Below are 72,089 nucleotides of genomic sequence, written 5' to 3'. Positions count from 1 at the left end.
CTTTTCAACCACGGCAGTTTCCAATAGAATGATTTTTACCATTGGTTGAATAGTCATCCCTTCACTGATGGACAGTTAGTTTGTTTCCACTTTTTGTTGTTGCTTTACAAACAATGTGTCAGTGAACGTTCTAGTATATGCTTCCTGTACACACACACAAGACATTCTTTAGAATAGATTGGTGAATCGCTTGACCATAGATTAAAGAAATTCTTTTAAAAATTTTTTTTTTTTTTTTTTTTGTGGTACGCAGGCCTCTCACTGCTGTGGCCTCTCCCGTCGCGGAGCACAGGCTCCGGATGCGCAGGCCCAGTGGCCATGGCTCACGGGCCCAGCCGCTCCGTGGCATGTGGGATCTTCCCGGACTGGGGCACGAACCCGCGTCCCCTGCATCGGCAGACGGACTCTCAACCACTGCGCCACCAGGGAAGCCCTTAAAATTTTTGGCCTCTCCTTGTGGCATGCAGGATCTTAGTTCCCCAATCAGGGATTAAACCCGTGCCCCCTGCAGTGGAAGTGTGGAGTCCTAACCACTGGACGGCCAGGTAATTCCCTGGACATTCTTTATTTTCAACTGCTACTGACAATCTGCCCTTTGATGTAGATCTGCCAATGTATACTCCCAATTATGTGTTCATTCCTCTCTGCCCAAAACTTAATTTTAAGTTAAAAAAAAAAAAGTTTTGTTCATCAGTGTACAAAGAATAACCTCTCGTTGTTACTTTTTTTTTTTTTTTTTTTTGCGGTACGCGGGCCTCTCACTGTTGTGGCCTCTCCCGTTGCGGAGCACAGGCTCCGGACGCGCAGGCTCAGCGGCCGTGGTTCACGGGCCCAGCCGCTCCGCGGCACGCGGGATCCTCCCGGACCGGGGCACGAACCCGCGTCCCCTGCACCGGCAGGCGGACTCTCAACCACTGCGCCACCAGGGAAGGGAAGCCCCTCGTTGTTACTTTAATTGGTAAGTTGCCGATTACTAGTAAGACATTTGCTGTTCACAACAGTCTGAAGTCAAGACCTCTGACTTTTGACTTCTCCACCAAAACCTTTCTTTTGAGCATCACCAGTGATGTCGCTGTTGCCAAATCCTGTGGACACTCCACTGTCCTCACCTTAACTGGCATCGGACATGGCCTGCCGCTCTCCCCTCATCCTTACCCTCAGTGCTAGGGGTTCTGCAGCAAGTCACTCCTAGTTTTTCCCCAACCTCGCTCTCCTTTACTGATTCCTCCTTATGTGACTTGTGAAGGCTGAAGTTCCTCAGGGCTCATCCTTGAGTCCTTGTTTCCTCTATACTGTTTCACTGGATGATCTTACTTGTTACGAACTTAAATTCCAAACGGATATTGACAATTTGATCTGGCCCAGAGCTCTTCTTGGAGCTCCAGATTTGCATTGGCAGCTACCAATTTGGATTGTCTCAGAACTTGCAAATTGAGTATGTCCTAAGGAGCACCCTTGATCCTTGCCCAATATACCTATCCCGACTCCCAGTCTTTTCCATCTCAGTTACTCAAGACAGAAACCTAGGAGTCATCCTTGATTCCTCTTTTCCCTAAAGACCTACATCCAACCATCCAACCCATCAAGTTTTTTTGTTTTTGCTAACCCATCAAGTCTATCCACCAAGAAGTCTACCTTCAAAATACATCTCAAGTCCATTTGGAATAACTATTGAGAACCTGCTTTAAGCTAGATGATATGGTGGGTGCTTTCTCATAGTAATATCTTCTCTATACTTCCTTATTTTTTAATTTACATTTTAAAAGAACCTAGTGAGATATTATTCCCATTATGCAAACGAGGTGAAGGCACTTGTTTAAGAGTTCTCAGTTAGGGGATGGCAGAGACTAGATCTGATACAAAGTTCAGTTATTTATTTTTTTTTGTTTTTCTTTTTTTTTTTTTTGCGGTACGAGGGCCTCTCACTGTCGTCGCCTCTCCCGTTGCGGAGCACAGGCTCCGGACGCGCAGGCTCAGTGGCCATGGCTCACGGGCCCAGCTGCTCCGCGGCATGTGGGATCTTCCTGGACCGGGGCACGAACCCGTGTCCCCTGCATCGGCAGACGGACTCTCAACCACTGCGCCACCAGGGAAGCCCTAAGTTCAGTTATTTAAAAAACTCATTTTCTTCACTGCGGACATCAGTTCAGCCCTGGATTACCTGCAGTAAACTGTTGAAACGTGGACGGTGATCAATACAGCCCTGATGTGCTGATTTATATACCGAGGAGGAATTCTTCCGTCACTCAACACCTGCCTGGATCAGAGCCCCTCAGAGTGTGGTCCCAGCTTCAGCATCAACCGGCAACCTACCAGAAATGCAAATGCTCAGACTCCTCCCGGACCTGCTGCCTCAGAAAAACTCAGGGGTGGAGTCCAGCAACTGTGGTTTAACAAGCTCTCCAGGTGATTTCATTTTAAATTGAGGTAAAATTTACATAACATAAATTCACCACTTAAAACTATACAATCCAGCGGCTTTTAATGCATTCACAGTGTTATGCAACCATCACCACTAATTCCAGAACATTTTGCTGAGCTCCCAAAACAAACGCTAACCCATGAAGCAGTCATTCCTCATCGCCCCTCCCCCCAGTTCCTGTCAACCACTAATCTGCTTCCTTTCTCTCTGTATTTGCCTAGTCAGGACATTTCATATAAATGGAATCATTCAAAAAAACCCACCTCAAATCCACCTATCCCTCTCCCACTTCTCTGCCACCCACCACTGCATATCTGGCGACCACCATAACTCACCAGTCCTGTAAATCTGCCTCCTGACTGGTGACCTCCATCTACTACTCCATCTATATATTAAATCAGTTCTCTTTGGGCCAGCCAGGATTATCCCCATAAACGGAAATTCAACTATGTCATTCCAATGTTTAGACTTCTTTGATGTCTCCATTTGCAATTAGAATGAAATGCAAATTTTTTAACCATGGTATACAGGTTTGCCTGGATGGTCTGGCCCTTGCTGACCCAACCCTTCTTCCAGGTCACTCTCTCCATTGCCACATTCAGTCATGCTAACCTGTCAGTTCTTTGAACATGCCAAGTCCTTTATAGCCCCAGGACCTTTGCATATGCTATGCTCATGTACATCCCTTTTACGTGTATTGGCTTATTCTCATTCTTTGCCTTTCTGGCCTCTACAAGGAGCTCCTTATATGTCACATCCCCTAGACGCCTTCCCTAACCACCATGTCTGAATTAAGCTGTTCCTTCTACCTCCTGAAATTTCTATCTCCAGTTTTTCATTTTTTCCTTCACACAATTTGTAATGACTTTATTTGCCCTTGTCTTTCTTTCCTTCCCTCCTTGCAATATAAAGTCCTTGACTGCAAGGAAGTAGTGTTTCTCAAGTTCACCATCATATCCCCAGCCCCATAGCACAGTATCTGTGTTTAATAAATATATGTTGAATAAGTATATTAATTATTAATAAATTGATAAGTGAATGAATAAATGAGGAGCTGACTTCCTCCCCAGGCAGCCCACCCTCCCTAGCAAGACTAGCCTCATTCAGAATAAAGCCTACCTTCTTGTCCTTAATCCTAGATGTCACAGAGAAGGGAGCTCCCAAGTCTGCCCAAGGGCTTCAGCTTTGTGAAGGCAGCGCCCATGACCCTTTAATTTCCATTTGTTACCAAGGCTATTGCCCCAGAATCATACCCCTGCCCCTCCCTTGAATGGAAACCAATTGCTCTTATCTAAGTTTCAGGAGGAAGCTGCAAAGAGAAAAACAAGAACTGGTTAAAAACCAACTAAGTCCAAGATGGGGGAAGATTTGACTTCCATTAGACCGTGAGCCCCATTATACACTCATTGTAATGCATTAGCTAAGTCACACACACACACACACACACACACACACACACACACACGAGTTGACGGTTGACACGACAACAACCGAAAAAGCCTAACAAGGACTGAAAAGGAGTGTTGCAGCAGTTCCAGGTCCAGACCACACCCCAGTTCACGGCTATTCCTCCCTCTCTTTCCAGTTCCCTCCCTTTTACCTCAACCTTCTGATATGTGCACCGGTGTCTCCACCCAAATTGGATTGAGAAATTGATTTGTGAACTAAGTTCCCACCTCTCCATTCTTTGGCAGTTGAATAAAGCTTGTGCTGTTCCAGTCTCAGCATCGGTTTTGTTATTGGCTGTGCAAATCTGAGTGGAAAAAGAAACTCCTTGGTTGAGACAAAGGATCTCGGCCAGGGTCTAGTCTACCAATTCGGTAACACTTTCCCCTTTGACATAAACCACCAAAGAGGGAAAGCAGTTCTTCCTCACTCATGATACTTCCTTCTGTGATGCACCTGGCCTTCCTCCTCCCCTGCACTCCTGCTACCCAAGTGGAGGGAAGACCACACAACCTGGTGCACACCTATTGTCCTGGTGTAATTGCTGATACCATCTTCTTCCACTCTCAAAAGTGCCGTATTATAGGATAAATATGGGGTCACCTTATTTATTAGAAGCTGGGATTGTATCGCCCACCTATTTACCTATTTTCTATTGGGAACCAACTGAATTGAAGAAAGCATTCCTTCTACTCTGCTCCTTCATTATTTACATTTTTATGAAGAAGTCTGGGAGAGTCCAGAGCTGCCTGTGGCTGGGCATGACTGTGATTCTTCCTCAGAGCTTCATTTGTTTGCAAAGAGGAATCCATGGGACTTCTTTGGTGGTCTGGTGGTTAAGAATCTGCCTTCCAATGCAGGGGACGTGGGTTCGATCCCTGTTCGGGGAACTAAGATCCCACATGCCATGGGGCAACTAAGCCCACGCTCTGTAACTACTGAACCCCCGCACTGCAACTACTGAGACCGCACGCCACAACTAGAGAGAAGTCCGCACGCTGCAACTAGAGAAGCCTGCGTGCCGCAAGGAAGAGCTCATGCTCCACAATGAAAGATCCCATATGCCGCAACTAAGACCTGCTGCAGCCAAATATATGAAACAAAAACCTTCCTCAACCACCCCCCGCAAAACCCAAAAAAACCCAAAAGGAATCCATACTCTCCAAAATCAGCTTTATCAGTAATACCCTTATCAGTAAGCAAAAAATTGGACTTTGTCTTAATTCTCAATTTGTTCATAACTCAGGTGGGAAAGAGGGATGCCATTACCCCTCCCCTCAAACCCTAACAATTAACACGGCAAAAAACGCAATTCTGGCCTCACTGCCAGGGTCATCGGTACCAACGGATGTGTCCCACTCCAGGTTGACCTAATATTTGGGTTCAGTCTGAAGTGACAACTAAGCACACGTGACACAGCAGCACTGGTGAAGGAGGAGGCTGGAAACAGCCATCAGGGCAGCAGTGCATATATTAGCCACTCATCTAGAATATCATGATAGGTACTTGGATCTGCTCTCATGGTCCAACGGTGAAGAACCCATGCTTGATTGTCACAGTGTCCCCGTCAGCCTAAGACCACCAGGAACAACTCCGTAGCCTGACAACATCAGGTTAATTGACTCATTGCAATAAGGGAGACTGTCCACCAGGAGCTGTGGGCCATCTCACCAAACGAAGGAAGAGAGACAGTTATTGATTTGGGGCAAGGGTAATGCTTAGGCAAAATTTAAGTGAAGCAGTGTTTTGCTGGACCCACAGCAAAAAGACTGCGTGGAAAGGGATCAGCCTCAGTCTGTGACAGGCATCCCACATCTGTGTCCTTTGAAAGTACAAAGCTGAGATAGATCTAGAATGTTGTGTCCAGAACACTCTCTGAAGCTCTGTGTTCGGGCTGGAGGTCAAGGCTGCTCCTCTGTGTCAAAGTGACTTATATCCTTCAGGTAAAATTAGATGTTTCATTCTTGCTGATATAATTCAAACAGCCAAATTTCTTTTTTTTGTCTGTTTGTCCTTTGACTTAAAAAAAAAATTGAAGTATAGCTGCTGTACAATAGTATATAAGTTACAGGTGTACTCTATAGTGTTTCACAATTTTCAAAAGTTATACTCCATTTATAGTTATTATAAAATATTGGCTATATTCCCCGTGCTACAATATATCCTTGTAGCTTATTTTATACCCAACAGTTTGTACCTCTTACTCCCCTACCCATTTATTGCCCTTCCCCCCTTCCCTCTCTCCCCTGGTAACCACTAGTTTGTTCTCTATATCTGTGAGTCTGCTTCTTTTTTGTTATATTCACTAGTTTGTTATATTTTTTAGGTTCTGCATGTAAGTAATATACAGTATTTGTCTTTCTCTGTCTGACTTATTTCACTTAGCATAATACCCTCCAAGTTCATTGATGTAGCTGTAAATGGCAAATTTTCATTCTTTTTTAATGGTTGAGTAGTATTCTGTTGTGTATATATACCACATCTTCTTTATCCATTCATCTTTTGGGTTTTTTTGGCTGTATTGGGTCTCTGTTGCTGTGTACAGGCTTTCTGTCTAGTTGTGGCAAGCAGGGGCTACTCTTCGTTGTGGTGTGCGGGCTTCTCATTGCCGTGGCTTCTCTTGTTGCAGAGCACAGGCTCTAGGCCCGTGGGCTTCGGTAGTTGCAGCACACGGGCTCAGTAGTTGTGGCATGTGGGATCGAGGGTGCTCGGGCTTCAGTAGTTGTGGCACATGGGCTCAGTAGTTGTGGCTCACGGGCTTAGTTGCTCCTCGGCATGTGGGATCTTCCCGGACCAGGACTCAAACCTGTGTCCCCTGCATTGGCAGGCAGATTCTTAACCACTGCGCCACCAGGGAAGTCCTCCATTGCATCTTCTTATGGACACTTATGTGGCTTCCATATCTTGGCTATTGTAAATAATGCTGCTATGAACACTGGGGTGCATATATCTTTTCAAATTAGTGTTTTCTGGATATGTACTCAGGAGTGGAATTGTTGGGTCGTATGGCAGTCTTATTTTTAGTTTTTTGAGAAACCTCCATACTGTTTTCCACAGTGGCTCAAACAGCCAAATTTCTGATAGTCCAGAGTTTTAAAGAACAAAGTCTCCGAGAGTAGAAAAGTGGGAGTCACTCAGAAAAGGGGGGTGTTATGCCACTTTTCAGCTGCAGCACGTTTCCTGTTAATGCCCAGTTGGCTTTCTCTGTGCTGTTAAGCCCAGTCCGAAGAGTGACTGGGCTGTTTTACTCTCTTACACTCTCTCGGTGTCTTCCCACTGGAGGTCCCCTTTTCATTCCTGAGGGCAAGGATGATGCTTAGGACAACTTATGAAGCCTAGGAAAGCAACAACTCATGGAAAGTAGACTCGTCAGCAGTGCATGGGGGTTGCGTTCTCAAAGACTGTGAGGCCAGGGAAGGACCCTGAGGCCTTCCCAACCCATCAACTGCTTTGAGCCTCGGTTCCAAGGGCTGAAGGGATACTCTGGGATGGGCCAGGAGGCGAGCATCACAAAAGGTGAACAGACACATCTGCTTAGAACTTGCTGCTCTCTGGCTCTGGATCAGCATCCCCTCCCTGTCCCATGCTGGGACAGCAAGGTACAAGTAGGGGGAAGCGCATTGTCCCCTCTTAGAGATCAATGTCTCCAGGCCTGTCTGCTCCCTGAGGGTCCAAGGCCAGTTCAGGGCCAAAGTCCTTCAATGTTCTTATTCTCTGTCTCTAGTCCCACCCCTTCCCAGCTCTGTTGTGAGGAACATTGTTTCACCAACTCACTGCCCAATGAGAAGCAGCTGTCTCTTTGAGTCCTGTACAGGCTAAGTCCCTTGTCTGTGGTCACCACATGCCAAAGGCACAGCAGTGATCATGGGGTCAGGGGCAGCAGCTTCCCAGCACAAGCTAGGCTCAGGGGCCCAGACACCAATGTGGATCAGGGTCTCTGTGTTCTCGTAGACACAGCCAGAAGCACAGAAGGATTTTTCTCTGATATTTACTGTAAGAACCTGGTCCACATCCTGGAGGTAAAGTTCGCAATGTGTCGGGGCTCCTCTTGATGGGGGCCCCTTCCAGTTTTTCGTTCCCAGACTTGTCCCCTCGGAGCCTCCAGCAATTTGTCAATTACAGTTCTGCTTTTCCTACCCCGGCTCTGGTTCCCACAGAGGTTTCAGCTCCGGAGTTTTTGCTCTGATGGCAACTGTATCATCACCACGTGTCGAAAAGACTATTCCTTGTCCCTGACCCAGAAATCTTGTGTCTTCGGCCAGCGTTCCTGAAGCTTGGCAGCCTAACTTGCTAGCAGCTTGCCCAGTTACAGAGGTTGGCGGTCCCCAATCAGAGTGCCAGTGTGATGGAGCTCTGAAGTGGGTGTGGGTACTTTAATCCCTGAGTAATGACATTATCCATCCATCGTGTTTTCCTTTAAATAAGGACACATTAAGTTTCTGGAAGACCAAACTTATTGTGATGAAGAGATACAAACTAATGAAAATCCCCTCTTTTTTCACACTAGATATATATACAATATGAAAAATGCAATCATTGCGTGTTAGCTTCAATAGCGGCCTTTGTTCAAATTTTGCCATATTTTAACAAGATGATAAAACTTGTACAATCAATATTATGACATCTATTTTTTTAAACATCTTTATTGGAGTATAATTGCTTTACAATGGTGTGTTAGTTTCTGCTTTATAACGAAGTGAATCAGTTATACATATACATATGTTCCCATATCTCTTCCCTCTTGCGTCTCCCTCCGTCTCACCCTCCCTATCACACCCCTCTAGGTGGTCACAAACCACCGAGCTGATCTCCCTGTGCTATGCGGCTGCTTCCCACTAGCTATCTATTTTACGTTTGGTAGTGTATATATGTCCGTGCCACTCTCTCACTTTGTATGACATCTATTTTAATTATACCACAGAGATGTTTCATATCCTGTTTTTTAGATGTTTGTTCTAAATTTAAAATCTATGTGGATCCATAGTAATCCTCACTTCCTATATGTCTACCTACATCTAACTTGCATTGTTTAATAGTAAAACCATGTAAATGAAGGCGAAAGCACTAAAGTAGTTTATGTATAGGTTGACGTAATATATATTTATAATTTACTCATAGGATAAATATATAGAACTCACATCACATCAGACACTATCTCATTTAATCCTCTCAGCAACACTATAAATATGGTCGTAACACTTAACATGCAAGCCAGGGTACTTCTGAGGAAGAATAATATCACTATTAATAATTATTTTGGGACAATAGGCAAAAACCAGGATGACTAGTCACTCCACCAACAGGGTGAAAGTTTTCTTGACTAGCACATTCCAGAATGATTCTTCTTTCTCAGCACTTTTTACCCCATTTACAAATGAGGAAATCAAAGTTTAGAGAGGCAAAGGAACTTAATGTAAGCCCCACATCTATTAAGCATGTTAGTTGGAATTCAAACTTGGGACATATGCTAAAGGTGACTGCTATCATAAGAAGTGAAGAAAATATGCACATTTCAGAACAGAAATTATAGCATATTATCATTGGTTAAATCTACATGTGCATGTTTAATTATGAAAGACATATGTCTAGAAAGATACATAAGCAAACTGCTAACAGTGATTACCCAAGAAGAATCGATGGTTGGAAATGGAAAGGCTTTCATTTTATTATGTGTATATTTCTGTATTGTCCATTACCACGTGACTCATCCTCCCATAATCTCTCCACTCAGCCAATTGCATTATTTACTTAGAGAAAATATCATCATTGCTTAAATTTTACCTTTTTAATTAGAGACAGGCAAAAGTTAACATGCCTAAAATATTAGATATAAAAACAAATTTGAACACATTTAAATGACATCCTGCTTTATAAGGATTACACTGATTTCAGGTTTATCATAACTTAAACCAGTATTTTCAATTTTAAATGAAAAGCTTTAGAAGGTTTCAATTGTATGATTAAAGCATTGCAAGTATACTCATATATTGGTGAGGATTAAAAACTCTGCTGTATTAAATACTTTAAAATGAAATTAATTAAATAATAGACTTTACTTTTCAAATCTGAGATTTTATCCTATTATTTTCTTGCTTTAGCAGGGTTTCGGCTTAAATAAATGAAATGATTAGTTTAATAAATTAAGTTATAGTAACACTCGACGTTAATCTTTATCACCTGGGGTAGGTAGTGTTCACTAGGTTTCTCCATGTAAAGTTACTCTTTTTTCCTCCCTTCCATACTGTGATGAATGGAAGGAAGTCACTAATGCAGTCCACACTTAAGACATGTGGAATATGCTTCAACTCTTTGAGGGCACAGTACCAACATAAATTATTTGGAACTCATCTGAATGGGGGATTTGTTTGTTCTTCGCCATTTATTTATTTAATCATTTATTTATATCAGTCTGGTTTCATGAATATTTATTTTATACTTTTCATTATAATCCACTGGTACTTCATTAATTTTGTTGCTCAAATTGTTCTGTCTTTGGCCATTGGATACTCTTTCGGTTAGCTCTTGTGTCTCTTTGATATACCCCATCATTGTGGATTTTTTTTTAATAACTATTTTATTACTTTCTGGCACTACAGGGTGATCCAGGCTCATCTTCCTGCCCCAGTACTAAAATCAGCCATTTTCCCAAGGGTGTGGGGTACTTTTGTATTCCTAAAAATATTCTCCAGCTTTGTTCTGAGATGCGATTAAGCTCCTGGCAAAGAGTTTGATCATTCTGGGTCTTGAGCTCAGATCTGATAGGCGGGGCCACAGCAGTACTTAGTCCAGGTCTCATTATTTTCCACCTCTTAAGCGAGGCCTTTCTGAATACTGTACCCCAATGCCTTGCGAATTATGAGGTTTCCAGTCTGGATGGTGGGAACAGGTATTGTTCCCACTAATCTTTAAAATGTTTCAATCTGTAGCCTTGGGTAGGTTCCTCCCCTACATGCACTGGTTAGCACTCTGGTGATTATGCAATGGGGACCTCCTATAGATCCAAAGAAAGAGAAAGATTCTCTTTCTTTGCAGCCCTTCCCTCTCATACTCTATTTTATGATCTCTAACTACCTTTATCTCCATGAACTGAAAAGTTCCATCTCCTCTACTCACAAAGGATGCGGGGCCCTGCCTGGGTTTCTCCTCCAAAGCTGGGGTAATTATTGAGTCACCTTATTTGTTTCCTGTCCCTCAGGGGTCACTGTCCTTCACTGGCTGATGTTCAGTGTTTTAAAACCACTGCTTCGTAGATTTTATCTATTTTCTTTTTTTTTTCAGTGGAGTCAAGTGGGAAGTTAAATTTGGTGTTTGTTATCCCATCCTGCTGGAAGCAGAACTCAGCCACAGAACGGAAGCCACATTGACATTTATAGCAGGAGTCTCAGATTAGCCACTGTATAATGCAGTATGATTCAGCCTCTCATTGTGCACGGTGAATTAGTCTTCTCAAGATTTTACTGTGTATCTGGAGAGATAATTCACATGCAGATGAAACTGTTATCAGAAACACCAGATCAAAGTTGGAATGCAGGTAGGTGATAATTCAAATAGATGTTTATAGCATGATATAGTCTTAATATAGGGGGTGGTGCTCAGGTATGGAGAGATACAAAAATACTAAGATCATTTCTTGCCCTTTGCCTGTCATCAACCTGGTGGGGGGAAGCAGGCCTAGGTTCCCCAATACATAAAAAGTGGACAATGTGTACCCTAACCAAGGGAGCACGGAGAGGCAACATTTGACTGGTGATCTAGGGGTTGGCAAACTTTTTCTGTAAAGGGCCGAATAGTAAATACTTTAGGCTTTTCAGCCCTACAGTCTCTGTGACAGCTATTCAACTCTGTTGAAGTAGCAACACAAAATAGGTATAGAGAATGCATAAGTCAATAAGAAAAGCTGTGTTCCAATAAACCTTATTTACGGACACTGAAATTTGAAATTCATATAAATTTTACTGCTATGAAATATTCCTTTTTTTTTTTTTTCGGTATGCGGGCCTCTCACTGCGGTGGCCTCTCCCATCGCGGAGCACAGGCTCCGGACACGCAGGCCCAGAAGCCCTGGCCCACGGGCCCAGCCGCTCCGTGGCATGTGGGATCCTCCCGGACCGGGGCATGAACCCGTGTCCCCTGCATCGGCAGGCGGACTCTCAACCACTGTGCCACCAGGGAATCCCTGAAATATTCTTTTAAAAATTTATTTCACTCATTGAAAAATGTAAAAAAATGTTCTTAGCTCATAAACTGTATAAAAAACAACTAGTGGGCCAGATTTGGTCCATGGGGCATAGTTTTCTGACCCCTGGTCTAAATTGGCCTTAATATTCCTTATACCATATACAAAAATTAACTCAAAATGGATCAAAGACTAGAATGTAAGATCTGAACTATAAAACTCTTAGAAGACACAGGGAAAAACTTCATGATGTTGGATTTGACAATGATTTCTTGGATATGAGACCAAAAGACACTAAAAGAAAAAATAGATAAATGGGACTACATAGAAAAACACACAAACCTTATGTACATCAAAGAACACTATCAAAGGTGCTTGACTAAAAGAATGAAAAGGAAACCCGCTGACTGGGAATCATATATCTGATGTGATTAATATCCAGATTATACAAAGAACTCCTACAACTCAACTACAAAAAGAAGAACCATCTGATTCAAAAATGGGCAAACGATTGAATTGTCCTTTGCATTTCTCCAAAGAAGATATACAAGTGGCCAAAAAGAACTTGAAAAAAATGCTCAACATCACTAGTCATTAGGGAAATGCAAGTCAAAATCACAAGGTACCATGTCACACTTGTCAGGATGGCTATTAAAAACAACAACAACGACAACACAACAGAAAATAACAAGTGTTGGTGAGGATGTGGAGAAATTGGAACCCTTGTGCACTTTTGGTGGGATTGTAAAATGCAGCCATTGTGGAAAACGGTATGGCGGTTCCTAAAAAAATTAAAAATAGAATTACTGTATGAACCAAGAATTCACTTTGGGGAATATACCCCCCAAAATTAAAAGCAGGGACCTGAGTAGATATTTGAACACCCATGTTTATAGCAGCATTACTCATAGTAGCCAAAAAAGTGGAGGCAACCCAAGTGTTCATCCATAGATAAATGGATAAATAAGGTGTGGTGTATCCATACAATGGAATGTTATTCAGTCTTAAAAAGGAAGGAAATTCTCAGATGTGCTACACATGGATGAGGACATTGTGTTAAGTGAAATCAGCCAGTCACAAAAGGACAAATACTGCATGATTCCACTTACACAAGGTACTTAGAGGAGTCCGATGCAGAGGCAGACGTAGAACGGTGGGTGCCAGGGGCTGAGGGTAGGGAGAAATGGGGAGTTATTGTTTAATGGACACACAGGTTCAGTTTTGCAAGATGAAAATTTCTGGAGACGGATGGTGATGTTTGCACAGCACTATGAATGTGCTCAACGCCGCTGAGTTGTACCCTTAAAACTGGCTAGGATGGGAAACTTTACGTTATGTGTATTTTACCACAATTAAACACAATAATAATTTTTAAAAATTAGAAAAGACAACGTGCAAAAACCTATGCAATAATTGTTACCAAAAACAGCAAATATATATATATATACATATATATTTACACATACACATACTTATATATAAGAAATAGTCCCTGTTCTTGAGGAGCTGGGAAAGGGGGTAGTTTTGCCCTCTCTGTGCCAAGTGTCACTGACAGAGCCAAGGAAGTCTTAGGGCCTCCTCCCAGGGGAGCCCCGATGCAGCTCCCCTTAGCCCACCTAGTTCTGCTGTGGGTGCTCACTGCTTCAAGTCCTTGGTGGAAAGGAGCAAAGACTACATGGATTGGTCGCAGGATGTTTGAAAGCGATGCATCCAAGCGTGGCCTGCCTGATCCAGCCTTGCCAAGAGCGCCCTCTCTGGTGAGGTCACAGTCATGCACACAGAGCCTAGGCGCTGACAGGCTGGAGGAGGGGAGGGCCCAGGGAGCAGGGAGAACGGAGCCAGAGCAGCGCTCTTCCTGAACTGCTGGTTTTTCTCTTCCACGTTTTTGGTTTAATTCCAATTTCACGCTAGGTCCAGAATCTGGCTCAAGTCCTAGCTGTTCCGCAGACAGAAGTCTGGCAGTGACCAAACCACACAGCCCGTGGGAGGGGAGTCCTCAGGCTCTGGAAACCCCTGAGGTACAGACGAGGGAAGCACCTGGACCTGCTCCGGAGGGTCTCACCTGGAACTGGGATAAAGAGGTTGCCAGCGGCTCTGGCCCCGCCCTTGGTGACTCAGGCAGGAGAAAGTGCCTGTGGGTACGACACGCACAGGGCCTCCCCCTGCCTCGTGCGCCACGCACAAGCTCCCAGATGCCAGCTTGTAGAACTGGCCCATGCCCAGCCCTCCCACCCTGGAAGATTGCACCGGACTAAGAGGGGGAAACGAAGCCACACGTTTCTGGCTCAGCACCCGGCTGCAGCGCCCGCACCTCCAACCTCCCTGTGATTTCACGGGGAGCCCAGTGTTTTTCAGACGTGCTAAGAGCCCAGAGGCACCTTGCCCTCTGTCGCTCCCACGGTGACTGCAGGGTGTGTCTGGAGCTGGGGTGGGAGTCCAGGGCCATGTCCCTTTCTGCTCAGGGCTCCCTGGAGGCCGAGTCTGTCCATCACCACCGTCTCTCCTGTGCCAGGTGGGGCCTTCATGGATGTTCTAAGCCCCCAGAAGTCACCCCAAGGAGTGAGGAATCCCCGCCATCCTGATGTCTGCCACTGTATTGTCTGTATTGGAGCCATTTGTCTCTGGACCAACTGGTGGTTCCCATTATCTTTCTCAAAGTTGCTGCTCTTCTCGAGACTTGGTCCTTCCTGCAAACAGACCCCTGGCAGGGAGGTCCCCAAGCCTCCTGCTCTGCCCTCCTTTCCTCTATTGCCTGAATCTGTACGAATTCCATGGTTTATTTGTTCACAGGAGGGGATGGGGTGAGTTAGTCTGGAATCGAACTGCCTGAGTACCAATACCGGGTCCATCTCTTACTGGTTTGCGACCTTGTGACCCAAACTCTCTAAGCCTGATTTTGGCGTATCAGTCAAAGGTGAATAAGAATAGAACTCTTCTCACAGGACCCCCGGCACGATGCCTGTCCTGCTTTTGAGATGGTGCAGCGAATGACTGTCCCAGCGAGTGACTCTGCAGCGAATATTAACCTTCTTGGAAATCTTACAGCATGTGCTGCGGCCTCTCAGCCAGGCTGAGGCGGGGACTTCTTCACTGGCCCAGGTAAGCACGTTAGCACATGCAAGGAAGTGTTTGGTCTTGAACCAGCCCCAGATTCAGGTGAATGTGAACTTGTCCTCTGCTGTGTTCCCAGTTTCCTCTTTAAGTACCTGGGGACGAGTGCAGGAGACCGGGAAACACAGAGAGGGCAGGAAGAAGACGTCTATGGGTTTGTGCTAAGCGCCCCCTTTTTTTTTTTGCGGTACGCGGGCCACTCGCTGCTGTGGCCTCTCCCGTTGCGGAGCACAGGCTCCGGACGCGCAGGCTCAGCGGCCATGGCTCACGGGCCCAGCCGCTCCGCGGCACGCGGGATCCTCCCGGACCGGGGCACGAACCCGCGTCCCTTGCATCGGCAGGCGGACTCTCAACCACTGCGCCACCAGGGAAGCCCTACTCTCATCTTTATAGAGAAACAAAAGGAGGTGAGATGAATCATTACATCAGAGAGATGAAGCGAATTTCCCAAGGCCGTGTAGCTGATGATCATGATAATGTTGACGATGATATAGCTGACATTTAAGCACCTACTATGTGCCCAGCACTGTTCTAAACACTTCACATACATTAACTCATTTAATCTTAACAACCACTCCTGAGTAAGTACTATTTATTTTTTGTTGGGGTAAAATTGTTTTACAACGTGGTGTTAGTTTCTGCTATACAGCAAAGTGAATCAGCTCTATGTATACATATATCCCCTCTTTTTTTGCATTTCCTTCCCATTTAGGTCACCACAGAGCATTGAGTAGAGTTCCCTGTTCTCTACAGCAGGTTCTCATTAGTTATCTCTTTTATACGTATTGGTGTATATATGTCAATCCCAATCTCTCAGTTCATCCCACCTCCCCCTTCCCCCCTTGGTGTGCTTATGTTGGTTCTCTACATCTGTGTCTATTTCTGCCTTGCAAACAGGTTCATCTGTACCATTTTTCTGGATTCCACATATATGCGTTAATATACGGTATTTGTTTTTCTCTTTCTGACTTACTTCACTCTGTATGACAGTCTCTAGGTCCATCCACGTCTCTACAAATGACCCAATTTCATTCCTTTTTATGGCTGAGTAATGAGTAAGTACTAATTTTATCCCCATTTCACAGATGAGGACTCCAAACACAGAAATGTTAAATAACTTGACCAAAGACACATGCTAATAAGTGACAGATTTTTTAAAATTCTTCTTTAAAAATTTTATATATTTATCTTTGGCTGCATTGGGTCTTTGTTGCTGCACGCAGGATTTCTCTAGTTGTGGTGAGCGGGGGCTACTCTTCATTGCGGTGTGTAGGCTTCTCATTGTGGTGGCTTCTCTTGTTGTGGAGTATGGGCTGTAGGTGCATGGGCTTCAGTAGTCGTGGCACTCGGGCTCAGTAGTTGTGGCTCGTGGGCTCCAGAGCACAGGCTCAGTAGTTGTGGCGCACAGGCTTAGTTGCTCCACGGCATGTGGGATCTTCCCGGACCAGAGCTCAAACCCGTGTCCCCTGCTTTGGCAGGCGGATTCTTAACCACTGCGCCACCAGGGAAGCCCCAAGTGACAGATTTAGGACTTGAATCCAGACAGTCTTGACCAGAGTTCAGCAAATTTTTCTCTAGAGGGCCAGGTGCTAAATATCTTAGGTTTTGCAAACTCTGCGGTTTCTGTCACAAATATTCATTGTTGTCATTGTAGTACAGAAGCACTCATAGGCTGTGTTAACAAATGGGTAAGGCTGTGTTCCAATAAAACAAACAGTGGGCCCATCTTAGCCCATGGGCCAAAGTTTGTCCACCTGTGGTCTTAACTGCTACATCAAGAGAATGAGGGGCCAGAAACATCAAAACTCTGAGAAATAAAATCGTAATTGTGAACAAAATGTTAGACAAGTCTCTGGCCTTTTCTACATGACACAGCATGTAATCCATTCGATGTCATTGCAACATTATTAATTGAAGGCTTACTGTATACTAGGCACCACCTTAAGTGCCTAGAATATACCAATGAACAAAGGGAAAACACCTGCATTTGAATGAGCTTATCTTCCAGCAGGATTGGCAGGGGAGCTGATAAATAATACACATAATACACACCTGAATTATTCAGTGTGCTTATGAATGGTGAGTGCTTTGCAAAGAAATGGAGCGTGGAAAGGGGAATGTGGGAACAGGAGAGAGCAACACAGGGTGATGAATGTAGGTCTCACTGAGAAGGTGACAGTTCAGCAAAGCCTTTAAGGAGTAAGGGAGTGAGCCACGCTGATATCTTGGAGAAGAGCTTTCCAGGCTGAGAGAACAGCCAGTGCAAAGGCCCTGAGGCAAGAGGATGCCTTACTTGTTCAAGAAAGAGCAAGAGTTTCATGTGGCTTGAGGTGGTGAAAGGATGAGATCAGCAGTTAGTGAGAGCCTGAGCTGGAAGTATGGTGAAGACTTGCCTTTTACTCCCAGAGACATGGGGAGCAGGGGGCTGATGGGACTGGACTCAGATTGTGAAACCATCACTCTCACTCGTGCGTTGTGCCTTGGGGTCAATAGCTTTGGACTCGGGTTTCCTGGGTTTCGTTCTGACTCTAATACAAATTGCAGGTCCAATATCAGGCAACAGTTAATCTTTCTATGCTTGGTTTCCACATCCATGAATGAGACGTAATAATGCTATTTACCACACAGGGCAGTTCTGAGCACAAAATGAGAAAATTCAGGTCAATCATTAAACATTGTTCTGGGGACATAATGAAGACCAAATGAATACTGTTTATTTTAATTATTGTTAAATTTATTTCCTTAATAAAAAACTACCATTTTACTATAATAAATTTTTGTGAATGTGTGCTTACATACTGATACAGATGTGTACATGTGTTGTTTGAATCCTCATCTCTCTGTCAAGGGCAGGAGCCACACCTACCTCCAGGGCACTGCTGCTCAAGGGTGGTGAGAAGTCACCTGGGGTAACATTACCCCTCTGCAGGATGGGACAGCGTCTGGGCACCTCCATGGTCATATAAAATCTGTGAAGTATTGAGCTGTTTCCTAAGAAGGGAGGATACTCACTGAAGACTGGAGAATGAAAAAACAACAGGAACAACAGAAACCACCAGTCGTGATGACAAGGTGTATCAGCTACCTACTGCTGTGTAAGAAATGATCCCCAAACTTAGCAGCTTAAAACAACAAACATTTATCATTTCATATAGATTCTCAGAATCGGGAATCTGAAAAGTGGTGTTAGCTGGGTGGTCTGACTCAGGGTTTCTCATGAAGTTGCAGTCACGATGTCAGACAGGATTGCATCGTCTGATGGCTCTAATGGGGCTGGTAGGTTTGCAAGTGAGCTGTTGGCAAGAGGTCTGAGTTCCTCACCGCGTGGGCCTCTCTGCAGGCTGCCTGTGATACGGTAGCTGGCTTCTCCCAGGTGAGTGGTTCAAGAAAGGTCCAGGGGGAAGCTGCAATGCCTTCTACCATCTAGCCCCAGAAGTGGCATGCTACCACTTCCACCATAGAGTATATTCTTTAGAAACAAGTCACTAAGTCCAGCCACGCTCAAAGGAAGGAGAATGAAGCTCCACCTCTTAAAGGGTGGAGTATCAAAGGATCTGTGAACATATTTTAAAGCCACCACACATGGTGTGTGAGTCTGGGGCAAAATAACGTTGTTTTGGCTGACGCCAGTTTAATTTTCAAAAAACCCAAAACGTGACTCTCATACAAACATGTGTCAAAGATTTATCTTTATTAATAAATGAAGGAACTGGCAGGATGATAGAGCTAATTCAAAAGATAAGTTAAGGAACAGAGGCTTATATGATCAGTCAGGAAAGAAATTGTGGAATAGATTGGCTTAGATAAAAAAAAAATGCTTAATGAATTGCAAGGCAATCCAACTCTACCCTTGGGGGTTATCTTTTCTATCAAGCAGGAATCATTTGAAATGTATCAATCTTCTCTTAGTTCACATCTAACTTCACAGAGTTTGATAGCTAATCCATGGTAATTAATAAGTCAAACAAAGACAGATGTTCCCCAGGGAACTGAGCAATTGTTGGTGGGACTGTTTGAGGATGCTCCAGTATGACACTGAGAGCACATGATGTCATCATTGTGCTTTATTTTCAAGTTTGGAGAACTTTTCTTAACAGGGGTTTGTTTTATTTTTCTTACTTTCATCTTCCTGGCTCATCCATTTGTTGTCCCGTCCATCCACTCGGTATCCATCCCCTGTTATGCACATGGTGGAGTAGACCGAGCTGGCGGAGACATCCCCCTGAATCCTCGGCATCCCGGGGGTGGGCAGCCACATACTGGCTTCATTCTTTATTAGCAGAATGAGGAAAGCACTTGATGAAGCACCACGGCAGTGTCCCGGGGTGTAGTTCACTGGGGTCTGGAAATCAGAGAGGGCAACCAGGGCAGATGACATTTTACCTTTTTAGGGGAAACAAAATCTCCTTCTCTATTGTCACTTTGTAAATGAAAGCCTGTTTGCTTAAAGCCACTTTGCCTAATGGCCAACTCCTTCTGGAGTTTCTTTTTTCTTTTGTTCTTTTTTGCAAGTATTTGCACAAATAGTGTTATTTCTGTTTGGTCAATTTATGGCCAATTCAACAATTTTGCAGAAGCCTCTACATTTTCTGAAAGGTGTTTATCACATTAGTGGCATTATGAGTGTTGAGTTATTTTTCTATCCTTTGAACAACTTGATATTTTATTTATTTTTGAACAACTTTAAGGACATTTTATCCCATGAGCCTGAACACAGTTTCTTTAACAGGTATGCCTTAGGGCTTCCCTGGTGGCGCAGTGGTTGAGAGTCTGCCTGCCGATGCAGGGAACACGGGTTCGTGCCCCGGTCCGGGAAGATCCCACATGCCGCGGAGCGGCTGGGCCCGTGAGCCATGGCCGCTGAGCCTGCGCATCTGGAGCCTGTGCTCCGCAACGGGAGAGGCCACAGCGGTGAAAAAAAAAAAAGGTATGCCTTGGCAGTAAATGGTTATCCATGGTGCTCAAGACAAAATTAAGTTGTCATCATGCACTGACCCTTACCTTTCATTTTAGATCCATCACAGAGAGTGTGTGGATGGATTAAAACCACACGCATTGTTACACAGTCACATGTTATCCAGTTAGGTACTGAAGAAAGATCGATCATAGATGGCTCAAACTAGGTTTCATTTCCAAGGGATATAATCAGACACTCGAGCAAAGATGTTTGTCACGACATGATTTTCAATGACACATAATAATAATAACAATAAGGACTAGTAATAACAGATCGCTATAAACAAATGATGTTGTGTTTGTAGAATGAAATACTCTATGGCTATTCAGTATTCTGATATCATTATACTGGGTATGGAAAGAGATTCTGCTATCTTGCTACATGAAAAAGCGTGCTGGAACGAGTGTAGGTTCTGGGATGCAGTCGTGTGTCAAGCTGTGATGGGTACAGGCGTGTATGTGCAGAGGAGAAACTGTTGTCCTTGGTTTGCTTCTGACGCACACACTGGAGATAAGTATCCATGTGTTTTGTTTTGTTTTGTCAGTACAGATTTTCAGGTTATTCTACGATGAACACATAGACTTAACATCCCTTAAGCAGGAGAGCTCCACCTCCAGCATTCCCCGTAGTCCCGGCAAAGGCAGGAAGGAGGGAAAGAAGGAAGGAAGGAAGAGAGGGAGGGAGAAAAGAAGGAAGGAAAGAGGGAAAGGAAGGAGGGAGGGAACAAAAGAGGGAGAGAAGGAAGGAGCGGAGGGAGGAAGGAGGAGAGGGGGCTGTTCTAAAATCTGCTTTCCTTGAGCTGTTCTCTGCATGATATCCTTGGGTCTGGAAGGGCCACATGTCCAGGAGCTGAGTGCTCACTAAGGGCTGCAAAGCCCCTGGAAGTTCTTCAGAATTGCTAGAAGAAGGCTGTCTCCAGCAGCTTCCGTCCCTGAGAGAGATAATGAGCATCAGGTGTTTCTGCAAGCGTCAGGTGGTGTGAAATCACTCTGGAAACCCCCCTTCTCCGGAGGCTGAGGCAGTTTCAGGGGCCCCACCCTAGGGCGTCACTCAAAGGGCTGAGGCAACCTCGGAGGAGCGGGCAGACACCTCGGGTCCTGCCAAGAGAAAGGAGCAGTCTGAGGTGTCCTCTGGGGAGCTGGGCTTCACCTCTCCTAACCCCAGACCTAGAATCCCCTGATCCTTGGGGGCTGTTCATATGCCAGGGGGCTCAGGGCGCTGCTTACTGGGGCCTCTGCCAGCTCAGCCTCTATCTCCACCTAAGATTTTCTGTTATCTCAAAATAGAAGCGTCAACACACAGAAGATCGAGATGGTCCTGAGTGGGGCGCTGTGCTTCCGGTGAGTATCTGAGCCTCTGCTTGGGCCATGTCCTCGGGGGGGGAGTGAATTCTGGGTAGATCTGTTGTCCAGCCTTTCCGGGGAGGGCGCTGTGATTGTCCCACAGGTGGGATGGGCAGCTGGGAAGGTGTGAACAGCAACTCCCTGCCCTTAGAGGAGTTCTTCCAGCCTCTTCAGACGGGAGCAGGCCCTCTTTTGGGGCTTCCCTGATGAGAGGGGCTTGTGGCCTCATCCCTCCTGGGGAGTTAGGAGGCCCGGCTTGGAGCCCTGCTGTTACCACCCACTGCAGTGAAGAGATGTCAATCCAACCACTACCTCCTTGCTGCCCTCTGGGATAAGACAGCAGCAGCAAAACTCTTCTATCAGTCAGCCTGTCTGTTCATGGGCATGTGCTGAGCCAGGGGCTCTGCAATGAGCTGGACTTTTGCAACAGTGAATGAGAAGAATCTGGCTCTCACTGAACGCGGAGTCTAGTACAGCTTTTCCCAAGGTGCGTTCTGTGGAACCCCAGTCCTACGAGTGTCTCTATACAATGATGCTCCTCTGTCCAGGAAATGTGGGAAATATGCTTTCTAGGTCCCCTTAAAAGAGGACCTTAGCACAGCTCAGCATATTAGTCACTTTGAAGTAGAGATTTGTTTCATTGTGTTTAGTCAGCATTGAACCAATTTGTACACATCTGGAGGAACCCCCTTTAGAGTACAGCTTTCGCCTCACAGGATGTCAGAAAATCAACTGAGATTGTAGGTGTGAATTAAATACGAAAAGCAAAATGAACGAATTTTAAATGTAAAGAAATCCCTCACGTGGTAGGGACTATATGGCCAAGCGGAAGTAAATGCACCAAACAGAAGTAAAGGCGGAAGTCAGTCAAGGCGCATTTTTATCCTGAAGAGGCCTGGGCAGCATCTGTCCCATCTTCTTAGTTTAGCAATGAGGAGACTCAGGCCCAGAGAGGGTGAATAACTTGTCTGTCGTGACTCAGCCGTGATGGCGGCAGAGCCGGGATGAGAACACAGGACTCTGACTCAGTTTAGTTTCTTTTCCAACATGACACCAGGAAGAGTCTGGTTAGCGTAGAAAAGATTGAATAGGATGGGCTTCCCTGGTGGCGCAGTGGTTGAGAGTCCGCCTGCCGATGCGGGGGACACGGGTTCGTGCCCCGGTCCGGGAAGATCCCACATGCCGCGGAGTGGCTGGGCCCGTGAGCCATGACCGCTGAGACTGCGCGTCCGGAGCCTGTGCTCCGCGACGGGAGAGGCCACAACGGTGAGAGGCCCGCGTACCGCAAAAAACCCACAAAAAAACAGATTGAATAGGATGAAGACTCAGATGGGAGGCTGTGGCCTTGTCCTGGTGGTAGGCATGAGCCCCCAGGGCTGGGAGAGAAGGTTGCGCCATTACTTCTGGCTCAGTGGGAAGACTGGGTGACGGTGCCTGAGACTGGGGGACTCTCAGAGCCCAGGCAAGCTGGAGCACCCACCGCCTGCCCTGAGTGTCATCCCGTCCTGATGCTTTAGAATGAAGGATGCGACATTGAAGGTGCTTTATCTGCATGATAACCAGCTTCAAGCCGGAGCGCTGCAAGCAGGGAAGGTCATTAAAGGTTGGTGGCAAACGAGGACCCTACTTCCCTAGGTTTCTAAATACTCTGAGGGGAGGGGGCCTGAAGAGGGCTTAGAAACATTGGCACAAGCCAACAGACGCTGGGCCTGACACAGTAGACGGGGCGTTAGAAAACCAGGCTTTGAGCAAGGACAAATAAAATAGCACACCTTCCGGCATGGCGCCATGCCCCAGTCCCACTGGAAGCCTCTACGCAAAGGTGGGATTATTTTCCAAGACAGCTGTTTTGTCATTTCCTCACAGGTGGACTTGGGTCCAACATCCCTTTTTCTGGGAGCCAGTGCTGAGGAGAGCACTAAAGCAGGCTCTCTACACCCTCACTCCCATGTGGGAGCGGGTTTCTGCCCCTTTGCCCCTGGTCCTCTCGGTGCTCTGAGGGTCCTCGGTCACTCAGAGTGGTGGGGCCTAGAGCAGCAGGTGACGCCATCTGGCCTTGTGCTCATTCCCACAGCCCCACACAGTGTGACAGGACCTTCTCTCTAGAGTGGCACATACCTACTCGCCTAGAATAGCTGTACTGTGCACTGGGGCCAGGCAGAGCCCTCTGTGAGGCTGAGTGTGTGAGTGTGTGTGTGTGTGTGTGTGTGTGTGTGTGTGTGTGAGATGGAGGGATTTTACAGAGAAAAGTGAGACCCTTTTCTGTTCTCAGGAATCTCACAGGGGGTGGAAAGATACCGGCTAACTCTAATGGGAGGCTTATCAAGACAGGTTACAGAGAAGAGGCTGGAAGGTCGAGGGGCATTAAAAGAGGTGGTCAGTCTCCCTTGGGGCTTGGAGAAGACTTGAACTTTTGACCCTGGAGTGGGCATGGGGTTGGGAGGTGGTACCGTGTGCTATCTGCCTTGACTTCCACTGGACCAGCTGGCAGGAGGCCCCCCTTCCCTACATGGCAGCTGTTATGAGGCTCCCCTTCTGTCCAGCCTGGGGACAGAAGGCCTGATACAGCCCATGACGGGGCAGAGGGAGGGAAGGGCGGCCAAGGTCCCTGCATCTGCTTCCTTCCTCTAGGTGAGGAGATCAGCGTGGTCCCCAATCGGCATCTGGATGCCAAGCTCTCTCCAGTCATCCTGGGCGTCCAGGGTGGGAGCCAGTGTCTGTCGTGTGGGACGGGGCAGGAACCGACCCTGAAACTAGAGGTAGGTCCCGTCGGGGGAGCCTCACCACGTGGCTTCACTAAGTCAAAGATGCTGATGCCACGGCTTCCTGGGCTCCTCTCCCTCCAGGGTTCTGTTAATTATGGCTACGCCTCCCTGTGCCTTGGGGCCGGCCCCTACCCCTCAGCCACCTGCTGTGCCCTTTGCTTGCAGCCAGTGAACATCATGGAGCTCTACCACAGTGCCGAGGAGTCCAAGAGATTCACCTTCTACCGGCGGGACACGGGGCTCACCTCTAGCTTCGAGCTGGCTGCCTACCCGGGCTGGTTTCTCTGCACCATGCCCGAAGTGGACCAGCCTCTCCGGGTCACTCAGCTCCCGAAGGACACCAACTGGGACGGCCCCATCACCGACTTCTACTTCCAGCAGTGTGACTAGGGCGACATGCCCCCAGGGCTCCCGGGGCGGGCCGGCTTGGGCAGGGCCAGGAGGTGTAGGAGGAGACCCGTGGTGATGAACCCACCTCTGTTTTCAGGGCCTCCACCGTGGAGGGGCTGGGCACATGGCCACTCTTCCTCCACCTGTTTCCCAGTTTGGGTAAATCCTTCTGAGATTTGGGGCTTAGTCCACAGTTTTCTTTTCTGCTGAGTGGCACTACTGATGTGAAACCTTGCAGAAAGGTAAACCCCTAAAATAAACCCCTAAGGGGTCAGGGGCAGGGGCAGGGGAGCGGTGGGAATCCTTCATGCTTTGTGGTAACGTACAGGTAACAATCCTGTGCTTTGACCTGGATTGGTCACAGTCTTCTGAGATTCCAAGAGGTGGGATCCAGCCTCCAAGGGGTCTCCTGGGCTAGTGGAATACTGTTCCCCACAATTCATGTCCATCTGGGAACCTCAGACTGTGATCTTTGTCAACTGAAAAAAAATGTACAACCTTAAGTTGAGAGTTATGTTTTATTTGCTGGGCATTCTGAGGGCTTCAAGCCTGGAAGACAGCCTCTCAGATAACTCTAAGGGACTGCTCCAAAGAGGCAAGGGGGAAGCCAGGATATATAGGAGTTTTTGCAACAAAGACCAGGTATTTGGAACATCAAAAGATTATTGTTAATTTAAGAAAATCAGACATCTTTTTTTTTTTTTTTTTTTTTTGCGGTTCGCGGGCCTCTCACTGTCGTGGCCTCTCCCGTTGCGGAGCACAGGCTCCGGACGCGCAAGCTCAGCGGCCATGGCTCACGGGCCCAGCCGCTCCGCGGCATGTGGGATCTTCCCGGACCGGGGCACGAACCCGCGTCCCCTGCATCGGCAGGCGGACTCTCAACCACTGCGCCACCAGGGAAGCCCCAGACATCTTACGTTAAGGAATTCAGCGCTTTTCTATGTATGGGAAGATGCAAGATTCTGGGTTCACTGGAATCTTTCCTTTGATATGCACCTCAGCTATCTGGGGCCAGTATCCTGTGTTTTCTCATCCAGGGTTTCCTCGGGATGCACTGTTGGGGGTGACTGCAGCTATGGGCATTCTGTTTCCATCCTGAGTTCCCTCAGACCTCACCGTTGGGGGAAGCTGTAATGTGATGGCTTGATGGCTACCACATCCTTTGTTTACTGAAATGGCAGGCAATATTTTTCATTCACACCTTGTTTGGAGGTAGGGTCTTTGTAGATGCAATTAGTTAAGAGGTCATGCTGTATGAGGGTGAACCCTAAATCCAGCAGGACTTCTGTCCTTGTAAGAAGAAAGAAACCCAGAGAAGGAGGCCATGAGAAGATGGAGGCTGAGGAGAGTGCCACCAGGCAAGGTGTGCCGACGATTGGGGCACCATCAGAAGTGAGGAGGCAGGTTCTTCCGCAGAGCCTTCGGAGGGAGTACGGGAGCCTTCGAATCTCCTGAACCGTGCGAGAATAAATTTCCGTTGTTTTAAGCCACCAAGTTTGTGGTAATTGGCTAGGGCAGCCCCAAGGAATGAAGACAGCAGCCAATGATCCCCATCTCTTGGTATTCACACCCCCTGTGTGCCCCCGCCCACACTGGACCAGAGTTGTCTCCATGACCAATAGAATGCCGCAGAAGTGATGTTATGCCGCTTCTGAGATTAGGTAATAAAAGACACTGTGGGGCTTCCCTGGTGGCGCAGTGGTTGAGAGTCCGCCTGCCAATGCAGGGGACACGGGTTCGTGCCCCGGCCGGGGGAGATCCCACGTGCCGCGGAGCGGCTGGGCCCGTGAGCCATGGCCGCTGAGTCTGCGCGTCCGGAGCCTGTGCTTCACGACGGCAGAGGCCACAGCGGTGAGAGGCCCGCGTACCGCAAAAAAAAAAAAAATAAATAAATAAAAGACACTGTGGCTTCTATCTTGGTCTCTGTTTCACTTGCTCTGGGGGAAGCCAGGTACCATGTGTGAGCTGCCCTGTAAGGAGACCCATTGGTGAAAAATGAAGCGTCCTGACAACTGCCACACCAATGAGCTTAGAGGTAGCTCCTCCAGCCCTGGCAAGCCTTTGGGCGATGCAGCCCTGGCTGACTGCAACCTAGTCGGAGACTCTGAAGAGAATCACCCAGCTAAACTGCTCTAGAGTCCCAACCCTCAGAAACTTTGAGAAAGTTAAGTGTTCCTGCATTAAGTGTTAAAGTTTGGGGCCACTCGTTACACAGCAATAGATAACTACTATGCAGGGGAAAAGAAACAAATTAGTTATTTTATTATGATTGCAATTTTCTCCATTACTTTTATTTTCCCTCTCAAAATGAGCACCAACCCTTTTATTTCCCCAAACATCTGATTTAAAAGTGGATCATACCAAATTGGTTGCATATTCTCTGTTCCCACAAGGTTTAGATCTTCCTTGACTGCCTTTGCACCTTCAGACATACGTGCCAGGGACTGCAACTTCAGGGTCCCTGCCTAAAGTCTGGGGAACGAGAGCAGAAGCCAGAGGAGGGGCTCAAGTCGGAGCCCCAGGAGTTCCGTCTGCGCCTCGCCAGTCAGACCAGCCTGGCAGGTTCACCTTCTGCTGAAAGACCAGCAAGGGAGAGGCCAGACCATAGCGTCTGCCTCTGGGGACTGCAGCGGCTCCAGCCCAGATGCAGCTCAAGTCCCTGGGCAGCAGGCAGCACGGCTGCTACCACAGGCCTCTCAGGGCTGCCGAGAACAGACCTAGTTCACGCTCTCCTTCTGCCCACAGGCCCAGCCGCAGTCTCATATTGTCACCTCCTCTGAGGAGCCTTTGCTGAGTGGAGGTCCCTGGTCATCTGCTCTGACGGGGCTTTGCGCTGAACTCTATGCTAACTCCCCCTCCTTGTAATAAACTGACTTGGAGTCTGAGGCCCCTAAAATCACCTCAAGGTCAAGGCTGTATCAGTTTTGTTTCCAAGCACCTCGAGTAATGTTTGGCAAATAATCGGGATCAAGTGAGTGTTGAATGTGGAAACTATTCCTCCACCTTGGAATATTCTTTCTCTCTCCTCCGCCCACCTGGCAGGGAGCGGCTGAAATTTCACCTCATTCTTGAAGCTTTCTGCAGCCTGAAGTGATTGCTTCAACATTTGTAGGATTAAAGAATTCAAAAGGGCTTTAGCAGGGACGAGCTGACACAAGTAGATGAAAAGGGAGGAACAGGGACCTCCCTGGTGGTCCAGCGGATAAGACTCTGAGTTCCCAATGCAGGATTTTTTTTGGTTGCGGCATGCGGGATCTAGTTCCCCGACCAGGGATCAAGGTCAGGGAACTAGATCCCGTATGTCGCAACCAAAAAAGATCCTGCGTGCCACAAAGAAGATCCTGCATGCTGAAACTAAGACCCAGCACGGCCAAAATAAATAAATAAATATCTTTTAAAAAAAAATGAGGAACAATGTAAAGGGGTAAGGCCCTTTCAATTCTAGGAATTTATCTTTTTACTCGAGAAGGTTCTCGGTTTCTATTGTCTCCAATATTCCCTTGGCCCACAGATTAGAGAGTCTGGTCTTTTCAAGTGTTTATGGCTTAGCCCCCAGCCAGACTGTAAAGCTACTTAACAACAGGGACCAGGTGTTGTATGCCTTTGTCACAGGGCATTGTCAATGCTCAGTAAGCACTCATTGATTGCCTATATAATACCCTGTACTTTGACCTCTTCCACTGAGGGGACAAGAGATTGGGAAAGGGAGTGAAGAATGACTGTTGGCCTTAGAAAACAGAAATCTGTTCCCATCTCTGCCCACCTTTTCTCATCCGTCACTCTGCAGACATATGGGTATAGGACTGACCTCTCCCACATCCTTGCCAAGCCTTTTATGGAACGTTGCAAATGACCTGTGAGGAAGAATTACCATAAGGCAGCTGGTCTATGTTGGGCACTATGCCCAAGTGTCTCTGCCCCTTGTGAGTAGGTGGATGAATGGATGGATGGATGAATGGATGGATAGATAGAAGGATGGATATGTGGGTGGGTAGATGTCCCGATGGATGGATGGATGGATGGATGGGTTAATGGACTGAATTAAGTAATATCAGTCAGAGGCCTGAGTGTTCTTCACCCCTAGCCCTCATCACACTGAGCCAGGTGCTCTCATAGTCCAGGGCAAAGGGCACCTGCTCAGTTCCAGGATGAATCTAAGGTCAACGTCTTCTGTCTGTAGTGGGTTTCCTTAGACATTACATCTCCTCAACTGGTACCAACTAATAGAACCTGTTGAAAAACAGAGACGTTCCTCTCATAAGTCCAAACAGGGTCATACTCACAATGCCATCAGTCCCTGTTCTCACATTGCCTCACTGGCCACAGCCCGGCTACAGAAAAAAGTCTGTCCTTAGGCCCTTCAGAAACACTCGCTCTTGCTTCTTCCACCTCCCTATGGCTAGGATGGAGCCCCATGGGGCACCAAAGGGAAGGTGATATAAAGTCGTCTGACCCCAGCATCATTTATCTGGCTGCCAAAACCACCAAGAACAATAGCTGTGAGCAGAGTCCCAGTGTCTGGCTTTTGCCAAGGCTTTATGGGTGACTCTCTCCCCTTTCAACAAACACTCATTATTGTTCCCCACCTCCTTAGTATCCATACTGTGCTGAAGACATTGTGAAATCCCTAGGCCCTTCTTCCCCATCCTGGAGACAATTATAAAGATTGCTACAGGCTTACCCACCCTGACCAGGCAATATAAACTCAGTGCACATGCCCTGGAGAAATCAGTTGGAGGTTCCAGGCACCTGGGATCTGCAGGTCAGTGGTGGACAGGCAGTATTCTACCTTTCTCTGTTTTCTTCTCCCTCTGTCAATAGCTCTGATATGCCACCTCTTTTTAACTCCTCCTGGCAAGCTCTCTAGTTAGCAAGGTATCCCCTACATAGATCACCATGGGATGCTAAATAAGTCTAGGGTCACATAGAAGGAATTTGGGGAGAAGGTATAGGTTAAGTCGAGATTTTTAAATATTTAGGACCACCGGTTTTAGAAAGTAATTTCAGAAGAACTCATCTAGGCCAGTGGTATTCAACAATGTTTTATGAAGCTTGAGGTTCCTTAGGGATGCCCCAGTGCCTTTTTGGTTTTTTGGGGGGTTTTTTGCAGTGTACATTATTTTAGTTTTATTTTTAAAAAATTCAAAAAAATTTTTTTAAAGTAATTTTTATTGGAATATAGTTGATTTACATTGTGTTAGTTTCTGCTGTACGGCAAAGTGAGTTATACATATACATCTTTTTTAGATGTATACATCCACTCTTTTATAGATTCTTTTCCCATATAGGTCATTACAGAGTATTGAGTAGAGTTCCCTGTGCTCTACAGTAGGTTCTTATTGATTATCTATTTTATATATAGTAGAGTGTTTAGTTACCAAGGGCGAATGGGGGGAGGGATAAATTGGGAGATTGGGATTGACATACACACCCAGTGCCTGCTTCAGTAGTCAAAGCTAGCTGGGTCCTGGTGTCATCATCGTTCTCTGCTTCTGCAAAAGCAGGTGTCTTTTATCCATTTAACTTTCATTAGTGTCTGTGTAAAATTTCCTTGTGAAACCTAAAATAGTTTTGAAAAATATTGACCTTGCACAACCCCTCATTCCAACGATAAGAATTTGGAGGCCTAGGGAATAAAGGAATTTTCCAAGGTGACAAAATAAATTGGTAGCAGAGTTAGGTCTGGAACCAACCTTGCCATCCGAATCTGCGGTGAGTGTTCCTATGTCCTGCTCATGAGCACCAGTGTGTCTCAGTTGGGGCAGATGGAGAGAGCTATAAGCTATGCTTTGTGGCTTCAAGAGCTTGTTAACTTTTTATAAGGGAAAATGTGTCTATACAGAAAACAATAAATAACACACTGAAATTTAATGGGACTTCAGAGTAAGTTTGCAATGGTAAAGAGTCTTTAAGCTCTGAGTCATGGAATCATTGATTGTTTGATCTTGAAAGAATCTTAATAACCACATCCTCTAACTCCATGATTTTATAGATGCTGAAAACTGAAGATTGGAGGGTAAGTGACATGAACTTGTATGTCTGAGCTATTTCTCTGAGCTGATAATTAACTTGGCAGAACTAGATACTCAACCTATAGATAATAATGCCATGTCCAGTGACCTTAATGTCAAAGATTTGAATGGACAATGATGAGGTAGGGAAATGAAAGATAACTTTCACTGTCGTGGCCTCTCCCGTTGCGGAGCACAGGCTCCGGATGCGCAGGCTCAGCGGCCATGGCTCACGGGCCCAGCCGCTCCGTGGCATGTGGGATCTTCCCGGACCAGGGCACGAACCCGCGTCCCCTGCATCGGCAGGCGGACTCTCAACCACTGTGCCACCAGGGAAGCCCGAAAGATAACTTTGAGTATGCCTACCGAGAAGATAAGAAAGAAGTCTCATTGCCTGGGAGGTGGTTTAGTGTCCACGGAGAAGTGAGATACACTTAAGATAAGTATATCATACAGTGGGAAGCCAATGTAGATTCTAGAGCTGGATGGGGATGTGATGAAAGCAGTACTTAGAATACAAGTCCAGAAAGCTCACATAGGTTGGGCTGGGTTAAGGCAGAGAAACCAGGAATACAGGTGCAGTTTCAATGGTTATGAAGAAAACAAAGTTATATTTAAAGAAGTTATTTATTGGGACTTGATAAATCTGACATAGGGTCAGGAAAAGTGGGAGAAATTGTCAACAGTTCTCAGGATTTGAATCTACCTGTCTAGAGGAAGATTATGGCAGTGAGAGAGATGAAACCAGGAGGGATGAATGAGCTGGGAGGAGAAGGTGAATTTGACCTTAGATGAATTTGGTTGGGTATGATGGCAGGATATCCAAAGGGTGGTGTCCTGTAGGCTGTTGGAGATAAAGGAGGATGTTCAGTCTGGACTTGGAAGGCATTACAGAAAGATGATCTTGCAGCTGAGGAAATGGATGGATTGCAGCTTCATGTGATATGAAAGAGAAGAGCTTAGGACCTTGGCCGGTGACTTCCAGGTTTAGGGGTGACCCCCAAACAAAGGGAGGATCTACAATGCATCTGAGAAGGAGAGAATGGAGAGGTGTGAATCAATATCAAGGGGTCCCAGGGGGACAATGGCCAAAGATCAGAGGAATCAAAAAAGAAAACAATCTTCGGATTTGGCTCCACAGAAGTAAATATCTGTCTTGGAGAGAACAGATTCCATGGAGATAGTGTGTAGGAGGATGAAGGAGAGGCTGGAACAGGTGTGATGTGCAAAAGAGCATGGGGAAGCCCAGGGCTATTTGGTGGTGGTATTTGATCCAGGATAGGTGAATTGATGAGGTCTGAGACAGCCAAGGATGGGGTCCAGAGAGGGGTATAGACCAAAGTCCAGTGAAAGGTCACTTGGGGACAATAGGGAAGGGAAAGCTTGGGGAATGGAGTTTGTGGTGCACTGGGAGGGATCATGGCAAACACTCAAAACCAGGAGCCCAGGCTCTCTGATGGACTAGAAGTCAGTTTCTCACTCCTACACAATCCTCACTTCATCACAATCTATACCAGGACCCCAGGCAGGGGTTCCTGATATGGGAGCCTGTAGGAGAGACACTGGAATTTGGGGCTGGACCAGGACAAGAGGACTCCAGCGATCCAGCTGGACTTGATCAGTCCTGAATTTCTGCCAGCTCTTTGAGCTGACACGGACCAAGAGTGGGAGTCATCAGCTTGCCTATCCAGCTTTACACAGGGACCCTCCACTTTGTCTGCTCCAGCCAGCCCTTGGCACGGCTGCTAGGCTGGCCATATTTCTGCTGCTCCAACCAAAGAAGCTTGGCCAAGGGAGAGCACAGCATCTCACTCACATGGGCTTGCATGGACGCCATGCTGCTGTCGACCTATCAGGGCTGGGGGATCATCTGGTCTTTTGTTACTAAACGTGTGGTCCAGGGACCAGCAACATTAATGTCATTTGGTTGCATGTTTGAAACGCAGTCTTAGGTCCCGCCCCAGACCTAGGGAATCAGAATCTGTATTTTAACAAGAGTTGCAGATGATTTACACGTTTATTAGAGAGGGAGAAGAACTGAGCTAGTGTATAAGTTCCCAAGACCAGTTGATCACTGAGTCATTCAAGAACCTTCAGCCCAGGGAATAGTACTTCTCAAGAGTCCCCCAGGTGATACGATGGGCAGGCACATTTTGGAAAGCCAATGACTGTAATCGAATGCTTCATTAAAAAAAAAAATTAAAACTTACCATATACTACAAAGGAAATTTATTTTCATATAAGGAAAAATGTTGAAATGATAAAGTAAATAAATAAAAATCACCCATAATCTTGTCAGCCATAGATAAGTGCTGTAAAATGTCGAACATCTTTGTTTCTATGTATGTGGGCAGATTTAAATGGAATCATAATGCACACATTATTTATAACCTGTGCTTTTCACTTAATATATTTTGACCATTTTTATATCATAAAATGTTTTTCTACATCGTCTTTAATGTACACATACTTTCTTATTTACCATAATTTTTTAACCAATCACCTGTTATTGTGCAGGTAGATTATTTTCAGCTTTATAAAAAATGATGCCGTGAACATCTTTATTATTAAACATTTGGGCAATTCCTTATTTTCCCATAGAATAAGGGCAACAGATGAAATTACAAAGAACATCGAATGCTTTAAGACTCTGGTTCACATCACCAACATCCATCCAGAGTTTGTACTCCTGTGATCCTTTGCTCTCACCAACCCTTAAACTCTCACTGCAAAGCCAAGGATTAGGAAATGACTTGTCCAAGGTGATCAAGTGGCAGATCCAGTACTAAAAGCCATCTTGGCTAAGTCCTTCTTCTAAGATCCAGGCCATGTTGCTCAGGGATGCTGAGATGGCCGGAAGTCCTGCCATCAGCATCAGTCTGCTTCTCCTTACCTGCTTCCCAAAATGTCCCTCAGTGTCACTCTCTCCTGCTCTGAGCCCTGCTTCCTCATTCCTACCTTTCTCCTAGTTCCTCTTCTTTTCTGCTTTCTTATCCTTTCTCTTCTCTTTCCTTTCTTCCTTGTTGAGAGAATCAGACCTAGCCATCCTTGCTTTTACTTTTCTGGGCTATTCTCCAAGTCCTACCACCCTCATGCCCTGATTGGCTCTGGGTTTCTTTCCATGCTGGATTCTGGAATGGCCTTTCTGAAGGTGGTCATTTCAGGGAAACGCTCTAGGGACGGATGATCCAACCGGAATGAGTGGAGCCATGTGAAGCTCTGTGGTTTAGGGTCTGTACAGGAACACTGGCTTCAGTTTTTAGATCATTCCTCCTCAAAAACGCAAGTCTGTGTATCTCAAGCCTGTGCTGTTTTCCATCTGGAACAGAACAGGGGAGTGTGCATGGTCTCTCACAGATCACAGTCTTGGCAAAGCGATCCAGTTCCCAGAACGACACTCTCTAACTGCAGAGAGACCCCGTCCTGGCTGCAGGCGGGAGGTTCCTCCTAGTAGCGCTGTCCAGAGGAGGCAGGGGGAGGTGGTGACTCTAAGGCCAGGCTGGGAGTGGGACAGGATGTCAGTCAGGTTCTTCCTTAAGCTGTGAGGCTAGAGCACACCCCACCCCAGTCTGAGCCCCAGGAAGGGCTCCTGGCTGAACTCTTTGGGAAACCTGCCATCCTGTTTCCCAGAACCGGTGGCACCAGTGCACAGTCAAGCTCGACTCGGGTGGCCCCAAATGAGGGAGACTCAGAGCTGCCTGGAGCTTGCTGGGCCAAGGAGCCCTTGGTGGATTCTGGTAGGGCTCTTATAGATAAGCACCTAGTGAGAAATTTCCACCCTGTGATTGGGTAATTTGGCTCCTTGGGATGTCTGCTCCCTAGCTCCACCCCCTTCTTTCTCTGACAGCCCCCCTTTTTTTTAAATTACAGCCATTCTTTTTTAAAAAAAATTTCATTGAAATATAGTTGACTTACAATGTTGTGTTAGTTTCAGGTGTACAACAAAGTGATTCTTTTTTAGATTCTTTTCCATTATAGGTTATTACAAGATATTGAGTATAGTTCCCTGTCCTATACAGTAGGTCCTTGTTGGTTATCCATCTGTTTTACATATATTAGTGTGTATATCTTAATCCCAAACTCCTAATTTATGCCCCTCCTTTCCCCTTTGGTAACCATAAGTTTGTTTTCCATGTTTGTGAGTCTACTTCTGTTTTGTAAATAAGTTCATTTTTAACATTTTTTAATATTCCACATATAAGCGATATTATATGATATTTGTCTTTCTCCGTCTGGCTTATTTCACTTAGTATAATCTCTGGGTCCATCCATGTTGCTGCAAATGGCATTATTTCATTCTTTTTTATGGCTGAGTAATATTCCATCGTGTATATATGCCACATCTTCTTTATCCATTCATCCTCTGACAGCCCTTTTTTTCCTTCCCTCTCAGCAAGGACCAGTCACCCCTGATTGCAGGAATGTGCTCCCTCCCCATGGCAATATACTACATGTAAGTCTTCCTGGAGTCTTCCTTTTCCTAATCAGGGGGTCTGGAGATGACAGAGGAAGAGGAAAGAGGGCTGAATCAGTCTCCTTCTCACCCCAGAAATCTCAAGTGCCCCATAATTAAGCTTAATTATCATCATAGTCACAAAAGCTTTCTTTCCTGAACTTCTGCAAGATGCCAGCCATTCTACTGCCCTGCCTGCATCCTGAGAAACCTACAAAGGGGGCATTACTAAGCCCATTTTATAGATTTGGAAACTGAGGCTCAAAGAGGTTATAAAGTACCTAATGTCACACAGCGCCAGGACTCAGACTCCAGGTTCTCTGTGCTGCTCCGGACTCCATTCTCTAAAAGCTCAGAGATAATTTTGAATCTCAGTGACAGCATCTTTGTATGTTAGCCTCTGTGGCCTCTATTCCCAGTCTGGGCTTCCAACTCTTACCTGCATTTTATCTCACTTGACATTTGAGTCTTTACTTCTAGTTTACCGCTTTATTGTCTGTGATTTTTGTTGTAAATTATCTCAAGCTCTTCGAGGAATGAGTTAAGGCATGATAAAAATAAAATGGGATTGACACCTGGGATGCATTTCCTCAGCTCCTCCGTGGGCCCATCTTATCCTAGACATGGGGGGTCGGTCAGGGCCTCTGGGAAGGTACAACGTAGCTGGGAAGACAAGACACAAGTGCATGGACCACGCAGATGACAAAACAGATGTCAACTCTCTGGGGTATCTAGCCTGGGTTCTGGTCTCTGAACAGAATATTGCTGGCAGCTAAGTTATCCACAGTTCTTGGTTGTCCAGGTTGGAGGGAGAAGGCCAGCTGGCAAACCCAGGCTCTTTTCAGATCTTCGTTTTTATTGTACAGGGGAACCTGCTTTAAACACATACAGTCATTGGCTAAGGGTATTATAATTAGCTGTTACTGAGAGAGAAGAATCTCCTGGAAGTGTGGTGTTGGCCAGGAGGTTCTGCTCTTGAATATAAGGAGGGCTCCCCAGGCCTGAGAGCAGCTGATGACCATGTCTGAAACCAACCAGCCATGGGCTAGTAGCATGGGCGTGGCTTTGATGCTACACAGACTCACCACCGTTCCTTCTCAGCCTCCCTGGCATGCGTTTACCCTCCCAGGCTGATCGTCAGAACCACAGGCAATCCCAGTGCCAGCTCCCTGCTGACCACCTGTATTTGGCATCCATAGCCCAGCCCCGCCCAGCCCACCCCTTACACAGTCACCGGAGCAGGGTGGCCAGACTGACATGCTTACCATCACATCGGACTTTTTTCCCCCCTCATTTGTGGATTTTCTTCTATAAAGAGCCTTTAAAATATCTGAAAAACAAACCACACGTTATTATATACTCAATTAATCCCTTTACTGAAGAGAATAAACATATGAAAAATTGGGTGGGCCCAGAAAATCTGGGAGAAGGCTCACCATATCCCAGAGACATTGGAACCTCGTTAGGAAATTTCTCAGGGGAGGCACAGAAAAGGTCTGGAGCGTCAGGAAAACTCTCTACCCTTCAGTGGGAAGACGCAGGCTCCCGTCACCACCCTGAGGACCTGACAGGGGCCAAGCTTGGTAGGGACAGAGGTGCAGTCTCTGAAAATGTCACGAGCCCTGGGAGGACTCCCTTCGCCTAAGGCTGACCTGGTCTTTGTTTTGTTTTGTTTTTTTGCGGTACGCGGGCCTCTCACTGCTGTGGCCTCTCCCGTTGCAGAGCACAGCTCCGGACGCGCAGGCTCAGCGGCCATGGCTCACGGGCCCAGCCGCTCCGCGGCATGTGGGGTCTTCCCGGACCGGGGCACGAACCCGTGTCCCCTGCATCGGCAGGCGGACTCTCAACCACTGTGCCACCAGGGAAGCCCCTGACCTGGTCTGGACATGCTCTTGGGTGGAGTAGCACCCCTACTTCTCACCTGAAGAAGGAGAAGAGGCCCTAGTTCTCCATGCTGTCCTTCAGAGTGCGAGGTGGGAGGGCCGTGGGGCTCAGGGGTGCCTGAAGGGGGCGGGCCACCAGCACTGCCTCCTGTTTCAGAATTAAGGATGCAGATCAGAAGGCTCTGTGCACGAGAGACCGCCACCTCCTGGTGGGGGATCCCGCCGCAGACAACTGCCGTGCAGGAGCATCTGGGGCCTCGACCCCCTGGGACTCACCCAAGCTCCGTCTACCCCAAGCTCTCCCTTTCCTACTGAAGGGTCAGGACCCCTGTAGGAGTCCCAGCTCACCCTGCAGCGTGCATGCAGGGGTGCGGCCAGCTGTGCCCCGGCCCAGCTCCTTCCTGTTAGAGCCTTAGCTTCTTGAAGAGCTTGTGATCTGGGGTCCCCTCATCTCCTGGCTCTCTTTTCTCCTCCCCCCGCCCCACCCCAGAGATGATCTGCATACTCCCCAACAGAGGCCTGGGCCACACCAGTTTCCCCGTCTTCCTGGGGATCCAGGGAGGCAGTCGTTGCCTGGCATGTGTGGAGACAGGGGAGGGGCCTTCCCTGCAGCTGGAGGTGAGAGACCGCACCCTGTTCTGGGGGCCCCTGCAGACCTGGCCTGGCCTCCAGGGTGCTCTGGCATCTCTGCGCTCATCTGTGGATTCTGGCCAGGTCCACACATCCCTCCTGTTGAGGTTTCCACCATCTTTCCCTGCACCCAGCACCCAGACCCTTGCCTCCAGAACCTTCAGAAGGCAGTTCCCTGGGGAAAGAGCCACCCTCTCAGGTCCCTTTTTGGCCAAGCCCCAGAAGCCTCGCACACGCAATCAGCAATCTTATCCAACAGCCGCCTTCAGGCTGGAGGCTGCTTCCTGACCTGACTGGTTTCTCTGTGGCTCGGCTGAGCCCCAAGATCCTGTACGACTCACCAAAAAGAGTGAGCCCTCAGCCTGCACTGAGCTCTACTTTGAACAGAGTCGGTAGAGAGGCAGGAAGCTGGGTTCTGGCCTGGCGCCCCCAAACCAAGCTCATTCTGCTCGGGGTCTGTGGGAGGCAGAATAATGGCGCCCCCCAAAGATGTCCACATTCTGGTCGCAGAACCTGTGAATATGTTACCTTACACGGCAGAAGGGACTTCACAAATGTGATTAAGGCTGCTCTATCCTGTAGTATCCCAGTGGGCCCAAGGTAATCAAACACCAGGGTCCTCCTATGAGGGAGGCGGGAGGCTGAGAGTCAGAGGGAGACTGGAAGATGCTATACCGCTTACTTTGAAGATGGAGGAAGGGGCTGTGAGCCAAGGAATGCAGGTGGTCCCTAGAAGCTGGAGAAGGGCAGGGAATGGGTTCTCCCGTAGAGCCTCCAGAAGGAGCACAGCCATGCCAATAACTTGACTTGAGCCCAGTGAAAACCATTTCAGACTTCTGACCTCCAGAACTGTAAAATAATAAATTTATGTTGTTCTAAGCCATTGCATTTGTGGTAACTTGTTACAGCAGCTGTAGGAAACTGACACAGGGAGTGAGTGGGCCTCTGTGTGCACTATTCAATGCAAAGGGACTGGATAACTTGGCGAGTCCTTCTTGGAAGCCTGGCCAGGACTTCTCCCTTGGCCCCTCTGCTCTAGAGCTTCTAGAAACAACCGAGAAACTCCAGGCAGAACCCAGCTCTCCTCCTCTGTCCATGGACAATGTCTTGGGCTGCTTACAATTTCAGTTTTAGTTCAGGTCATGATTTTTTCTATCAGATACTTCTCAATGAATCAGTCATCCAGCCCACTGACCAGTACCATTAGTTGCCTGCTAGTGTTGATGTGTGAGGACCAAGCAGGAGCAGTGATGGAAAGGCAGTGAGCTTGGACTGGACGTACTGTTTAAGTTTACTGTGGAACTGTTGAGTTGAGTTGACTGTTTACAGCTGGGAATATAGGGCTGGACCTCCACTGAGAGTTTGTAGTTAAAACTGACACCCATCCTCAGAGTCCCAAATCCCTCCCCATTTCGTAGAGGATCCATAGTCAAACAAGCTAGAGCAGAGAGCCCGTGGTATCAGGGCTCATAGGGCTGGACTGTTGGTTCTCTTCCTCTTGTACAACCACTCAGCATCTGTCCAACAGGTACTGTGGGCCAGGACATTTAAGAACAGTGTATCTTCACCCTCACAGCGACCCTGCAAGGCAAGTATTCTTACCTGCATTTGACAGGTAAAGAGACTAGACTAAAAGAAGTGGCATACTTAACTCACTGAAGGTCACATAGGCTGTACATGTACATCTGGTCCATTTGACGCCAACATCGTTCCACAACTTTTTATTCCACTCTTATTCTAGGAGCAACAAAACTTAGCTTCCTTGGAGCTGATAATTGAGTGGAAGAAACACTAAACAAGCAAATTCACAAACAAGAAAACAAACAAGGGCAATTTACATGAGAGAGAGTGAGGGCGGTAGGTATCCAATGGTAATGTTAGAGAGGGTGGTCAGGGGAGGTGACCCTGACTTTTTGGAGGAGGTGACATTTGAGCTGAGGCTGAAGGGCAGGAGGCAGTGGGACTAGAAAGTGATGCAGGAGAGAAATAACAAATGCACGGCCCTGAGACAGAAGGGGCTAATTGTGTCTGAATAACAGTGGAAGGCTGGGGGGCCGGACCCTGGAGAGGGTTAGGAGGTGGGCAAGAGAAACAGGTGCTGGATCACGGGGGCGTCTTGAAGGCAAATAAAGGTTTCTATTTATTTTTAAGTGAAAATGGATGCAATGGGAAGATTTTAAGCAGAGGAGAGGCATACTGAGCTTTATGGTTCTGCTAAATTTAGATTCTTTCCCTGCCTCTCCATGACCTTCATGTGCCCCATTATTTTATCACCTGGCGATGACATCCTAACTATGTATTTATGTGCCGGGACTACTCTGTGCTTTTTGAGGGGGTGTAGTTCAATTTTGGGTCACCAGTGCCCAGGACAGCTGCTGGTACATTGAAGGTGATGAGTAAGTGCAAATTCTTGAACAAATTAATGGATGATCACTTGGTTCTCGTTAGACATTCAGGATACAGTGTGAGGACATCTATGGCAGCAAGGCAAACGGACGCCACTGTAGCATGGAGGTGCAGCTGGTGGAGAGGGCTGGACGGGTCTTCACAAAGGAAAGGGCATTTAATCTGGGCCTCAAAGAAAAAGTAGTTTCAGGGCAGAAAATGTGTGGATGGGCATTTCTAAGCAGAGGGAGCAACTAAGGAAGGTGTGATGGAGGAGAGCTCCCAGCACACTTGGGGCGTGATGAGTCATCCACGTGCAGGGACCCGAGGCTTGTGGCTGAGGAGCTGCCAAAAATTAAGATGGGAAGATATATGGGGCCTGACTGTAGATGCCTGGTGAAGGAGTGAAGGAGGAAGCCTGGAGGAATCATCCAAGTATTTCAAGGAGGACCCAGATTTTAAGCCCGGGCCCCTGAGGTCAACACTGGACCAATCCACCTGCTTCTAGGGCTTCTGCTCATCTCAGCTTTCTCTTTGCCCTACCTCTTGCCCCACCTGCCTTCTGTTAGTCTCTGCCCTGGGATCAGCTTTGATGTTGTGGTTCCATGGTTGGCCTGACCCCTGCTTCATCTTTCCACATCAGCTTATCTACCTCCTTCACCGGTGGTAACTCAACTTGACCCCGCTTGGAGCAGGGCCAGGAGTGGGAGGAGACCTGGGTATGCCTGGGTGGGTGGCAGGCACATTTCACAAGAGAAGAGCCAGCAAAGATGAGTTGAACATGTTCTCTATTTAAGTAGAAACACATTTGGAGCTTTAATATATGTCAATTCTATATGAATGCTTCGGAGAGGAAGAGGATACAAGAGATTTAGAAGACACGGTCCCTACCCTTTAAAGACATATGGTGTGGGTGGGGACACCAGACATTATGAACAAAAGCCAACATCTATTGACTGCTTCCTATGGAATGACTAGTAAACACTCCAAACATTACTCAGGGAGCCTTGGGTTGAAATTCTGCAGGGCTCAGGTAGAAATAATGACGGGATGCTGCTATTATAATTATCATTAATAATAATAATGATATCAGCTTCTGATAGACACCCCTCCCAAGTCTTATCCCTGAAATTCTTCCTCCTTCCTTGTGACCATGCCAAAGGCTTCTTTCCACAACCAGCTCATCAGAGCTGTTATTATGTAAATTCCTGGGAGAGGCACACTTTAGGTCACGTCCACTATTTACATCTCAGAGTGAACTGAACTGGCAGGTCCTGAGCCAGAAACCAGTAAACAAGTGAGTAGAACACAGTGTGGTAACCTCTCCTTCAAGCAGCACCAGGGAGCTGGACTACTGAGTGGTCCCATCCCAGGGGGTCAGGAAAGGATTTAGAGGAGGTGGTGTAGGCATGGGGGCCAGCCAGGTGAGGGGCAGGGGGAGGTGTGGGGCAGGCAAAGGAGACAACCATATACAGGCTTGAAGGAAGTCCTGAGTGTAGCTGTGTGTGTTAGTGTGGTTAGTGTGTGTGTGTACGCATGTCCACATATGTGTGTGCACATGTGTGTATGATGTGCATGTATGCATGCATGAACCTGTGTCTGCATGTGTGTGTATGTGTGTTGACAAAAAGCTCCAGATATAGCTAGTGACTAATGCATAGAGGAACTTGTTTTTATTCTGAGAAGATCTGAAGCAACTTTATACAAAAGGGTGATGTGTTCAGGGTCTCCTGAAACCTGTGTGTCCTAAGTCACATGGATTGAAAATCTATCACACTTCCTTTGTGACCCAAATTTTCATCTTGTGATCCCAAGCCCACACTATAGCCCCTATGTTACTATAGTCTCCACAAACAAGTGCTAAAAACATCACACACAGGAAGCAACCTAAATGTCCATCAACAGAGGAATGGATAAAGAAGATGTGGTACATAGATTCAGTGGAATATTACTCAGCCATAAAAAAGAAAAAATAATGCCATTTGCAGCACCATGGATGGACCTAGAGATTGTCATAGTGAGTGAAGTAAGTCAGACACATGTCACATATTATATGATATCGCTTATGTGTGGAATCTTAAAAAATAAAGGGTACAAATGAACTTACTTACAAAGCAGAAGTAGAGTCACGGATGTAGAAAACAAACTTATGGTTACCAGGGGATAAGGGGGAGGGAGGGATAAATTGGGAGATTGGGACTGACATACACACTACTATATATAAAATAGATAACTAACAAGAACCTGCTGTATAGCACAGGGAATGCTACTCAATACTCTGTAATGCCTATATGGGAAAAGAATCTAAAAAAAAAAAAAAAAGAGTGGATAAAGGCATATGTATAACTGATTCACTTTGCTGTACGCCTGAAACTAACACAACGTTGTAAATCAACTATACTCCAATAAAAATTTTAAAAAACACAACAACAAACATCACACACAGAACTACACAGGCTACACAACACATGGAAGTTCTGGGGAAGTCTAAACCCAGATTCAGGGAGGGAAATAGTAAAAGTAAAGAAGAACACTCTAATGGAAACCAAAATTTCCTGGGTACCATTGGGCCCACTCACCTGTGCGTAATAAAATCAATTTATTGGCACTGGGTTGTGGTCAAGGAAAGTGCAGCGTTTATTGCAGGGCGCCAAGCAAGGAGTACAGGTGGCTTGTGCTCAGAAGGCCTGAACTCCCAATGGCTTTCAGGGGAAGGTTTTTAAAGACAGGGTGAGGGAGAGTGTTGCAGGGTACGTGATCAGCTCCTGGATATTCTTCCGACTGGCTGACGGTGGGGTAATTGGGAGTCAGCATCATCAACCTTTTGGTTCCAACCAGTCTGGGGTCTATGTGATTGTGGACAGCAGGCAGTTAACTTCTTCCACCCGGTGGGGGTTTCAGTATCTGCAAAACAGCTCAAAGGACATGACTCAGAATATTATCTATAGCCCTTGAGGAGAAACTAAATGTCCTTAACTTCATTTAATGGCTAAACTATTATTATTTTGTCTTGCTTGACTGTTTTCCTTTGTTTCTGCATTTTCTCACTTCTCTGATTAAATTTATTCTTTGGAACTTGAGGAAGACCTAGGAAGCTAAAGTATTCCTAACAAACAAGAGGCAAGCAGAGGACACCGGGGTGGGGGGGCGGTCTGTCCAGGAAAGTCCCCACAGTGTCCTGCTCAGTTACACCATTCTACAATTTGCAACCATTTCATAAATGATCATGACAGAAGTGAACATGACGAGCATAGACGGAAAAGTTAATGTCTTAGAAGCACTAGCATTTGAGTTATTTGACTACATTTCCGGTTGGATTTTACATTTGTGTAATTAAAAGTGTTTGCTTGTGATTCAACCCAAACAAAAAGTCTATCTATGCCCAAAGTAAATTCCAGTCTTGGCCCCCTCAATAGGCACAGACTCTGAGCAATGCAGGATCTACAACCCATGGGCCCATTTCTGAGGCTGGGAGCCTGCAGTGGGGCCTCTGGGCTGCGGGTGGCGACAAAGATCAATTTCCCTGCACTGCCTTTTGGGTCTGGTGCCCTGTGAGCAATTAAATTAATCCCTTCGGTATTTGGTATCCACTGTGTGTCAGTCCCTCTCCCTGTGACAGAGACACTGCAGTGAATCATCCTCTCCTACACTCATCCCCTCTGACTCCCTTGGCACACCCTTGCCCAGACTCTGGTCATAGAATTAGAGTGACAGAGGAGGCTGGCAGTCTGGAGTTTCAGCACAGGCTCTTTTATACTGGACTGTTGCCCGCAGACGTTTTCTGAGGGCCCATCACTCATAGAACGCGAGACGTGCAAAATAGCACAGTCACGTGAGTCTGTCTGCTCAGAAGACTGCAGACTTGGGTACCTCCAAGATAAGTATTTTCCAGACTGGTTCCAGAGAACTCTATTCCAATGAATGTTCATGGGTTTACGGGGAAAATGGATTATTGTGACAGTTAATTTATGTGTCAGCTTGGCTGAATTAAGGGATGCCTGGAGAGTTGGCTAAACATTATTTCTGGGTGTGTCTGTAAGAGCGTTTCTAGAAGAGATTAACTTTTGGATCAGTAGAATGAGTAAAGGAGATGGCTCTCACCAATGTGGGTGGGCGTCATCCAATCCACTGAGGCTAAAGATCAAACAAAAATGCCAAGGAAGGGTGAATTTGCTCTCTCTTTTCTTGAGCTGGGATGGTCATCTTTCCCTGCCCTTGAACATTGGAACTCCTGATTCTAGGGCCTTTGGAGTCCATGATTTGTACCAGCAGTGCCCCCTGCCACCACAGCCCCCTTGGTTCTCAGGCCTTTGGACTCAAATTAAATTATACCACAAGCTTTCCTGGTCCTCCAGCAGATTGACTGTGGGGCTTCTTGGCTTCCATAACTGTGTGAGGAGATATATATATATATATATATACACACACACACACACACATATATACACACATATATATATGTGTGTGTGTGTGTATATATATATATATATATATATATATATATATATATATATATATATATATATATATATATCTGGAGAGCCCTAATACAGTTATCTCTGATCTATTCTCCTATATGCTTCTCCCTGTTTACTCTGCTTCAGCGACATCAAACTCCTCACTGTTTTCCAGAGACAAATGCTCCAGGCCTGATACCACCCCAGGGCCTTTGCACTGGCCTTCTGTCTGGAAGTCTTACTTCCTCAATGAAGGTTCCTCTGATCACTTCATTTATAACTGCAACATGGACCCCTCTCTGAATCTCAGCTCTCCTGAGTCCCCTATTGTACTATCACATTCGAACACAACTATGATTTATTGTTTATGTATTATTCTGTTGACAAAAAATTAATCAGTAGTCAATCTAAAAAAGAAATGGAAAATTTTACTTGAGCCAACCTGAGGATTATAACCCAACAGACAGTCTTTCAGAAAAGCTCTGAGGACTGTTCCAACCATCAGAGGTCACAGCACAGTGATACACATTTTTGAGATAAAGGGTTACACATCACTGACAGTTTACACAATCCAGATCTGCACGTACAAAGCAACTAGTGGGTCATCATGACCCCTTACGAGATTGAGATGGAATGTTATCTCCTAAGGAGGTCTGGTTAATGCAGATACACAATGCACACTGAAGGGGAGGGAGGAGGCCTAAATGGGCAGAGGAAAATGTTATGTTAAAAGTTTTCTTGTCTTGCCATAAAATATGAATTTTATTTCATCAGTACTTCTTCCCTTCTCCTTCCACTAGAATGCAAGTTCCACAGGACGGAGGTTTTTGCCCATTTTGTTCATTTATATTTTACGAGCACTTAGAAGTTTTTATGACATGCGTCAAGACACTCACCAACGTTTGCTGAACAGATATGGGAATAAATGCACAAGTAAGTTGGGGAACTATTGCTTAGTCACGTCACCATGGGGAGCAGTCCCAGAAAACTCCAATAATAGTCCCCAAATGGTCTGATTTGGAGGTCAGGCTTGTCAGGAAGCCTGACAAGATTTGTCAGGAAGGACTGTGGCAGTGGGAGGGAGTAGTGGAGAAGGGTCTAGTTTCCAGAAGGAGAGCTGGTGGGGGTGGATGGGGCCTCAGGATTCCCAGACAATGTCAGAAGCCCTTTGCATGGTGTCTCAGTTAGCTCTTGCTGTGTAACAACCAATTCCAAACTTACCAACTTAAAACAACAATTTATTATTTTTCATGATTCTGTGTGTTGCCCCCAGCAATATTTATTATGATAAAGGTACTTATGCTATTCTTCTGATGTTTCCTTCTTTTTTTTCCCCTCCTTCCCTTCCTTCCATGTGTATTTACTGAATCCTACTTTACACTGTGTGTGAGGAGATACATGTAAGGTTTGACTTCCTAGTGTAGGAGAACAAAATTTACCACTCCCAAATGTCTTTTTGGCATGTGGATTATTTTGAGCTGAAAACAATCAAGGCCAAAAAGATTCTAGAAGAAACTTTGACCTTCCCCCTAACTGCCTAAAAGAATGTAGGTAAAGGACCTGTTCCAAGAAGGGAGCTGTCATCATACATAACTATAGTATGAACTAGGTGTGTAGACAGGGAGGAACCTAGCAAACTTTGTTTGTTAAAATTCGTCTCTGTTTCCCATTGTCTCTGCAGGGCCAGCAAACATTTACCAAACATTTGCTTTTCCATTTCCATGTTAATTGCCTTTCTTGCCTTTGAAGCCCCAAACCGCTCTCCACCCCCTCAACATCCTCTTTTGTCTTTAGCTGAATATGGTATTTAAGGTGAGGGTTTTGACTATTTTGGTGAGTTACACAGGTTTCCTGGGTCTCTCCCATGTCTACATGTTGTTAAACTTTTGTTTGATTTTCTCCTCTTAATCTGTCTCATGTCAATTTAATTCTTAGACCAGCCAGAAGAACCTAGAAGGGTAGAGGAAAATTTCTTCCTCCCCAACACGAGCCTTCTCAAATTCTTACTTCCTTCTTGTTCTCCAAAGCCTTGAATTCAGTGTCGAGCACACAGTGAGAGCTTAATCAATGGCTTTGAATGATTCTAAGCAAACTGCAGATGCAAAGAACATTTTCACCGATATCCTCAAGAGTAGTCTGACCCTTATCCAAGACTATGTCCCCTTCACATCGTACAACTCTGAGGATGCCGTTCACATTGTAGACAATTTGGATTTGTTTACTATGTTAAATTAAAACTTGCCCTCAGAGCACCAGAGGTTCTCAAATGCTCTTGACCACTTACATCAGGGTCAGCTAGTGAAAAATGATTCCCGGGTGCCCACCTCCGACTGGCTGATACAAAACTAAGCGGTTGAGGTATTTCTGAATTTCTAGGAAGCCTCTAGTTGATTCTTAGGAAGACTCTAAGGATCCCCAACGTATACCGAACTTCCTTCAGCATCAACTCCACAGATATTAGATCCCAGTCACAGTACATGACACTCTGTATGTGTACGTTTCCATGACCAAAAAGGAATAACTAAAACAGGAAGTTGAGAATCAAAACATAAATCTCCTGTACAAAAATATGTGCCTCACATGTGACCCAATATGTCATTTTATGCTCAGGCTCATTAGTCATGGAAGATGGAAAATCATCCTCATTATGAGAGGCTGCTCATCGTTCATTACTTCCCCATATGCCCTGCGAGAGAGGGGAAGGGGGTGATCAGCATGGAAATTCAGGCAAGCTTGGTTAGGAGAATTCACTAGAATAGACTCCACTGGGGCAGGACGTGCTTTGCCCGGAAAGGGGCATAGTTTTTGGGTGACGGTTCAAGGCTGATGTTACATCCTTTCCTGTTCTGGAGGTCGGGTGTCTCTCCTTACTGTGTTGTCCTTGGGTACACTTTTGCTGTACCTTGTAGGTGGCACTTCCTAGGCCTGGCCAACTGCTTAACCAAAGGGATGGTAACTCCCACCCTGAAGATATCCTGACAAGGGAATATGGGTGTGGCAGAGCCCATTCTTATTCACCCCCAATACTCTGCAGGCAGCAGGTGAATGTTTGTCCCTTTGTCAACATTCTTATTATATGGCACCAGACTGTGAGCTCCTAAGGGACAAAGACTTTGACACTTTCATTTCCACATGCTCATAAATGAGTACAAAGATGCTGGAGTCACCTCATACAGTTATGTAGCTTTTACCCCTCGGCTCTAGGGCACATCACCCACATTTCGATATCATAGTCTTTAATATTTATTATGACAACGTTATGGCAGTTGGCAATAAACTGCCTTGTACCAAAAATATATATATATTTCTAATGACCTTCCAGCTGATGAGAATAAAATCAGGAAAGGAAACCTCCTGCTAATTCACTCCAAGGAGCCACAAATAGCTGGAGCAAAGGGTACAAAGAAAGAGGAAGAGGCAAAGATGTGGCTTAGAGGAAAATAGGGTCCAGATCATGAACTTCATTGTGGCATGCTAAAAGCCTGGTTTCCAACGGGAGGTCCTTGCAGATGACCTCAAGCAGGGTAATGACATGATCAGATTTGCCTCCTAAAATTAGTGCTTCTGGCTGCTGGCTGGGGAATGGATGTTGGCACAGCCTCTCAAGTGGTTTTTCCTTGCTCCAGCATTGCTCTCCTCCAATCCAGTTGAGAGAAGAGTGTCGAATGATTGTTGCAGGGGATTTGAGAGAAGTCAATGGGTTTAAGGAAAAGGAAGAAGGTAGGGTCAATAGATTTGGGTGAGTTATTGTATGCAGAATGAGATTGACCACCAGATTTCTAGTTTTGGTGTCTATTAATGAACGTTTCTACTGATGGGTGGTGATTCTATTGATGGATGGTGATTCCATTTACCGACAAAAGGGAGAATGGAAGAGAAGGTGGCAGTCTGGGGAGAAAGAGAATAAGATCTGCTTTTGACTATGTTGAATTTTGAGGTGTCTATAAACATCCAGATAGAGGTGTGAAGTGGGCAGATCTAGAGTTTGGGAGAGGAATTTGGAATGGAGATATAAATTTCAGAGTTTTTGGCATAAAGAAGATAATGGTACTGAGGGGGTGAATGAAATGGGGAGAGAGATTAGTTTAAAAGAGAAGATGGTCAGGGCAGAAAGATATGTGAGAATCAGGCAGAAGATTCAGAGGCTTCTGGAGGCTTAGGAGAGGCCTTCAGAGGTAGAAGGAGGACCATGAGACATGGAGTACGGATGTCTAGAGAAAAGAGGGTTCAAGGTGAGAATCAATGGCATCAAACTAACAGCACATCAAGTCTGGTCAAGTTTGAAAAGTGTCCATTGGATCTAGGAGCTAAGACACCCTGGAGAGCTTTCAGGAAGAGGGCTGTGCAAAAGTGAAAATGAAGGGTCTTCAAGAGTGAGTGGAAGGTGAGAAAGAGGAGGCAGTGGGTAGAGATAATTTTTTCAATAAATTTGGTTGTGAAGGGGGAGAGAGAGATATGGGTGTAGCTAGAGGGAGACATGGGTCTAATGGAAGAAATTTTCAAGATGTGACAGGTTTAAACAAGTATAAAAGCTGATAGGAAGGAGTTAATGAAGAAGGACAGGCTGAAAAAAACAGGGTGGGTATGCAGTACGGGTTCCTGGGTATGTGCATGGGCTCTGGAGAAAATCCATCTGACTTTAAATTTCTACTCTGCTCTTTCTCATCTGAGTAAATTGAATGAAATAGACATATTCAAGTTCCTTTTAAAATTATAAATGTCTCAGAGTCATACGCTTTTATCTTTCCATAATGCATCTAAAACAAAAGTGCCAATGACCTTCTTCAGTCTTAACAAGAACTCTTTTAGATCTTTATACCATTTAAGGATCTGGAAATGCTTTTTCAGCATTATTTCTGAGGCAACTGTTTCATTTATCTCTTATTGTGAAATAAGCCATCCTGAAACTTAGTGGCTTAAAGGAGAAAAAAAAAGAGACAATGTTTATTCTGCAGTGAGTCTGCAACTGAGCAGGGCTCAGGGGAGAACCTCTTGTTTCTTATCCACCCAGTATCGGCTGAGGGAGCTCAGAGGGTGGGAGCATCTCCATCATGCTGGGACCTCAGTGGGGCTGTTGCCCAAAACACCTTTGCATGTCCTCTTCATGCTGGTTGGGCTTCCTCACAACATGGCGACTGGGTTCCAAGAGTGTCTATCTTGGGGAAGAGTCAGGCAGAGGCTGTATAACTTTTGATGACTGGCTTTGGGAGTCATTCAGCATCACTTCTACCACATTCTATTGATTAGAAGTGAATCACTAATGTCAGCCCACATTCAAAGGAAGGAAAATTAGACTCTACCTCTTAATGAGAAAAATCCCAAGGAATATGTTGGCATGTTTCAAAACAACAGCAACTCATTACCAATTAAAATAACACAAAGAAAGAGGAAGAGGCAAAGACATCTTTTTCTGGCTTACTCTTTTGGGACATAACAACTTCTGAAGGCTTCAGTGTTGTACAAGACCCTTTTGTTCAAATACTACTTGCAAGGGAATGTTTATTTTAACTAAGAACAGAAAAGTTGGAGATGGTAATGAATAGTCATACAGTTCATAATGCACAGAAAAAAAAAAGTGATAGTCTTGCAGTTGTTCTCAATTTAATGTTTCTCAACGTGGATTCTTTGAATTAGTTTATGACGCAGAACAATTCTTTCTCCCATGGAATTTTATTTAGTGTTGGTGGAACAAGGAGCATAAAGTGTTTTTCTCCCACCATGGGTAAACTTGGACTAGTTAAGGGGCTGTATACCAATAGTGTCCACCACATCGTAGCCTTTTGGAAGAGGATTGGGTAAGCTAATGCCACAAGCCATTAGCGTGGGGCCAGGCACATAGGGTGTCACTAAATGATGGAGAATTACTGATGAGGTGAGGACCTTGAGGAGGCTAAATGGGATGGTACCCAAAGCAAAAGTATAGGGACTGGCCTTGGATAAGAGTGGGACTCCTGCTTCTGTTGGATGAGAGGAGAGAAGAAAAGAATAAAGAAAGATTCAACAGATTTTAAAGTGGGCTGATGGGCAGCTGAGAAAGTCTTCTGTCATTTGGCTTCTGTTACTTTGCTGTAAGTGAGAGTTGAGGAGGTAGGGTAGAATACTGCCGAAAGTGGGGATGATTTCCTGTGGAGAGGGGACAGCCATCAAATTACAGAGACACCGAAGGGTTGCTAAAGCAACCATAAAGGTCAGTTGGTTTTGGTCATCAACGTGCAATGGGATCCATGTTCTCCTGAGGTGCTCACTGACTTTGGTGCAGAATCTGAGAGGGCAGATATTGGAAAGATCCAGAACTTTGTCAGGCAGTGCAGTGAGAGGGCAGAGGGGCCAGGCAGCGGGGAATAGCGACAGAAGATTGTCAAGTGAGGGGCTGGAAGGAAGTGAAGACAGGAGGAAACGATGGAGCCAAGTTGAGTCGGTCAAAGGATTAGAGATCTCTGGTGGCTGAAATATGCAAACAGTGGGGAAGCTGGAGAGAGTGAGGAACAGAGGGAGAAGGAGAGGAAGGAGGCAGAAACAGGCCATAAAAATGGTCTGTTGTGGTCAGAGAACAAGATGTTGGAACATTTTAGAGATGAAGAGGTTAAGAGTGATGATAAGGCACAGGGTGTGACTCTGGGGGTGGATGGAAAAGAAAGTAGAGGCGGAAGTGACTGGGTGAAAAAGTCAAGGGGTTGAGAGGCCATGGTGTTGGTCATCCAAATGGGCGTCAAGGTCAAAGAGGTTTAGGATAAAGAGGAGGGCTTGGTTCCAGGTGCCAAATGTGTAATAAGTGGAGGGGGCTGACCAGGTCAGTAGCTGAAAGCTACAGAGAGAGGTATAGGATGGTATAAACATCAAAGGACTGTGGTTTTTGTCCGTTTGGGTGGGTTGTTCATTTTACAGTGTTGCTGATGTCATATTGTGATGTCGGTGGAGTGGTGACCCGATGTTGGCCCCCAACTCCCTGGCTGGGAAATATCTGTGTGTAGAGGCATGAGTTCTTTCTCCTTGAGAAAGTTTCAGGGAAAGCATGGTCTTCAGAGGACAGCCAGGTTTCAGCGAAGGCAAGAATTGGGGGAATATTTAGAAAGAGAAAGAAGAGATAGAGTCATTCATTTAAAAAGTAACTGTTGAGCACCTGCTTTGCATACGATCCTGTTTGAGGTGTTAGGATGTATTAAGGAATTTACATTCCAGTGGCGAGAAATGGAGAAGAAACACAAAGCAAATACATACTGAATGTAATTTTGGTTAGTGATACAAGCTGTAAAGAAAAAACATAGGGCTATTAGATGGAGAGTAAAAGGTGTGCAGAGGAAGTGGGGATTTCTTTGTCTCAAACTGTGTGTCTCTAAAGGGAATGGAGGGTTTAGTGGGAGTTGTGTCAATGCTAAACCCAGATCCATTTTATTGGATTAATGCTTGCTAGAATAAGTAGCTTTGCTGAATAGCAGATGGAGGAAAGCACAGTAGGGTGTGCAAACCATCACTGTGGGATACGAGATTTTGCAAAATAACTGTCAGGGTTTTCACAGAAATTATTTCCCATGTGGCCTCCTGGAGACGTTCTGACCAGTGCATGACCTCTCCTCCCTGCTTGACCTCAAGGCCAATGACAGACACTTGCAATCCCTGTCCGTGGCTCCAGTGGGTCACCAAACTGTGGGGCTTGGAGGCAGCCTCTAGGGCAGTCTCAGTTTGCACGCAGCTCAGGAAGGGATGGAGCGAAGGGTAGTGACTAACATTTCAGACATGACACTCATTGAGGCTTAGAGGAGACAGTTTTAGGGCAAAGAAAAGGAAGTTTTACTTTACTAGGCGTTGGTAAATATAGGAGATTTACTTTCTGGATCAATCTCTAAATAAGGTCAAAGGAAGACCAGGAACAATACCTAGGGGATAGAGCTATAACTTATTGGTAATGGGAACTGGGGACTTTGGGGAGGGTGCCCTCCATCCAGGTGACCCAAGAGCATCCGCCCTGGGCTCCTGTGATCCTCTCTGGTGCCCTGATTTGCCAGGGCATTGGAAATGTCACTCAGGCCCAGATCGGTGCCCCCATCCTTGCCTGATTTTCCTTTTTCGTGAATCTTACTGTTTTATATTTCCTGATTCCCTCTTCACCTGTGCCTCTCCTTGAGATCACAGGGAAGGTATATTTTTCTGGTTAGTTAAAGCCCTTCCTTTTTAAAATGACTAAATTAACTCATTGTTGATTTATTTATTCCAACTTTTTGAGCTCTTACTCTTTTAAGGTACTATTGTAGAAAAGAGAATTGAAGACAAAAATGTTAGAGTTCATAATCCAACAGAGAGAACAGATCATTTTTTAGATGACATTACAAAATAATAAGTGCTACAGGGAACCATATTCAATACCCTGTGATAAATCATAATGGAAAAGAATATGAAAAGGAACACATATATATGTATAACTGAATCACCTTGCTGTACAGTAGAAACTAACACAACATTGTAAATCAACTATACTTCAATAAAATAAATTAAAAACAGATCATTTTTTAGGTGACATTACAAAATAATAAGTGCTACAGGGAACCATATTCAATACCCTGTGATAAATCATAATGGAAAAGAATATGAAAAGGAACACATATATATATGTATAACTGAATCACCTTGCTGTACGGTAGAAACTAACACAACATTGTAAATCAACTATACTTCAATAAAATAAATTAAAAAAATAATAAGTGATGAAATGCTTGTATGCTCTTTATGCTACACTTTCTCTTTCAGGCATCTCTTGGACTTCAACCATCACTTATAGATCTTTTTCTCTAGTTCAGTCTTCTAAATTCCAGGCGTGTAAGTCCAGCTGCCAACTGGACACCTCCATTTGGTGTCTCATCCACATGCAAACACTACACAACTTAAGTTGAATTAACCATCTCTCTCTACTACCCTCAGAAACAATCTGTTCCTCCTTCTTCTTGCATCTTCTTTCTCAATAAAAGGTTCTCGTGTCCCCCTGTTATCTAAGCCCCCAAATAAGATATCCTTGATCTCTATTGTCCTTCCAAATTCAAGAGTCATGTCCTTCATTCAGTAGTCACTAAGTCCTAGTGAATTTACCTCCTAAATATTTCCAGGGCTTTCTGTCCATCTTGATGGTCATCATCATAATTCAGACCCTTGTCTCAGCATCCTTGAGTTACCTGAGGCAACTTCCCTACCAGCCTCCTGACCACAGCTGGCCTTGTTCTACACCTTGGTCCACACTGCTACATCTGGATGGTATGGTACCTTTTCTTCAGTGGCTCCCATATGCTTTTAGCACAGACAAGATCCCTCATGTTCTGGGCCCTGCAAATCCCCCAGCTCATCTCTCAGCTGCCCTCCCAGCTCTCTGCACACGCAACAGGTTATGGCCCTTGTGAGCCTCTCACGGGTCCTCCAGGACACTATTCTCGCTCACAAGATGTCTCTGCACAGGCTGCTCCTTCTGTTTAGAAAATCATTCCTCTTCCACTTCCTTGGCTAATATTACTCATACTTTGGGACTCAGCTAAGGACTCAACCCTTCAGGGAAACAATGTATAGCCCTATGGCCAGATTAAACATCCCTTTTCTTTGGTCCAATGAGACCCTGGATCACCCCCATCATAGCACTTGCCAAACTACTTTTTAATTGTGAGCCTCTTCAGTGAACCTGTAAGCAACCTAAGGGCAGGAGCTGTGCCCTATGAGTTTTTGAATCTTCAGTGACTGTCTTGTAGTAAGTGCTTCATAAATGGGTGATAAATGAGGAAATGAAAGAAGAGAAAGAATGAATGAAAGGAAGGGAGAGAGGAAAGAAGAACAAACAAAAGAATGAACAAAAGAAAGAAGGAACAAAGGAAGGATGAAAGAAAGAAAGAAAGAAAGAAGAAAGAAAAAAGAAATAAAGAGGGACTTCCCTAGTGGCACAGTGGTTAAGACTTCACACTCCCAAGCTCCCAATGCAGGGGTCCCAGGCTCAAACCCTGGTCAGGGAACTAGATCCCACATGCATGCCACAACTAAGAGTTTCTCATGCTGCAACTAAGGAGCCGGTGAGCTGCAACTAAGGAGCCTACCTGGTGCAACCAAATAAATAAATAAATAAATAAATAAGGGGGCTTCCCTGGTGGTGCAGTGGTTGAGAATCTGCCTGCTAATGCAGGGGACATGGGTTCGAGCCCTGGTCCGGGAGGATGCCACATGCCACGGAGCAACTAGGCCCGTGAGCCACAACTACTGAGCTTGCGCGTCTGGAGCCTGTGCTCTGCAACAAGAGAGGCCGCGACAGTGAGAGGCCTGCGCACCGCGATGAAGAGTGGACCCCGCTTGCCACAGCTAGAGAAAGCCCTCGCGCAGAAATGAAGACCCAACACAGCAAATATAAATAAATAAATTAATAAACTCCTACCCCCAACATCTTAAAAATAAATAAATAAATAAGAAAGCTAGAAAGACAGAAAAGGATGGCAAGGAGGAGCAGGAACTAAACCATACTGGAAATAGGAAGTGAAGGTTTCAAGGAAGAGGTGATGTTTGAGTTAAGTGTTGAAGTAAAAGTAAAATTTATCTAGGCAGAGTTAGGGCAAGAAGAATGTTAGACAGAGCCAAGAACACATGCTAAGGCAAAGAGGCGAGGAAGATGGCGGACTGTCGATTTATTTGGCAGGGTTCAGCTGCAGGTAACAAAACATTGCAGCTGATTCGAGCAGGAAATGTTTTCATATGAAGAACTGGGGACTTACAGAATCAGCTGGAGGACTAAAGGAATGACCTTTGCGTGAGGCGTCCAGGAATCATCCCTGGGGGAACATTCCAGAACTGGCTTGCTGGGGGCACCAGCATCTCTGTCACAATCAAGAAGATGCTATCACAACTCCTGGCTCCAACTCACACCACGTGAGCCCAGTGCAGGGGTCAGGAGTCAGTTGCCATGGCTGTCGGCTCCAGAAACACAGGGGCTCACCCGTGACCTGGAGACCAGAAAGCCACCCACGGAAGCATGCCTGGCTTGCTGAAGTCTGCAGTGAGAGAATGGATGACTCGCCCCAAATAATGCATTCTAAATTTGGGTCTCCCGTGGAGGTGTCTGGCAGACTTGACATCACAGGGAGTCTGAGAGATGTGTTTTCAGCTTTCCAGGCCCTGCAAGGACAAGCTGGAAGGAGGCTAAAAGATGAGGCCCAAGAGCCAGGCTACCATGTGCACGGCCCCTTCCCATGCCTACAGACTCATTGTAACCAAATGTGGTCCACGCATGAGCTTGGAGAGAAGGCAAAGGTCTACGCAGGGCAGTGGCCTCCCACTCCCTTCCCCCGCTCCGACTGTGCAGGCTTTGCAGGGCCTTATGCCCACAGTAGAAAGCTGAATCAAAGCTCTCGTGTTCTTCTCCATTGAAACCCATGCTCCTTCCTGGGTCTCCACCTTGTAGCTTGGAGCCCAGTTTAGCATCAGCATGTGTGGGGCTTGTGCTCGTGTGGTGGCAGACTCACAGTGACAAGTCTGATATCCTCTTATTGGGGGTGCAGTCAGCAGAGCGGAAAGGGGTGGGCAGAAGTCTTGCCCCACCATGAACCCTTCTCTGCAATAGCTCTGTGACTGTGGGCAAATTACTTTGACTTTCCAGATCTCATTCAGTGCTTCATCAAGATGCTCCCCCATAAAGGTGCTGCTACCACTGCCATGGATAACACTGCTCTCTTTTTAAAAAAAAATTTTATTGAAGTGTAATTGATTTACAACGTTGTGTTAGTTTCTGCTGTACAGCAAAGTGAATCAGTTATATCCACTCTTTTTTAGATTCTCTTCCCATATAGGTCATTACAGGGTATTGAGTAGAGTTCCCTGTGCTGTACAGCAGGTCCTTATTAGTTATCTATTTTATATACAGTTGTGTGTATATGTCCATCCCAATCTCCCAATTTATCCCTCCCTTCCACCTTTGCCCCCTGGTAACCATAAGTTTGTTTTTTACAACTGTGACTCTATTTATGTTTTGTAAATAAGTTCATTTGTACCATTTTTTAGATTCCACATGTAAACGATATCATATGATACTTACACTGAGCGAGGTAACAATGCTTTCTGTGTCTTTGCGTCATTCCCTCAAATTCAAAGTTCTCCGTCGGAACACCCAGCCGTCCCCTATTTAGTCGTGTGCCCATCCCCTCACTGTCCTGGGAAGAGGAAAGGAGTATTTGGTTCTTTCAAATTATGAAATGGAAAGCAAAACCCAGACACTTCCTAGCCAGACAAGATTGGTGGGGGATTTATCCCCAGTGGGAAGCATGTTTAGTTGGTGGATAGAAAACAAAAAAGTAGCTATACTACAGATGCATTTTTAAAATAAGAATTATCTATTTTACCCTCCTCCTCCACTGCTATCCTTAAAATCACAAGTTAAATGTGAAAGCTGTATTTGTTTCTAATACATCTGAGAATAAATACATAATTATACTATTGATATATAAAAATATATTCTGAGAGGGACTTCCCTGGTGGTCCAGTGGTTAAGAATCCACCTTCTAACCTAGAAAAATGGTACAGATGAACCGGTTTTCAGGGCAGAAATAGAGACACAGATGTAGAGAACAAACATATGGACACCAAGGGGTGAAAGCGGCTGGGGGAGTAGTGGTGGTGGTATGAATTGGGAGATTGGGATTGACATGTATACACTAATATGTATATAATAGATAACTAATAAGAAAAAAGAAAAGAAAGTTCTTCCTAAAAACAAAAAAACCCCACCCACCTTCCAATGCAGGGGACACGGGTTTGATCCCTGGTCAGGGAACTAAGATCCCTCAAGCCGCGGGGCAACTAAGCCCGCGCGCTCTACAGCCGGCGCGTCACAACGGAAGATCCCACGTGCCACAGCAAAAGATCTCGAGTGCCGCAACTAAGACCCGTCCCAGCCAAATAAATATTTAAAAAGTTGAGATTAAAAAATTTATATATATATACAATATATGTGTATATATATACACATATATATGTATATATATACACATATATACATATATATATATAAATTCTGAGATCTGAAATTGTCTCATGCACGGCCAGTGAGAGCCGTCATGCATTTAGTGACCCCAAATGTCTGCATGGCAGGTGGAGTGTTGACAATAATAGTGTGAGAAGCCAATCATTGTTGACAGGTCCGTCTTTATCAGCCGGGATCTATGGGAAAAGTAATGGAAAGGGACTCAGACTAGCGGAAATAGCAAAGTAATGTATTGAAAAAATGATCAGGTAGTTTCCAGAAGTGACAGGAAGGTTGGAGAACGGGCTTAGAAAACGAGCAGAAATCAAGGGAGGCTTTTTTTCTGCAGGCATGGGGGTGGGATGGGACAAATTGAGGAAAAAAGAGTCAAGAAAGGATAGAGAAAAACGCCACTCACAGAGGAGGGGGCATTCTCATGCAGTATTCTGTTCTTTCTTTAAAGCTGGAGGTATTCTGTGATTAGACGCATCCATATTCACACCAGCAGGGGCTAGTTGAGTCCTGTTTCAGGAGAAGCAGCAAATGCCAAGATGTAGTACCAGAACAGAAGCCCGTCAAGCCAAGGGCTGGATACGGTGGAAGACGGAAGTGGGCCCTGGTCTTAATATCGATGAAGTTGGCCTAATGGCTGACCTTGAAGGTGCTGTGTCAAGCACATTACCTTGGGGCACCTCTCATCAGCACTTTCAGAACCCATCTGTGTTTTCAGTCCATTCAAGATGGCTGTTCTCTTGCTCTCTGAACATCCCCTGCCCGACCAGTGCCTGTTTCACGCTCACCTGTGTACCTGTGTGCTTACACCAGGCCCCAGCTTGTGACAGTTTATCAAAGGGGTGGTGAGGGGCGTGCCCCTCTACTGGTTTCCCTGGTAAGTAATGAGCTAACCTGATGTCAATTCCCCTATAACTGGCCATCTCCCCGTCCCCGTGGGAGCAAAGACTGCCACAGTGTCCTGCCTGCTGTCTGCCACATATGGTGGGGTGTAGCTCCAGGATCTTGCTTCAGACGTGTAAGATTCCTCCCATCCATTAAACCATTGATGTCTCTGTTGCTGACTCCGGGCTCTTTCTTCCGTCTTGAAGCTGGGCAAGCACAGGACTTGTAGGCCTGTGAGGTGCAGCCCAACACCATCATACAAACGAAGAAACAGAGGCTCAGAGAAGTTAGGTCACTTGCCTCGGTTAGTAAGTTTTGTAGACTAGGTTCCAGTTCAGACCTTCCTGACCAAAAGCCCGTATTTGTCATCATCACTACTCACTCCTCCTTCTGAGTACAGGGTGCCAAACAAGCTCAAAAAAGCCAAGTTTTAGTGCTGCCAGGAAGGTCCAAACAGCCTGTGAGGAGGAAGTGATGACAGATGGCTGGGGCATCAGGAAGGTTTCAAGGAGGAAGCAGCATTCTGTGTGGGCTTTGAGGGTCCACCAGGATTTCAACATGTCAATACAGGCAAGAAGGAGGACGTGGCAGTTTGAGGGAGCAAAACAAACCAAAGGAATGGGGAGCGGGGAGACTTCCAGAGACAGTAAAGAGAATTCCCCGGCAGTCCAGTGGTTAGGACTCCACGCTTTCACTGCTGAGGGACTGGGTTCGATCCCTGGTTGGGGAGCTAAGATCCCACAAGCCACGTAGTGCGGCCAAAAAAAATAAAAAATTAAATTTATTAAGTAATTTAGAGACAGTGAAGGGTCCACGTGACCTGTGTGGGAACGTGTGGAGGGGTCTGAGCAGATGGGGAACCTGCTGTGAAGACCTGGGTTGGCAGAAAAAGCAAGACGGTCTCCTTTTGCAGGCAGAGGGAGGCATTAACGTTTTTAGACTGAGAGTGGATTGGGGGCAGGAGGCTTACTGTGATCAGAGCTATGATTTAAAACAACTCTTCACAGACTATTGAATAACTCATGGCAATAAGTTTTTTTAATTGGGGAAATCCCCTTTTAATTCTGACAAAGACCTTAATAAAAATAACAGGTTCCACCTATTATCACCATTACTTCATAAAAGAAAGGCCCTTTTTACACCCCTCTCCTCCCCCAATGAGAACTGCTTGTCCAATATACTGTATTATTAGAACTGCTTGTCCAAAGTATTGCAATAGCCCCTTTTGAACTGAAATCCTTCCTCTGTTTGTAATCCCTCCCCGGCTCCAATCTGCCTTCTATACTATTGCCAAATCTTTCAGAACAGTCGTTTCTACATATTTGTTCTTAGACTAGTACCAAATAAAATGAGAAAAGTGAGAGCCCTGTACCTGATGTTTAAATGTGTTGGGGGTACTGCTGACAACTCTGTTTTTTGAGAAGGGCTGTCCTTTCTTCTGAGAACATATTTTATGTGGGAGGAGGGTGTAAAATTCGCCCTTTTTTTGAGTTTCAAGCCATTAAGTTTTGGTCATTTGTTACATACAGTAGTAATAGGAAATGAATACAAGAAGGGTGTGTCATCAACATAAACAGAGTAGTCTGAAGGGTGGAGCGGGAAGCTGACAGATTCTGTTTGGGGCATTGTGGATGTCATATGTAGGGTACATTTTACTGGGAACATGTCCCTCCAACAGCTGGAACTTCAGGGATGGAAAGTAAGGAACAACAATATTTTGAAAGGAAGACAAGTGGATAATCAATATTTGTTGACTACCTACAAGGTTTCTGGTTCTTTCACTAAGTTATGGTATGTAATCCTCATGGCATCTTGGAGGTTTATTATTTTTTTTACTTGGTTTTCACAGGGTAGCAGCCCAGATAAGTGTCCAGAGGTTAGAAAAGATGCTAAAAGTTACTCAGCTAATAGCAGACAGAAACCAGCCTCACCTCTGGGTCCAATCTGATTCCAGATTGTGTGATTTTTATCATTCATTATGCGTTGCTATGTTTCTGCAGCAGTTCGGAAGAAGGAAGTCAAGGGAGTTCCTGACAAATGTCTTAATTCTTCTCAGTAACGCAGAAGATGAGGTCCCCAACAAGTAATTTCAGGGTTAAGGAGTCACTTAGAGGTAAGTTCAGAGCAACAGTGGTAGAAACAGAGACAAATCTTTGGTTACCTGGAAGTGATGCTTGTCAGAAGGAAAGTTTCTTCATGTCATGAGGTCATAGGCTCCAAGACCAGTGGGTGTCATGGATGATGTTGATAGTGACTCACTGTCTGTTGGCCCAGGACACAGAGAGGGCAGAAGCCTGGACAGTGGCTCAGGGTTCTGACTCCTACCCCTACGGTGATCTATTCCTGGGTCTCCTCACGGTGGGGGCAGGAGATGTGTGAAGGGATTTCCCCAATGTCTGAGGGCTCCAAGGGATTTTCAGAGCTGGACTCTTGTTGGCTCAAGGAGCTGGGTGTTCTGCTCATCATACACCTCCCCTGGCCCGGAAGGTGCCACACTAAGTTGGGAGTCAAAAGACTTTGGTCTTGGTCTACACCATGTGTTCACCGCCTGAGTGCACAGCTAACATTTGTTGGGCATTTAGCATGTGTTAAGAGCCTAATGAACAGTTTTTCTTTGACCTCTATTGTATTGATGAAGAAACAGAAGTTCAGAGAAGCTCAGCAACTTGTCCAAGGTCATAGAGTCTGTGTGTGTGGCCAAAATCTAAAATCAGGTTTATCCAACTCCAGATCCCATATTTGATCCATTTTGCTGGGAATTCCACATCATTCTGATTTGGAGAAACTCTCAATCTCAGTGAGGAAACAGATGGAATTGCCATTTACTATAACACAGTAGAGCAGTGTGGAAATAAAAAGAAGGGCAGGGAAGTCCTGGAAAGAAGCTCTAACACTGATGGGGAATGCATCGGGAACACTTCTCAGAGGAGGTGGCCTTTGAGCTCAGGGGTAAATGAGTTTCTGGACAGAAGAAGGGCATTCTGGGTAGAAGGAGTATTACACAGACACGAAGATGGTGGAAGTGTTTGGCAAGAGCGAGTAGGCTGGTGACCACAATGATGAGTCAAGAGACTACGGGATCAGGGGCTACTGTTGACATGTATGACGGCTGGAGAGCCTGTGAAAAGAAAACCCCTTCCAACCGAGTCCTAAAGCCTTGCTGGTTATACATCGTCCCTCATGAGAACAGAGGAGGTGAACATTTGGGTAGACTTGTTATTCTGTTCAGGGATCACTATGTTGCTCATTTGGTATATGCCAGAGTAACATTTTTGATGAGATTTGTTTGCTGAGAACTGTAAACTCTATACACGGAGTCATAGGCTTCTCAGTTTGTTTCTCATACGATATGGCCATCCAGTCATGAGGTACAGCTATCTGCTCAGAACTTTTTTAACATAGAGGGAAATCTGCATCCTAGTTCCGTATCTTCTGAGAACCGTGCACCTCAGAAATCTCCTTGTGTTTTCTGAGCCTCTAAGATGACATAAGAATGTGTTATAACCACTTATCATGTTTGCTGCTCAGTATTTAAAATTAAACATTTTAAATTGTTGCATAATTTTCCATAAATGTAACATTATTATTATTTTTGGAGTATAATTACTTTACAATGGTGTGTTAGTTTCTGCTGTATAACAAAGTGAATCAGCTGTACGTATACAGATATCCCCATATCCCCTCCCTCTTGCGTCTCCCTCTCACCCTCCCTATCCCACCCCTCTAGGTGGTCACAAAGCACAGAGTTGATCTCCCTGTGCTATGCAGCTGCTTCCCACTAACTATCTATTGTACATTTGGTAGTGTATATATGTCCTTGCCACTCGCTCACTTCATCCCAGCTTACCCTTCCCCCTCCCTGTGTCCTCAAGTCCATTCTCTACATCTGGGTCTTTATTCCTGTCCTGCCCCTAGGTTCTTCAGAACCATTTTTCTTTTTTAGATTCCGTATATATGTGTTAGCATACCGTATTTGTTTTTCTCTTCTGACTTACTTCACTCTGTATGACAAGCTCTAGGTCTAACCACCTCACCACAAATAACTCAATTTCATTTCTTTTTATGGCTGAGTAATATTCCATTGTATATATGTGCCACATCTTCTTTATCCATTCATCTGTCGATGGACACTTAGGTTGCTTCCATGTCCTGGCTATTGTAAATAGTGCTTCAGTGAACATTGTGGTACATGTCTCTTTTTGAATTATGGTTTTCTCAGGGTATATGCCCAGTAGTGGGATTGCTGGGTCGTATGGTATAACATTATTAATTAATTTTCCTTTTTTGCACATTGAGGTCTCTTCTAACGTTTTGCTGTTTTCATCTATGCCGAAATAATCATGTGGTTTTTATCCTTCAGATTATTTTCTGTCGAAAGAGTCCCTGAACTGGGATTAAAGGATCAAAGAGTCATGATTTTGTTTTGATACATGTCACACAATCACCTTCTGAAAAAGTTTGAACAATAGCTTGTCACCATCATCAGATTTCACTGCACCATCACCCATGTTGGGAGGTGTGTTTTCCTAATTTTTGCTAATTCGTCAGGTGTAAATACTTTATTTTATCTATGATTTCCTTGTTAATGGTGGAAGCTAAGCATTTACTATATTTCTGTTTTGCATCTGATTTCAACATTTTGTAAAATTTCCTTTGCTCGTTTGTCTACTGGAATTTTAATATTTTGCTTTCAAATTTGTATGACTCCAAAATCTCACGTGAGAAAATAAGCTAAGGTCTCTCTTAGAAGCCACAGAAATGAAGGAATGGATTAGGAAACAGTAAGGGGATAGGGGGATACATTAAGGGGATAGGGAAGAAAGAGACAAAATAATACCTGAGGGTTTATTTTCATTTCTGAGGTTTCCCCAGAGTAGTGATTCTTAACCTTTTTTGAGATTATATATCCTTTTGAGGTATGAGTCCTTATCCCCAAGATGAACCTGACATATTGCATAAAATTTAAATGAGTTTATGGCCCTCAGGCCTATACATAGACCCCTCTTAGGTTGGGGTCCTTTGTTTTGTAATAACTGCTTTAACTAAAATGTTCATTTAATTATTGCTATTTTTAGCTGTCTTAAAGAGCTAAACTGTTATGTTTTGTGTTAGAAGGTTAATGTTATAAATAAAACTCAATGTGGTCTTTATTACTTTTCCTTTTTCCTTTTTTTTTTATTTTTAAGAGAGTTTTGAGGTTATTGCTGGGTGGACTTCAAATCCCAGATGGGAATTTGACCTCACCATTCAGACCTCCAACTTTGGGTATAAGATGGTCCCAGTGATGTGGGAACCTGAGTCTGAAACAAAGATAACAGATTGAGACCCCCCAAAGACTTCAGATCTATCAGATTCAGAATTTTAAATAACTACTTGTAAAATATTTAACATAAAAATTGAATCAAGGGGCTTCCCTTGTGGCACGGTGGTTGAGAGTCCGCCTGCCGATGCAGGGGACATGGGTTCGTGCCCCGGTCCGGGAAGATCCCACATGCCGCCCAGCGGCTGGGCCCGTGAGCCATGGCCGCTGATCCTGCGCGTCCGGAGCCTGTGCTCCGCAACGGGAGAGGCCACAGCGGTGAGAGGCCCACGTACCGCAAAAAAAAAAAAAAAAAATTGAATCAAAAAGTGAGCAAGAGACAAATATAACAAATGATCTGGCAGTTTGGGGAAATAAATTGAGCTTTTAGAAATAGTAAATATAGCTTTTAAAATAAAAACTCAGTGAGTGGGTTTAAACAGCAGAATGAATGACTAATTAAAGAAGAATTATTGCACTGAAAACTCCAGTCCAAAAAAAAAAAAAATCACACAGAATGCAAAACAAGGAAACAGGGCAATTCAATGTATGACAGATATGTTAAGACACTGTAAGCATAGCATGAGAAAGTGTAACATACATCTAATTACAGCCCCTTAAGGTGGAAATAGAGAGCAGGGAGAAAAACAATACTCAAAACGTTAATATCTTAGAATATTCCAGCACTGATAAATAAGTGAATCCACAGATCCGGGAAACAAAGCTCATAAAAAGACATGTAAATAAAGATACACACACAGATACATTGCAATGAATCTGTAAAACACCAAAATTAGAGATTATTTTTCCAGTAGACTGACAGCTGACTTCTCCATATCTATGGAAGCAGGAAGACAGTTGAATGCCATCTTCAAAGTGCTGAGAGAAAATTAACTATTAATATAGAATTGTGTACCTACTGAAACTATCTCTCAAGAAAAAGGACAAATAAAGATATTTCCAGATAAATAATAAACGAGTTTACCACCAATTAGCCCTCATTAAAAGAATAGCTAGGGACTTCCCTGGTGGCACAGTGGCTAAGAATCCGCCTGCCAATGCAGGGGACACAGATTCGAGCCCTGGTCCGGGAAGATCCCACATGCCGCGGAGCAACTAAGCCCGTGTGCCACAACTACTGAGCCTACACTCTAGAGCCCTCAAGCCACAACTACTGAGCCCATGTGCCACAATTACTGAAGCCTGCACACCTAGAGTCCACGCTCCGCAACAAGAGAAGCCACCACAATGAAAAGCCTGCGTGCCACAATGAAGAGTAGCCCCCGCTCGCCACAACTAAAGAAAGCCCACGCACAGCAATGAAGACCCAATGCAGCCAAAAATAAATAAATAAAATAAATAAAGTTATTTAAAAAATGAATAGCTAAAGAGTGTTTTGAAAAAAGGGAAAATGATCCCAGAAAGAAAGGTGTAATTAGTTTTTTAATAGCTGCAATAACAAATTACCATAAACTTAGTGGCTTAGAACAACACAAAATTATTGTCTTCCATTTTTCTACGTCAGGATTCTGAAAAATTCCAGGTGTCAGCAGGACCGCTGGCGGCTCTAGGAGACAATCTGCATCCTTGTTTTCTCCATCTTCTAAAGGCTGCCCGCATTACATGGCTTGTGGCCCCTTCCTCCATCTGCACAGCCAGCAACAGGGGTTAGGTCCTTCTTATATCGTATCACCTACACCTCTTCCACTTTTAAACACCCTTGTGATTACATTGGGCCCACCCAGATAATTCAGGATAATCTCCCTATTCTAAGGTCAGCTTATTATCAACCTTCATTTCCCCTTGTAACATAACAGATTCATAGGTTCCAGGATGGAGAGATCTTTGGGGCAGGGGGCATTATTCTGCCTATCACAGGACATCTGGGATATAAGTAAGAATTGTGAGCTAAGAAACCAGTAAACAGGTAGGAAAATCTAAATAAACCTTGTCATGTCCGTAAAAAAAACAAAACTAAACTAAATGTGGGTTAGAGGGCTTCCCTGGTGGCACAGTGTTTAAGGATCCGCCTGCCAATGCATGGGACACGGGTTCGAGCCCTGGTCTGGGAAGATCCCACATGTCGCGGAGCAACTAGGCCCATGAGCCACAAGTACTGAGCCTGTGCTCTAGAGCCTGCGAGACACAACTACTGAGCTCACGTGTCACAACTACTGAAGCCCACACACCTACAGCCCGTGCTCCGCAACAAGAGAAGCCACCGCAATGAGAAGCCCACACACCGCAACAAAGAGTAGCCCCCGCTCGCCACGACTAGAGAAAGCCCGCGTGCAGCAACCAAGATCCAACACAGACAAAAATAAATAAATACAATAAATGTGGGTTAGAGAAAGGACAGAACTAAAATGCCATTCTGCAATAGGCTGAGGGGGAGATAGCTGAACTTAAAAGTGCTCATAAATCCACATATTTTGGGGGAAGGAAGTTTAGATATTTGTTACCTCTGGACTCCGGAAAGTAAAATATTCATGGTTAAATTTCAATGGTAACTACTGAAAGAGCAGAGACAGAGTATGTGACTTCTAAACCAATAGGGGAAGGGGGAACTCAAATAAAAACAACAATACCTCCCCACCAAAAAACGGCAAAAGAGGAGACATAAGAAGCATTGAAAAAGGGCTAAAATAGAAATTTTAAAAATTAAGGTAGTAAAGCAAGTCCAAATACATTAAAGATGACAACTAAATGAACACGAACCAAACTTCCTAGTTGAAAGATTGTCAGATTGGATTCTAAACTGGCTTAATGCTATTTACAAGAGACATGGCAAATATTAAACAGAAAAGTTAAAAGGGAAAGGATGAAAAAACACAGCCAAGCACGGACAGGAAGAGAGCTGGGGCCACTCCGAATATCAGAGCAGAACTTCATTGAGAAAGCACGAACAGGAAGGGGAGGGCCACAACCTAGTGACCAAGTATTTAATTCACCACGAATATATGACACTTCTGAACTTGTATGACTGCAAAATAAACAAACAAACAAACAGATAAATAACCTTGCCATACATAACATTTTGAAAGAGCCACAGCCGTCAGCTGACAGGTACATACTATGTCCGCATTGCTCTACTAAAGCTTTGCTAGTATTATTAAAGTGCTATCATCATTCCCATTTCACAGATGGGGAGACTGTCCCCATATAGGAAGAGGTTATACCTCAGCCATGCCTTGGCATCTCCTGGGCTCCGCTCCCTCCTCATTGAGCCCACACCTCACCTGGAGAACTTTTTTTCATCATCTGTTAGGATGAGTATGCCATGCTTTTACCCAAGGACCGAAGTCACTCTCAAAACAGATCTGGATGGACTCTGGTTTCAAATGAATCAAGAGGCCCCGTGGTACATCTGACCCCAGGTCAACCGCTGTACACACACACACGGCCTTCTCTTGGACTAGCAGTGGTGCCAACACTCAGATCCCAGGTCCCACTCTGGAGCTCTTTGAGGAAACTGCTGTCATTCTGGGCTACAGGAAGGCCTCTTTTCTGTGCCCCTTTTTCCGTATCCTGGGGTTTCTTTCTGTGCCGAGGGCTTGAAATCCTGCCTTCCACAGCCTGCAACTTTCTCTGATCAACTGTACCAGGTCCCCTAGCTCATGAACCCCAGAAAGGGCCTCAGACCAATCCCCAAATTAAAGAAACAGATCTTGCTGCAAGAGATAAAGGCTTTCACTCCCTTCCACCATTTGAGCTTCTGGGTAGAAACAGGTTCAGGTGCTGGCCAACCTGTGAGGCTCCCAGCATCCCCTCCACAATGACTCCCGTGACTTTGGAGCAAGTTCCTCACCGGGCAGGAGGCTGATCCCTCAGACCCTGTATCCTGCATGTGTAGTAAGAATGCCATCTTCTATTTGTATAGGACTTAGCAGTCCCCAAAGCACACCCACAGATCCAGTCTTGTTTTTAATTGGTCTTGGTAACAATGCAACGAGGGAAGTAAAAAGTAGGTCAAGTGTTATGATCCCCGTTTTAGAGCTGGGAAAATCGAATCCTAGAAAGGAATAAAGGCTTGTCTGGGAACAGTCCGTGGGTGAATGAGAAGTTAAGGTTTTTGGGACTGAGGTTTCCTGACTAGATGTGCTGAGCAAGCACATCTAGTGCTTGATTCGCGAAGGAGGTGTTTGGGTGGTTAAACAGCCTCCGAGTCAAACAGCTCCATCCCTCAGTTTCCTCATCTGTAAAATAAAGGGAATAGTTATACATTCTAAAGACTGTTGTGAAAATTCAATGACAGGGTTCATATGATAGCATGACAGCTGTCATTAGTCACTGCCACTGTAGTAGATGCTGGGGGGTGCTACCCAGATCACCAACCTCACCAGTCCCGTTGAGAATGGGCCACAGCCATAGGGGTCACCTCTCCCTTCCAAGGGAAATGACCAGTAAATGTGGGGACATAAAGGCTTGACTCCCTCCCCAGGGCCACCCTAGCTCCAGATTTTCTACGGGATGGGAGGAGGCCTGTGTGACTGCAGTTCAGCTTTTCTTTCGGCTTAGTTCCTTCTTTCCTCACACCATACAGGTGTGGATTCTGAGTTAACTCCCCGGTAAATGCCTGCATGCTAATCTCCATTGCCTGCTAGATTCTGTACAGACATATAAAGACCACCGTCTGTCAGTCAGGCACGAACCACAAAGAGGAGTGTGCATTTGTAATGGAACCTTTCTGGAGCAGCAGAGAGGCTGGTCTGGCTTAGGTGTGCACCCTGTGTTCCTGCAACAGACCAAGACAGGCAGGCCCTCCTGACATCCAAGTCCATGACCCTGGCCCCCAGCACTGGGATCCAGTCAGCCGGGGTAGAGCCTCTAGGTCCGGGACAAGCCCAGACTCTGGGCGGTTCTGTTCTTGGGCATAGGCGCACTGGGATCCAGTCAGCCGGGGTAGAGCCTCTAGGTCCGGGACAAGCCCAGACTCTGGGCGGTTCTGTTCTTGGGCATAGGCTTCTTTCCCCAGTGATGCAATACTTTGTAACAGACCACAGGTCAGTTGCACCTTCCTGTTACCCACCAAGGAGTGGCTTGTAGTTCAGTCTCTCCAGGAATTCTGATGTACTGCAAGACTCTGTGGTTGCAATGCTTCTACTTTCCCCATGAAAGCCCCTGGTCTCAGAAAAGGAAGCATTCTCAGGTGACTAACGTGTGGGTCAGGGCTTCCCAGGGTCCAGCCACCCTGAGACATGAAACAAACAACAGAGATACCCTTTAGCTCATGTTGTTTTTCTCTGGGAGGGTGAGGTGGGGTAAGATAACTACCACCAGCTCCCCAACTCTTCCCCGCCCCCCAGATAAGCCTACAATGTAAGAGGGAAAATGCAAATTAAAGATTGCTAGCCTTGCCCCCACTTCCAACCTGATTGCTACCCCGAGTCTCCCCTGTTGGAAGTTCTGTAGCCCCCAGTTCGGCCAAAGTCCAGAGCCCTTGATGGAGTAGATGGACAAGGGTCTGGATGCCAGGGCCCCCATCACCCTCCTCCCATTGCTTTTCCCCTTGAACTCTACATTTTGGCTCTGATGACTTATAATTAATTCCCTGAAGCCCCCAGCAGTGCTTTCTCTCCCCTTGGGGCCTCTGTCCCATCCTCCCCCCTTACCTGTCCCATCTCCGTCCTGCGACCCCATCCCCAAGCCTGATTGGGGTGCCCCTGTTTGGAGGGAGCCACCAAACCCTGTGCTTCCTTTATCCATGCACACATCATCCCGTGATGTCCTTTTTCTGGACGTGTGAACACTGAGTCCCACGAGGATGAGGACACGCCCACCTTACTCACCTGTGTGCCCTCAGGGTCCAACGTAGCACCTGGTGGGGGTGGGTGGGGAGTGAATCTTCTTGGAGCAAGTGTGCTTTAGGTTTTGATTGTTGGTTGGTGTTGCAGGGACCAGCCCACCTTGAACTAGCTGGCAGCTCTACCCCTTAGCTCCTGGGAAAGCACCAGGAACTACTCCTCTTCTTTCAGACACAGCTTGGACACCGCCAGGAGGATGCAGCTGGCTCTGACTCCTGTCCTGTGCCCGATGCAGTGCGGCCGAAGACGGGGTGAGACGGCTGGAGTGAGAAAAGGCGGAGCAGCTCGCCAACACGAGGCAGCGCGGCCGGCAGACAAACCGGATGCACCGTACGGTTGCAGGAAATGATTCTTCCCATCGCCAACCCGTGCCTTACTGGACTGTCCCTTCTGGAATTTCATGTTGATTGACTGCTCAGTTTCCTTATGTGCTGTTCCTTGGCTTTTATGGGATTATTTAATTGAAGGCTTCGGTTGCAGGAGACAGGACACGCTTGAGCTAGCTTCGGCTGTGATGGGGAATTTGTGAGACAGCAGCAGGAAGTACAGGATCTCATGAGAGATCCTGAATGGGAACGCTAAGGTTATGAGACATGCAGGCATCATCATCTATCAGCTGAAGGCCACTGCCTCCTCACCTCTGCGTCTGTCTGTCTGTCTGCTCCGTTCTTCTCTCCCATAGAATCTGCTTCTCTCTCTGTACGTCTGCCGAGAGTGGCCCCTTCTAGAGCTGATGGATTTCGAAGTCTTGGGTTTGAGAGCAGCTACACGTGGCCTGGCCTCTCTGCTTTTTACTTCCTTATTCCTGGCAGTGGGTTAGTTTGAAGCAGTTGGCCTCACAGGTCCAATCAGCTATGGCCTGGGGACAGAGTCGGGACGTTGAAGTTGACTGGCCCTGTGTGTTGGGATGCAGGTGATGGGGGTAGTTCCCAGAAGAGGGGATCGTGGGTTAAGCAGAGTTGGCCCGTCTTGACCTTGACGGATGTGAACTTGTGTGTTTCAATGTGTGATCACTTATGAATGTTATGCTCGGGAGTCTCGTTTATCTGTAGCGATGTACGTGTGTGTGTGTCAGAGAGAGAGAGGCACCGTGTCCACGCGTGGTGGCTTCCTATCCATTCTTTGTTTCCTTTCTCCACGTGGCAGATCCTGTGCTATGGGTCAGGGACACAGCGGAGACCAAAGCAGACACTGTCCTTGCGGTGACCTGCCAGGGAGGCGGGTGTTGCACGGAGTATCACACAAATGAGTGTCTGAGCTGAGGTCTTCAGGGAGAGGCTGGTAGACTAGTCAGCAGAGCAGGGGAGGGGAGGGAGTTCCATGCAGGGCAGAAGCAATGCCAAGGTCCTGAGGTCGGCGAATTTGAGGAATCAAAAGCAGGCCTGTGTGGCTGCAGTTCAGAGGACAAGGGCGTTGTTTGGCAAGCTCAGCCCAGACCTGGTGGCGCAGACTCTTAGGGACGCTGTAAGGGCTTTAGGGTTTGTCTAAGACCATGGGAAACTCCTCGAGGGTTTACAATCTTCAGAATTGTAAAACCGATGCCATCTCTTTTCACAACTCGAGTTCAGTGTCGTGGCCTCATGTCCCTAGAACGGCAGGAACCAGGTCGCCCCCTGGGTGTTGCTCTCCTGGCTGCAGTGGAGGGATTCTCCCCCCCCCCCCGCCCCCGCCAACTTCTTAGTCTTCCCACGGCACCAGGGGCCCTGCCTTGGGCCCAGCTAGTGGCCCAGACTTCTGTTTCCACAGTATGACTTCCCTTTAGGACCTTGGGGTCTCTCCTGCCAGGAGACCTCACCTGCGACCGTCTGAATCCAAGATAGGGGTTCTAATGACATCCAGCCTCAGTATCTCATTCCCCCCATCCCACCCCGCTGCCCTTCTTCCTTGTGCAGGGGGCTGGCCCAAGGCAGGTCAGTCACTGCCACTGGGGTTCTTCAGAAGCACCCCGACCTCCATGGCCAGGAATCCCCAAATGCCAGCTCTCCCCGCAGCTGCCAGTCTTCCAGCTCTGGGACATTCGGCTCCAGGCTTCCAAGGGGCTCTGGGTGCTCAAGGCCAGGCTCTGATCCCTCAGAGCTTTGCAGATTTGCAGGGGTGTCGGCAGGAGAGTTCTGTAGTTGGGCCAGGCCCTGGGGGCGGTTAGAGGTGCTCACAAGTGGTCCTCCTACCCTGGATGTGCCCCGTGTCAGGGAAGCCCCAGCCTCTGCTCTGATCCACATGCCACCCCCAGGCCCTGATCGGTAGCCCAGTTTACCATCTCCTTACTGACCCCGGGCCCCGCCAGGCCCCTGGTTCCCCAGGGGAGACATCAGACCCATAGCCTGTGAGACTATAGCTCATACTTAAATGATGCTTCCTGCGTCCTGAGCACGTTTATTAGCTCAGTCCTCCCAACCCCTCTACAAGGGGGGCCACAGTCTTACCCTCATTTTCCAGATGTTCCCAGAATCCCACAGATATAGTTCATGAGGCCGGGGATCTGAAACTCCAGGCACCAGAGCCCGTCTCCCAGAGCGGCCCTCCTGATGTAATAACAGACACACACCACTCCAGGCTGCCCCAAGGCCCAACTTTCCAGGTTTACAAAATTGAGTTCCTGATTCTTTAGCAAGAAAACATTTCTCTACAAAAGCTGCTTCAAAAATTCCCAGCCCCAGCTCAGAGGCCCTGGCATTCTAGGTGGTGAGGCCGGG

At 46.0% G+C, this 72,089-nt stretch overlaps 2 protein-coding genes across 2 annotated transcripts; both read left to right on the top strand.

The window, feature by feature from the left end:
* The first annotated feature begins 21,423 nt into the window (after window positions 1-21,423).
* Window positions 21,424-24,610, top strand: IL36RN (interleukin 36 receptor antagonist). The gene is made up of 4 exons (XM_032652066.1): window positions 21,424-21,452; window positions 22,973-23,058; window positions 24,087-24,214; window positions 24,386-24,610. Exons 1-4 carry the CDS (start codon window positions 21,424-21,426, stop codon window positions 24,608-24,610), a joined length of 468 nt encoding a protein of 155 aa, XP_032507957.1.
* Window positions 24,611-35,042: 10,432 nt separating this feature from the next.
* Window positions 35,043-37,983, top strand: IL1F10 (interleukin 1 family member 10). Its single transcript, XM_032653458.1, is given in 4 exon segments — window positions 35,043-35,074; window positions 37,115-37,202; window positions 37,450-37,648; window positions 37,847-37,983. Coding segments are annotated over 4 exon segments (456 nt in total).
* Window positions 37,984-72,089: the final 34,106 nt, after the last annotated feature.

Source organism: Phocoena sinus, chromosome 13 (genome assembly GCF_008692025.1).
Source record: "Phocoena sinus isolate mPhoSin1 chromosome 13, mPhoSin1.pri, whole genome shotgun sequence".
Classification (NCBI taxonomy): Eukaryota; Metazoa; Chordata; class Mammalia; order Artiodactyla; family Phocoenidae; genus Phocoena; species Phocoena sinus.
This window is presented reverse-complemented; position numbering and strand designations above follow the sequence as displayed.

Coding starts and splice junctions, on each gene's coding strand:
- IL36RN (XM_032652066.1), top strand. CDS start 21,424: ATGGTCCTGAGTGGGGCGCTGTGCTTCCG. Junction 23,059..24,086: donor AGCAGGGAAGGTCATTAAAG/GTTGGTGGCAAA, acceptor TCCTTCCTCTAG/GTGAGGAGATCAGCGTGGTC. Junction 24,215..24,385: donor AACCGACCCTGAAACTAGAG/GTAGGTCCCGTC, acceptor CTTTGCTTGCAG/CCAGTGAACATCATGGAGCT.